General features: G+C 41.6%; 1 protein-coding gene across 2 annotated transcripts; it reads right to left on the bottom strand.

The window, feature by feature from the left end:
• Positions 1–27,322: 27,322 nt before the first annotated feature.
• Positions 27,323–66,457, bottom strand: CAAP1 (caspase activity and apoptosis inhibitor 1). 2 transcript variants are annotated; one of them, XM_063455178.1, is made up of 6 exons: positions 66,131–66,457; positions 52,171–52,374; positions 50,926–51,010; positions 40,365–40,443; positions 33,280–33,364; positions 27,323–27,879 (listed from the first exon to the last, which is right to left on the bottom strand). In XM_063455178.1, exons 1-6 carry the CDS (start codon positions 66,242–66,244, stop codon positions 27,556–27,558), a joined length of 891 nt encoding a protein of 296 aa, XP_063311248.1. In that variant the 5' UTR covers positions 66,245–66,457; the 3' UTR covers positions 27,323–27,555. The 2 variants fall into 2 exon arrangements, with proteins under 2 accessions (XP_063311248.1, XP_063311246.1); XM_063455176.1 differs by having other exon boundaries at positions 27,323–27,893; positions 33,291–33,364.
• Between the last annotated feature and the right edge of the window lie 5,632 nt (positions 66,458–72,089).

Here is a 72,089-nt window from a genome sequence, read left to right as displayed (position 1 = left end):
ACACACAAACACACACACTCTGCATTATATACACACAAAGTGTGTGTGTATATAATGCAGAGTGTGTGTTTGTATGAGTGTGTGTGTATATAATGCAGAGTGTGTGTTTGTATGAGTGTGTGTATATAATGCAGAGTGTGTGTTTGTATGAGTGTTTGTGTATATAATGCACACACTCTGCATTATATACACACATACACATTATAAACAGGATTATGTTACAGGATCTTACCTAGGTAAAATCTTACAAAATTATAAAAATCACAGAATTTCATAGCCCCAAGTTTTACCCTCGACTTATCCACGAGGCATAGCATATTTCACAATTGTTCGTCACAAAACTGCACTCGACTTATACACGAGTATATACGGTAGTTTGTTCTTGTTCATTTCTACTACTAATTGTATGCCCTCTATCTCCTGGAGATTGTCTTCATACTCCAACAGCTCAATCTCAATACAGAACCTGGAGGCCAGCAAACTAAGCTGCTCTCCTCGCACTACACTACCTGGTATCCTGCTCACATTCACCCCTTTGTTCCTACCGCACAACAACGTAGCTGTACATCTCCAACTATAAAATGAGCTGATATGCTGAACATTTAATTTAATGGCACTTTGGTTGCTTGTTTCTTTTATTTCGTCCAACTAAAATATGTGATTTTAGATAACTGTATCATTTGCTGTTACCCTTTTAAATCCATTGGTTCTTGAAGGTTACTAACCCCCTTCTATTTCCATCCTCCCCACCTTACTATGAGTGTTTGCCTCTTTCTTCAGCAGTTTTGCCCCCTGGTTATTCATTTAGAGGCATTGTTCAGTTTTCTATTCCTGCACAGATATTTTCATTTTATTTCCCAGTGCATGTTGTTGTATCCTATTGTTTTGTTTTATCATAAAATCCCTCAATCCATTGACCTTGCACATCTTAAGCCGGTGATATGAAATTTCACGATGTATGATGTATTTGATAAGCTATAACATGTCATAATATATTTTCTTTGGACTGAGAGTAAAGAAAAAAAAATTGCAAACAAAAAAATCTTGTTTGATTGTACTCCAGACAGGCCATGCAGAATACAAAATATAACTTTGAAAGAAGGAGGGCTAGAGGCGGTGGTTCAGGGTGAATTCATTGATTGAGTATACATTTTGCACCGCAGCTGTTATGGATGAATCATGTTAGAAGGTTTAAGTAGAGTTTCTCCAAATTTGCAAAAAAATGTTTTTGGAGTTAGGGAGAAATCAGTTGATTGTTTCTCGTTAGCATATATTCTCACCTAAAGTAAAATAAAATAGTGCTGTGTCTCCACAGGGTAATAATAAACACTTTTACGATCTGTTTAAATAGGTGGTAAAAACTAAATACACCAAAGAATTGTACAAAATAATCCACTAAAGCTAAACCCAAAAAGGTGGTGTTTGTATAATATGATAGACTTACAGCATTTTTTTTCTTCTCAAAATATATGTATATACTTTTACCATTAGTACATAAAAAATAAAAAACAGTGTAATACGTGATAAAAAAAATCATAATAAAATAATGTAATACATCAATAATAAAAATATTATCATTGCTATTTCACAGATTACACTATGCTATGTTTTTGTTTTGTTTTTTTCAATGCATGTAATGGAATATTTTTGAGAGAGAAAATAAATTTTGTTAAATTTAAAGTCTGTTTTATCATACACACACAACCTTTTTCAAGTGTGTGTTATTAGATATACTCACCTCTCTCTAGACCAGTGGTTTCCAAACCAGTCCTCAAGACACACCTACCAGTCCAGGATTTAGGGATTACCCAGTTGTGTCAAGGTGTTGTTTTTTTTCTTTCTAAAAACACTATATACACAAAGGGGTCATCCCTAAATCCTGGACTGGTAGGCTTGCCTTGAGGACTGGTTTGGAAACTACTGTTCTAGATGTTGAGCATTGACATGCAGGACCAGAGGCTTCCTCCATAAATATTTGATATATCATGTCCTTATAAAAAGCTTTTTTTTGGCTGTTGAATTTCTTTAAATTTACTTTGCAATCAAAAGATACATGAAACAAAGTTGGAACAATAGGTAGATTAATCGTTGCACCTGATTGTGCCTGTGCAAGATTATCTTTGGAAGATCCTGTAATCATGCAGGAATACAGTTCCCGGCAGATAGACCCAAAGAGACAAAGAATTGTAGCGACGGGAAGATGGTGGTGAGGAAGAGGAACAGCTAAAGTTAATCCCTATCTTGCTCCTTTCTCAGCCACCTCCACACAAGTGGATATGCCATCTAGTGTGATTTTTTGCAAAAAATGCAAAGACCCCCACAAGCCACAGTGCAACTTTAAACTTTAATAACCTCTCCCTATCTTTTGTAATTATATGTTTATTTAGTTTCCTATATACAATTTTATAGGCATTATCAATACAGCAAAGTTTATTGTATGTGTAGAAGCCCTATAAAGGGTTAAATGTGAAAGGGCTTATAAAATACCCCTTCCTGTCTTTTTGGAGATTCTTGGCTGATATCAGCAAATCTAATGGCTAGAGTAGGACTCTACTTGGCAGGTGAGCTTATATATTCAAATGGCCATTGGAATAAAACTAAATAGCCTCCATTTTGTTTAAATGTACATAGGCTAGGACGCAGGTAACGTTTTCTTTGTTTTTATTATCAATACGTTGTCATAGTCCAAGCAACTATATATTCCTTCTTACTTTCCATAATTTTAATAAATTTGCTTTGTTTCAATTTCAGCTGGATCCTACGAGACGTGATTTTATGAGTGCCTGTTGAGTGTATTCAAAGTTATTTATCCAAAATGTCTATAGCAGGACTGAGGTCTCCTGTTGCTTACATGTCTTGTAGTAGCAACAAAGGAAAAGCTTTTTTGCGATTTGTTTTAATTTTTCCCAACATTGATCACAAATGAATGCATTGCACATATGAATGTATTTTAGATGAATACAAAGCATTGATCAATGTGAAGATAATTATCTTTCTTGTCCACCAGACTCATACTCTCAGCTGTAATATTAACCAACAGAGGCTGAACTGAAGGCGTCAGCTTCTAACGGATAACTCCCTATATCCTTGGCGTTCAATTTCTTTTAACTGCCTAATTAAATATTACTCAACTCATTGATCTCAGGGTACAGTAAACCCATGTATTGATATATTTCTAGAAGATTAATTATTTCCTTACGTACAAGCCTTTGTGTGGCTTTTAATGGAATTAAATTAAATTTGCAAAGGAGTGCTTCTCTCAGGCAATGAACACTAAGCAACACAACTTAAAAAAAAAAAAAAAAAAAACATGAGAAACAAACCAGGCTGGTTGCAGGAAATACTGGCAATTTATCTTAGCAAGTGACACTTTGAAGTCTAATTATTGTTCAGCATTAAAATTAACATAAATAACAACAGTGGAGCCTCGCTGCAGGAATAATTGATACTTTCATTCTCACTGGGGAGTTGTGCTTTTGTTGTTTATAGAATAATATGAATGTGGGATTCCCAACCGAGAAGAAGCCTTTGTGCAGCTCGAATTAAAGTCTTGAATCAGGTTTCCCATTAGGCAGTTTTACATTCTACATTTTGATACAGCGCTTGCATCTCAGCAGGGTAAGCAACAACGCAAATCCAGTTGGTTACAATGGAAACAGCAATGTCTGAGAGTTACATGGGTAATTTTTTTTTCTTTCATTTAAAGCGTAATTCTTTGGGATATAAACCAATTACCTTTTTTTTCTGCTGTAAAAATGGATCTACCGTATGTTTTGTCAGAATTTAGTCTGTTTTAATATTAACTTGGTTGCAATCTTGTTTCTAAGTCACATAATTTGCAGGTGGCACATATCCATTCACAGGTGATCATGCAAAAAGTCTTAAAGGGACATTCACTGCCCACTTAGCAAGACCCAAGTGCATTTGATACCTTTTTGGATTTATACTCATGCTGTATTTTTTTTTTATCATATTTAAATCTCTTAATTTGCTAAAAATAAATGAATAAATAAAAATCAGCTCTCTATAGCATAGCCCCACCTCCTAGTCTAGTGTCACTTTTTTGTATGATCTCTTCCTTATTGGAGGCACTTAGAGTATGTACTTATTTCACAATAAACAAAACAAAATAAGCGCTCCCTATCTGGTACAGTGGCTGCAGTTCACCAATAAGGAGCTCCCCCACCCTTGTGGAATATATATAAATACAAACAAAAAAAGGTGATCAGCACTGGAGCATCAAATTACATAAGCTGAGGGGGAGGGCATTTTCCAAAATTATGTATCTTGAGAGAAAAAAAAAGGACAAAATAATAGTGCAGCATAATAACAAAATAGTGCAAATATTAAAATAGTGCCCAAGGAACACTAACGCTTTATAGAGCTATAATGAGCTCTATTTCATGGGCCTGGATGGAATAATGCCCGTCAAAGGATATCTTTGTAGATGTCCACAGTGCTTGATTCTCAAGTGGATAATGGTCACCATATATAAAGAGAAGAAAATAATCCAATGGTATGGTATGTAAATTGTATTTTATTTGGCTTGGATCTTGATTGTTTTTAATAAAATAAAATAAAAACTCTGTATGTGCTCATTTTATTAAACACAATCAAGATCCAAGCCAATTAAAATTTATGAGCATTGCTAAATATAAACAACATTGGAGAGGTGGTGACCATATAAAAAAATCTGGGAAAACTGGAAATGGAATGGGTATACCACTTGGATACTTTACATTCAAGTTGTTTAACCCCTTAAGGACCGGACTGTTTTTGCGATGTTGTACATTTGCGACCAGGCATCTTTTTACACTTTTGTGGTGTTTGTGTTTAGCTGTAATTTTCCGCTCTCTCATTTACTGTTCCCATACAAGTTATATATTGTTTTTTTCAGGACAAAATGGGCTTTCTTTACATCCCATTATTTATATAATCTCATGTAATTACATTTTAAAAAAATGAAAAAATATGATGAAAAATTGAAAAAAATACATGTTTTTTGACTTTTATGTGAAGAAGCGAATGAAAAAAACTGCTAAATAGATTCAAAATTTTGTCCTGAGTTTAAAAATACCCAGTGTTTACATGCTTTTTGCTATTTTTTTGCATGTTATAGGGCTATAAGTACAAGTAGGATATTGCGGTTTCAAAACATACATTTTTAAAATGTATCAATAGTGACATTGTAACACTATTATCTGTCATAAATCGCTGAATAACTGTCAGGGTACCTGAGGTCTCTACCTCTAAAAGAGGTAGAGACTTAGTAATTTATCCGTCCAAACGAGCTGTTTCCTTCGTTCCTCGCGGTTCATCCAGTCACTTAAACACCGACCGCGAGGAATCCACGTCCTTTTCTAGCGGGACGCTCAATACGTGACGTCATGGCGCTATCACGAGCGACCTGCCACTCAAGTGTCCGATATCCAATCGGTACTTGTCAGAGGCGTGTCCATCATCCGGAGCCAGGGTATTTAAGCTTACTTCTCACTTCAGCTCATTGCCCTGTCGTGGTTCTAGCTTGTCTAGTCACTCAGTGCTCTGGTATTCTAGTTTGCTCTATTGGTTTTGACTCGGCTTGTTGTACTACCCTGCTTCTCTGTTATCCCTTGACCCGGCTTGTCTCTCGCTTATCTGTCTTCTCGTTCCCTCGACCTCGGCTTGTCTCTGACTATTCTCTATTACTCTCGGTACGTTAGTCCGGCCATTCTAAGGCCCGGTATACGTACCTTTCCACTCTTTGTACCCTGCGTGTTGGATCCCTGTCCCGATCCTGACATTACGACAGGGCCAATGGATCCTGCAGGTACAAACAGTCAGCTTGGTTCTTCGGATCCCAGGTTTGACGCCATGGAGCATAGGATGGATCAGATGGCTTTGGCACTACAGGCACTTTTGTCTCGTGCTAGTAATCCACCTGAGGAGACACGTACTCCTTCTATTTCTCCTGCAGTCTCAGGTCTAGAGGTAGCCACTGTAGGTGCTTCTTCCCGTATTACCCCACCAGTACGTTATGGCGGGTCACCGGAGAAGTGTCGTGGCTTTCTGAACCAGATTAGCATCCATTTCGAATTACAACCCCGCTCTTATCCTACAGATAGAGCGAAGGTTGGATTTGTTATTTCTTTACTCATTGAGAAAGCTCTGAGATGGGCCAATCCTTTATGGGAGAATGATAATCCACTAGTCTATAATTATAATGCCTTTGTAGCTGCGTTTAGAAGAACTTTTGACCCTCCTGGTAGAAAGGTCAATGCAGCTAGATTACTGTTGCGCCTTAGACAGGACAATCGAACACTTGTGGATTATGCACTAGAGTTCAGGTCCTTGGCGGCAGAAGTTAAGTGGAACGAACAGGCTTATATAGATGTGTTTCTGAATGGGTTATCAGATGTAATTCTTGACGAGGTCGCTACTAGAGAACTCCCTGAAAATTTGGAGGATTTAATTTCTTTTATATCTCGTATTGATGAACGCCTAAGAGAGAGGCAGAACACTCGAGATAGGACCCGTAGACCCTCCTTTAAACTAGCGCCTACCTTTCAAAATTCTGAGTTCGAGGACTTACGTATTTCTGAACCTATGCAGATAGGCAGTACTCATCTCACAGAGAGGGAGAGACAGTACAGGAGAAGGGAGGGTTTATGTATGTATTGTGGAGTCAGAGGTCATTTACGCCTAAATTGTCCTAATCGTTCGGGAAACGCTCGCACCTAAGTTTCTCTAGAGGACAGGCCTTGGGTGTTTCTACTTTGTCCTCTATTCACAACTACAAAGAGCTCAGGCTTCTGTTACCCGTTTCTTTAAAGTGGGAAAAGGGAGTAGTTAAGACTATGGCACTAATCGATTCTGGAGCTGCTGAGAGCTTTATAGATCAGGGTTTTGCTGCCAAACATGCTATTCCATCCCAGTTAAAAGAGACACCACTGGCTGTTGAGGCCATCGATGGTAGACCGTTACTTGAGCCTGTTATTTTCCATGAGACCATACCGATTAACTTAACTGTTGGCATCCTACATAGAGAGGACATATCCTTACTGCTCATTTCTTCTCCGTCTATTCCCATAGTCCTGGGGTACTCCTGGTTGAGGAGACATAACCCTATTATTAATTGGGAGTCAGGGGAGATAGTTTCGTGGGGACAGAATTGTCAAGAAAAATGCTTGCGGAAGGTCTCACCTCTCGGCTTAACCAACACATCGGCTAACTCTGACAATCCTACAGAGACACAAATTCCGCCTCAGTATCTAGATTTAAAGGCAGTATTTGACAAAAAGAAAGCCGACACCTTACCCCCACACAGGTCCTTTGATTGCAAAATTAACCTACTCCCTGGTACCATGCCGCCCAGAGGTCATGTATACCCGTTATCTACGAAAGAGAACTCAGTTCTAGAGGAGTATATTCACGAAAATTTAGACAAGGGATTCATTAGGAGGTCCTCCTCCCCTGCCGGGGCTGGATTTTTTTTTGTTAAAAAGAAGGATGGTTCTTTGAGACCTTGTATTGATTATCGAGGCCTAAATAAGATAACCATTAAAAATGCCTACCCGATTCCCTTGATCACCGAACTCTTCGATCGTTTGAAGGGCTCTACAATTTTCACCAAGTTAGACCTCAGAGGGGCATATAACTTGGTGAGAATCCAGCAGGGACATGAGTGGATGACGGCATTCAATACTCGATATGGCCACTATGAATATACTGTTATGCCTTTTGGGTTATGCAATGCACCAGCTGTATTCCAGGATCTGATAAATGAGGTTCTTAGGGAATTTCAGCAAGATTGCGTCATTGTATACCTAGATGATATACTCATACATTCTAGTGAGATTGAGACTCATCACAAGCAAGTCAGGAGGGTTTTGCACAAGCTTCTCCAGCATGGCTTGTACTGCAAGTTGGAGAAATGTAGCTTTGATCAAACCCAGGTAACCTTTCTCGGCTATGTGATCTCTGGGGAGGGATTTAAGATGGATCCGGATAAGCTCCAGTCCATTCTAGAGTGGCCTTTACCCAAAGGTCTTAAAGCCGTACAGAGATTTATTGGTTTTTCTAATTATTATAGGCGCTTTATTAAGGGCTATTCTTCAATTATCGCACCTATCACTAATATGACCAAACAGGGGGCTGATACTAAGAATTGGACTACTGAAGCTCTTCTTGCGTTCAAAACTCTCAAGGAGCTTTTCGCTTCCGCTCCAATTTTAGTTCACCCCGACACTTCCCTGCCTTTTCTACTTGAGGTAGACGCATCAGAGACTGGTTTAGGTGCTGTCCTATCTCAAAGGTTGGGTGTTGATAAACCATTACATCCATGTGGATTTTTCTCTAAAAAATTGTCCGGTACTGAGAGCAGATATGACATTGGTGACAGAGAATTACTAGCGGTTATCAAGGCTTTGAAAGAGTGGAGACATTTATTGGAAGGTACATTACATCCTGTTACCATTCTAACAGACCACAAAAATTTGTCTTATATCGGAGAGGCCAAGCGTTTGTCCTCCAGGCAGGCTCGTTGGTCGTTGTTTCTTACCCATTTCAATTACGTTCTGACTTACAGACCTGGCTCAAAGAATTCTAAAGCCGATGCGCTATCTCGCCAATATGAGCCTTCTGCTTCAGTTGAACCACTTTTGTCCTCCATTGTACCCAAATGCAATATTATTGCTAATACCAGTCTCAAAATTCATTCTCCGCTACTTGACCAGATCTTGAAGTCACAACATCTAGCTCCCGGAAACACTCCTGAGGGAAGAAACTTTGTTCCCCCTGAACTCCAACTGGAGCTCTTACAATGTTTTCACGAAAGTAAAGTAGCTGGTCATCCTGGTATTCGCAAGACATACTCTCTGATATCCAAGGATTTCTGGTGGCCTTCACTACGAAAAGATATTGAGGAGTTCGTCGCAGCTTGTGAGACTTGTGCCAAGACTAAACAACCTCATGCATCTCCATGTGGTCTGTTACACCCCTTGGACATTCCTGAGAAACCTTGGTCCTGTTTGTCCATAGACTTTATCGTTGATTTGCCTGCTTCCAAGAGACAGACTGTTATTCTCACGGTGGTGGATAGATTTACTAAGATGGCCCATTTCGTGCCATTACCTAAACTTCCGACTTCTCCTGAATTGGCGGAGATTTTTGCGAGAGAGGTTTTTCGCCTACATGGGATTCCTTCGGAGATTGTTTCTGATAGAGGTTCTCAATTTGTCTCACGTTTCTGGAGATCCTTTTGTTCTCAAATGGGTATCAAATTGAACTTCTCCTCTGCCTATCACCCTCAGTCTAACGGAGCTGCTGAACGTACCAATCAAAAGATCGAACAGTATCTACGTTGCTTTGTTTCCGAACACCAGGACGATTGGGTCGGTCTGATTCCTTGGGCGGAGTTCGCACACAATAACCTTGTTTGTGATTCAACTCGCTCTAGCCCTTTCTTCATGAACTATGGCTTTCATCCTTCAATTTTTCCTTCGGTTTCCTCTTCTCAGGGGATACCGTCGGTTGATGATCATGTCGCCAACCTGAAGAAATTATGGGATCAGACTCGGCAAATTCTGTTACATAATTCCTCGTTGTTCAAGAAACACGCTGACAAGCATAGAAGAGCGGCTCCTGTCTTTGTTCCTGGGGATAGGGTGTGGTTGAGTACTAAGAATATTCGCCTAAAAGTTCCATCTATAAAATTTGCTCCTCGCTACATAGGTCCTTACAGGGTTCTCACTCGTATCAACCCGGTTGCGTATCGCCTTGCTCTGCCACCTGCCTTACGCATTCCTAACTCTTTTCATGTCTCCTTGTTGAAACCTCTTATTTGCAACAAATTCTCCTCTAAGGTTTCCTCACCTCGTCCTGTTCAGGTGGAGGGTCGGGAAGAGTACGAGGTCAGCTCCATCATTGATTCCAGAATTTCAAGGGGAAAATTGCAATATCTGGTCAACTGGAGGGGATATGGTCCTGAGGAGAGGAGTTGGGTACCTCAGGAGGACGTTCATGCTTCTCGCCTTCGCAGAGCATTTCACCTTCGCTTCCCATCTCGTCCCGGTTCCTTCCGCCCGGTGGGCGTATCTGAGAGGGGGGGTACTGTCAGGGTACCTGAGGTCTCTACCTCTAAAAGAGGTAGAGACTTAGTAATTTATCCGTCCAAACGAGCTGTTTCCTTCGTTCCTCGCGGTTCATCCAGTCACTTAAACACCGACCGCGAGGAATCCACGTCCTTTTCTAGCGGGACGCTCAATACGTGACGTCATGGCGCTATCACGAGCGACCTGCCACTCAAGTGTCCGATATCCAATCGGTACTTGTCAGAGGCGTGTCCATCATCCGGAGCCAGGGTATTTAAGCTTACTTCTCACTTCAGCTCATTGCCCTGTCGTGGTTCTAGCTTGTCTAGTCACTCAGTGCTCTGGTATTCTAGTTTGCTCTATTGGTTTTGACTCGGCTTGTTGTACTACCCTGCTTCTCTGTTATCCCTTGACCCGGCTTGTCTCTCGCTTATCTGTCTTCTCGTTCCCTCGACCTCGGCTTGTCTCTGACTATTCTCTATTACTCTCGGTACGTTAGTCCGGCCATTCTAAGGCCCGGTATACGTACCTTTCCACTCTTTGTACCCTGCGTGTTGGATCCCTGTCCCGATCCTGACAATAACACCCCACATGTACATATTTTTTTTAAAGTAGACAACCCAGGGTATTCAATATGGGGTATGTCCAGACTTTTTTAGTAGCCACTTAGTCGCAAACACTGGCCAAAGTTAGCGTTCATATTTGTTTGTGTGTGAAAAAAGTAAAAAACTAAATTGAACGCTAATTTTGGCCAGTGTTTGTGACTAAGTGGTTACTAAAAAAGACTGGACATACCCCATTTGCAATACCTCGGGTTGTCTTCTTTTGCAAATGGTATGCCATCATGGGGGTAATTCTCATTCCTGGGCTATCATACGCTCTCAAAGGCAACGTAACCAACCTGGCCATTTTCAATGTAAAAATATTTGACCCATATATTTGACCCTGTAACTTTCAAAAACGCTATAAAACCTGTACATGGGGGGTACTGTTATACTCAGGAGACTTTGCTGAACACAAATATTAGTGTTTCAAAACTGGAAAATGTATCACAACAATTATATCATCAGTAAAAGTGCTGTTTGTGTGTGAAAAATGCAAAAAATTTCACTTTCACTGACAATATAATCGCTGTGATATGTTTTACTGTTTTGAATCACTAATATTTGTGTTCAGCGAAGTCTCCCGAGTAAAACAGTACCCCCCATGTACAGGTTTTAGGGTGTCGTAGAACATTACAGGGTAAAATACAGTGATGGCAAATTAAATTCTCTGGACTTTCGGCCTGGGTTGGCAGGCAGGTCCCTTAAATTGCAATCAATAAAATAACTTAATTATGTAAAAATATTACATAAATACGCATGTAGAATTTAAATATATATGCATATTTATATATTTGAAGTCTACGTGTATATTTATATAAATATTTATGTGATTTTGTATTTGGACATATGAATAGTTCGTATTCTTTTTATTTATTTATATATACATAGATATATATACAATTTCATTCTAAGTGTATTTTGATATAAATATATATATATATTAATATCAAAATACAGTTAGAATAAAATTTCGTATAGATATATAATTTTTTTTACATTTTTATTATTATTTTTACATGTTTAATTTTATTTAAATTACTTATTATTTGTATTTTATAATAATATATATACGTGTGTAATTTAATTATAAGTTTATTTTTATATTAATATATGTACATATTAATATAAAAATACACTTAGTATGTCATTATATATATATGATATATAGACATATATTATATAGGTATAATATATGTCTATATATCATATATATATATACACATATATAATTTTTCTTTTTTTATTAACTTTAACTTTAATTTTTTTTATGATTTTACACTGGCAGGGAGACTGCCTTTTAGCACAGACAGTCCCCCTGCAGGCAGACACATGGACACCTATTGTGACCATGTGGTCGCCCTGTTGAGCGATCACATGGCCACAGGGATCCTAATCTGCCATGGGGAGACTGTCTGGGCTGCAGACAGTCTCCCCACAACGGGAGCACCGCCGATCGCCGCCGGGGGAACGACGGCGATCGGGTAAGTAAATCTTAAAGTTAGGATGGTTCAGGACCATCAGCGGTCGGCAATGGAAAAATGCCGATGACGGTCCTGAACCGTCCTGCGTTCTTAAGGGGTTAAACATACAATTTGATTTGATAATTTGTTTGTAAATATATATACAGTATATACTCGAGTATAAGCCGAGTTTTTCAGCACATTTTTTGTGCTGAAAAACCCCAACTTGGCTTATACTCGAGTCAACAGACTGGGGGAGAGGGGGTCTGGCAGAGCTGTAACTTACCTCTCCTGCTGCTCCTGTCAGCTCTCTCCTCCTCCGCGCCGTCCATTCAGCACCTCGGTCAGCTCCCAGTGTAAATCTCGCGAGAGCCGCGGCTCTCGCGAGATTTACAGTGTGAGCTGACAGAAGAGCTGACCGGACGGCGCGGAGGAGGAGAGAGCTGACAGGAGCTGCAGGAGAGGTAAGTTACAGCTCTGCCAGCCCCCCTCTGTCATACACACACACTGCATTCATACACACTGCACTCATACACACACTGCATTCATACACACACTGCACTCATACACACACACTGCATTCATACACACACTGCATTCATACACACACTGCATCACACACACTCACACTGCATTCATACACACACTGCATTCATACACACACTGCATTCATACACACACTGCACTCATACACACACTGCACTCATACACACACACTGCATTCATACACACACACTGCATTCATACACACACTGCACTCATACACACACTGCACTCATACACACACTGCATTCATACACACACTGCACTCATACACACACACTGCTCTCATACACACACACTGCTAATTTTATTTAGAAATTTACCAGTAGCTGCTGCATTTCCCACCCTAGTCTTATACTCGAGTCAATACGTTTTCCCAGTTTTTGGGGGTAAAATTAGGGGCCTCGGCTTATATTCGGGTCGGCTTATACTCGAGTATATACGGTATATATAATATATATATATATCTGATGACTAAGATTATGTTTTAACAAGATTTGGAATAAAGAAGAAAACTTTTATAAAAGAAACAGACCGTGAGTGCAAGCCTTTTTTCAGTATGTCTTATTAACTTTGGCTATGGCTGTAATGCACCCGGCATTTTGAAAAATATCTGAACGTGTGTGTGCAGGGAACTAAAGGGAAAAAAAAAAAAATATATATATATATACACAGTGTAAATATTGGCTAGCACTCACGGTCTTCATTCAATCTATTTGGGGCAACTGTATTTAACTCCAAAATCCAAAAAGTTTCCTTTCTTAATAGCATGTTGCCACGATCTCCACCTCTTAAGGGTGGTAAGATATGGTCGATTGCACCCAATTTTAAAGTAGCAAGTGGATGTCCTTTTGCTAAAAATGCTTTGCCACGGGCTTGTCCGAATGGCCGTCTCGGTAAGCAAATGGATTGAATGAAATGATCACATACCACCCATTTTTGTAATATGATTTAATTTTTTCATCTGTCATCCATATTTTTATACCTTTTTAAATATTATAGTAGTTAGGATTTTTTTCTTGGGACATTTTATTTTTAGTGGTAGAGTATAATCTTTGAAGATTACATAGATCCACTGTACTTTATTGTACCTATAATGTATACACTCCTTTACAAAGCAAAATTGTTTGCTGCATATTGTATATAGATATATTATATGGGTCTAGTATACCTTTCATTATCTCTAACTATACCCACCATTATGATGTTCATATTCTTTTTATGTCTTCTCATGTCCTTTTCTGTCATTTATATATATATTTTTTTAGTTCACTGAGGGTTCTTATTAAGATAATACAGGAGAGCTGCTTAATTGCAGTCCATTTTTCTATTCATTGCTCCATATAGAGTCATTCATTAATCATGGATTAAGGTGTTATTTATCATCCTAATACTATACTACATTGCACTTTATTTGAATTCATACTTTCCTTATTTCACTGTATTCACGTATTCTTAGTTGTTATTTCACGGTTACTATAGCAACCCGTATATATGAGAAGTGGCCGCAATGATGTAATCGCGCCACGCACTACACTTCCGGGTATGCGCAAAAGGTTTTGGAGAACGCCGATCAATTAGCCGGAATCACCTGCGGTGAGTTTCTGTTTCTTTTTGGGTTATATATTCTTGCATATTACGCTGTTCACATTGTTACTGTTTGTTGATCCTGAGGAAAGCCCCGGTCGTGGGCTGAAACGTCGATTTTAAAATTTTTCAATAAAGTAACATTTTACTTCAAGACTGGTGGTGCTAGCCAATATTTACACTTTGTATATAATTTTTGGTTGTGGCTATTTATTGCACCCGGCAATTACATTTGCAGAATACTGCTTTGTATATATCTGAGTGCAAGGACTGGACATTTATATATATATATATATATATATATATATATATATATATATATATATATATATACACAAAAAATGTAAATCTTTTTCTTGTGTTTTTATATTACATTTTTCAAATTTTATGGCAAGACAGGAGGCTTCATGTTTGCTTATCTTTCTTTACTGAAACTTCCAGCAGCAAAGAAAGAGTTAACAATAGATAAATAAAAATCAACCAATCAGAGAGCATGACAGTAGTATGTATTGTAATCAGGCTCTTCCCAACTCCTCTTTCTTTGCTGCTTGCCTCCCAGGTGAGTCTATTATTATTATAGTCTACATTTTTACTTTTATTCATATATGATATATTTGTGATCTTGTATTTTATTATATTATATTTGTTTTTTTCTTATACACCTTCAACTTACTACCTATAAGTACTTGTTAAATTGTCCATCCACTCCATCCTATCCTCTCATGTGCTCTGGCACTCTACATATTGTGCCTGCTCCCAGGGCCAGCCTTAGGCCTTTAGGCGTCCTGTGCAAAAAATCTTCACAGCGCCCCCTCCTCCCCCCATCATGCCCCTTCCCCCCATCATGCCCCTTCCCCCCATCATTCCCCTTCCCCCCGTCAGCCATGTATGATGTCATGTTTGTGTTGTCTGTGTGTGATATGTATGCTATGTGTTGGCTGTGTGTGATATTTGTAATGGGTGTATTAACAGTGTGTGATAAGCGTGTATTGGTTGTATGTGATATTTGTGCTGGGTTTATTGGCTGTGTGTGATTTAATTCAGATAAAAAAATGCATACACACACACACACAGGCAGACAGTCATACACACAGTCACATACACACACACACACACAGTCACACACACAGGCAGACAGTCATACACACAGTCACACAGACACACAAAGGCAGACAGTCATACACACAGTCACACACACACAGGCAGACAGTACTACACACAGTCACACACAGGCAGACAGTCATACACAGTCACACACACATGCAGACAGTCATACACACAGTCACACACACACACAGGCAGACAGTCATACACAGTCACAAACACATGCAGACAGTCATACAAACACACACAGGCAGATAGTCATACACAGTCACACACACAGGCGAACAGCAGGGCCGGACTGGCCCACCGGGATACCGGGAAATTTCCCGGTGGGCCGTCAGCACCTGGGGCCGGGCAGACACCTGGGTCTGCTGGCGGCCTCTGGGGGTCTGGTACTGGTGGCCGCCTGGGGAGGTCTGCTGGCGGCCGCTGGGGGTCTGGTACTGTCGGCCGCTGGGGAGGTCTGCTGGCGGCCGCTGGGGGTCTGGTACTGGCGGCCGCTGGGGGTCTGGTACTGGCGGCCGCTGGGGGTCTGGTACTGGCGGCCGCTGGGGGTCTGGTACTGGCGGCCGCTGGGGGAGATCTGCTGGCGGCCGCTGGGGGAGCAGGCTGTTCTGTCTCTGCTCTCCCGCCCCAGCGTGCCGCTTAATGAGACCGCGGCCAGAATATGACGTCATATTCTGGCGCCGGTCTCATGCAGCAGCGCGCGAGGGCGGGGGAGCAGAGACAGAACAGCCTGCTCCCCCAGCGGCCGCCAGCAGATCTCCCCCAGCGGCCGCCAGTACCAGACCCCCAGCGGCCGCCAGCAGACCCCCAGCGGCCGCCAGTACCAGACCCCCAGCGGCCGCCAGACTCCAGCACAAGTTCCCCAGCGGCCACCAGCACAGACAGCCGTCTGCACTGCACGACCCCCTGGCAGGTAGTAATGTGTTATGGTGTGTCTGTCTGTATGGTGTGTGTGTCTGTATGGTGTGTCTGTATGGTGTGTGTGTGTCTGTCTGTGTCATGGTGTCTGTCTGTATGGTGTGTGTGTGTGTCTGTCTGTATGGTGTGTGTGTCTGTCTGTATGGTGTGTGTGTGTGTCTGTGTCATGGTGTGTGTGTGTCTGTGTCATGGTGTCTGTCTGTATGGTGTGTGTGTGTGTCTGTCTGTCATGGTGTGTGTGTCTGTCCGTCATGGTGTGTGTGTCTGTCCGTCATGGTGTGTGTGTCTGTCCGTCATGGTGTGTGTCTGTCTGTCCGTCATGGGGTGTGTGTCTGTCTGTCCGTCATGGGGTGTGTGTCTGTCTGTCCGTCATGGGGTGTGTGTCTGTCTGTCCGTCATGGGGTGTGTGTCTGTCTATGTCATGGGGTGTGTATCATGGTATATGTGTGTGTGTCATGGTGTGTGTGTGTGTGTGTGTGTGTGTCTGTCTGTGTCATGGTGTGTGTGCGTCTGTCTGTGTCATGGTGTGTGCGTCTGTCTGTGTCATGGTGTGTGTGTCATGGTATATGTGTGTGTCATGGTATATATATATATGTGTGTATTAAAAAGAAAACTGGAGATTTCAATTATAAACTAAAATAAAATGACCTGCTGCTGAAATTAATCTCTTAAAACTTCATATATATGAAGTTTTAAGAGATTAATTTGAGCAGCAGGTCATTTTATTTTAGTTTATAATTGAAATCTCCAGTTTTCTTTTTAATATATATATATATATATATATATATATATATATAAACACGGTTTGTATTTAGATCATTGATGCATTCAAGTTTGAAGTTTTACTTAACAATAAAAACTAAATACAGTTAAAAAAAAAATGAACTAGGCATTCTGTGTTCCACTGACGTCTAAGAGACCCAGTTACGTGTCAGACTGCTCAAATACAGGTTGTCTCTTAACAGTGGAATGGGGACAGGTCACTCCTGGTACTATAGTCACTACAGCAGACTGAAGTGATTATGGTGCTTAGTATCTCTTTAATCTCCAACCCTTGCCTAATTGGTCTGGTCCCAAGTGGTCAACCCCCATTGTGATTAGTGGTCAACAACACTCCAAAAAAACACATATGCCCTTAATATACACACACACACACACACACAAAAACAATTCTATCTTGTACTGAATCATAAAATAGAGAGTAATACAGACTCTTATATTAATCATATAAGATACTTATATTAGTCATGGTATATGTGTGTGTGTGTCATGGTGTGTCTGTCTGTCTGTGTCATGGTGTGTGTGTGGGTCAGTCTGTGTCATGGCCTGTGATGGTGTGTGTGTGTGTGTCATGGTATATGTGTGTTTCTGTGTCTGTCATGGTGTATATGTGTGTTTAAAAATAGTGTTTTTGCTCACCTTTTTTTCCCCCACGCAGCGTGCTGGTCTCCCCTCGACTGGCCCTGCCTCTATGGCTAAGATCATCAAGCTTGATGATCTCAGCCAATCCAATGCTTTGCCATAGGATTGGCTGCAAAACGCTACACCAATCAGCATCTCCTCATAGAGATGCATTGAATCAATGTATCTCTATGGGGAACGTTCAGCGCCTCCAGAGTGTGGAGGCCCTGAATGTAGGTGCACTGACACAGGAAGCACCTCTAGTGACCGTTTGAGTGACGGTCACTAGCGGTGTCACTTTGAAGCAATGTAAACACTGCCTTTTCTCGGAAAAGTTAGTGTTTACGTTGAAAAGCCTGTAGAGACATGCTATAGATACCAGTACCACGACATTAAGCTGTGTGTGTGTGTGTGCACGTCTGCTAGTGAGTGAGCGAGCTTGCTTGCATGTGTGTGCCTGCTAGTGAGTAAGCTTGTGTTTTTATGTCAGTGAGCTGATGTATATCAGTGAGATTCTTTGTCTATGAAGGTGTGTATCAATGAGCTTGTGTGTGTCATTGAGATGTCAGTGTCTGCATGTGGGTATGCTTACTGTATAATTATATATATATATATTACTCAATCATCTGTCATCTGGGGTGGTAAGACATAGCCTTACATATGACATGCGACAATATATTGCGCAGTGACTTATGGGGCTGGCATAACATTTTTTTCCAGGGCTGCTTTGTATCCCCAGTCCGGGCCTGGCGAACAGTCATACACACAGTCACACACACACGCAGACAGTCATACACACAGTCACACACACGCAGACAGTCATACACACAGTCATGGCTTGAAATCCATCCAATCACAGTTCTCTGTGTCATTTTACACAGCGTGGAAAAATTCCAAAGAACTCCAAAGGGTTCGGCCACGCTACAGTGAGGGAGTGACAGGAGGGAGCGCTGAGCACTTCCCTCCTGTCAGCCCCTCTCCTAATGCTGCACCCGGGCAGTGCGCCCTCATGGACGCACCAGCCCGGGCAAAGCTGCAGCCACTTGAGGCTCTCTGCAGAGCGCTCGGGCGGCTGCAGCATGTGGGGGGCCGGCGCCCCTTACAGGTAGGGCCGGCCCTGTGTGCTGAGGTATGTTGCCATAGATCTCTTAAAATTCGTTAGATTGAATTAGAATTTGACTGTGTCGCTGAGGTTATTCCATAATTGCAGTGCTCTGTAGGAAAATGAGGATCGAGCCACTTTATTTTTGTATTGCAGTATGCTAAATATTGTGCTAGTACTGGATTATTAACTCCCAGAACTCAAAATAAATATATATATATATATATATATATATATATATTTGTGTTAGGTGCTTATGATAGTACAGAGTGAAATACCATAATTAAATGTAGGATAGTAAAAAGGGGCAAGTCGGTTGTGGTGTGCCGGAACCGACGATGAGGTAGGCCTGAGAAAGAAGAGGGCAAAAATTAAGTAATCAAATTTATTACAGACAACCAATACAGATACATATATCAACCAGACATGTTTTTGAAAGCATCCCTTAATTCTTGTACTGGGTTCGGTATGTATCGTGAGTAAGCGGATGACTTCCAGCGCCCCAGTGTTTTTATAACATGAATTGGAATGTTGACACTGGAGGCTGTGGATGCTGCTCCTATGCGGAAGGAGTGCCCTGGGTAGTTAGCTGCGTTGAGGCCCAGTTGAGTGAGCAAAGACCTGACGTAGGTCATGAAGGTTGTAGTGGTGAGTACCAAACCTTGTAATAGTAGTAATGGTTGTGATGGTAGTAAATTATGATGCTGTATGAATGCATCAAGAACCCTGACGGGGCACCACCTGTTGTGCGTGGGATAGTATGGAATGTTTACTGGTATGTGCTGACTGGTTTTGGAGTGAGGTAGAGTCAAGATGTAATGATCCATGTGTTTTGTTAAGTGGGAATAGAGGAGAATAGGAGTAGATTGTGTTGTGTTGGTTGTAGTGAATTCTCTAGGTCTTAGAAATCCAAAGAAAGCTATGTATATTGCTGCTTTGATGACAGAATTTGTAGTGGTGTCAAAAGGTTTTACCCTTTGTTGATGATGTGACAGGTTGCCTGGTTGTCTGAGTAACAACAAACTGGCATATTTGCCCATAAATGGCCCCATGCTACGGCAGCCGCCACGATGGGATAGATCTCAAAGAGAGCTGAGGTAGTGGAAAAACCTTCCAAATCCTGAACTGCTGTAGGCCAGCTGCCCCAAAGCCATTCGTTACCAAAAATTGCTGCAAAACCTTTGGTAGATGCCGCATCTGACCAAATGGTAACAGATGAGTCAGTCAATTGAGGGAGGAACATACTTTTACCATTCCAAGTGGTTAAAAATCTCTTCCACATGCGTAGGTCTGCCGTAGCTTGGGTATCTAAGGACAACCGGTGTGTGTCGTGTAGGAAATGTGGAAAAAGATACAAGAGTCGTGATATGAAGGAGCGGCCTTCAGGTATGATACGAATTGGAAAATTTAGTGATCCCAGCAGTGACTGTAGCTCTTTGCGGTTGCAAGTACCGAGCTGAAGGTAGCGGTTGATGTAGGTAAGAATGTTCTTTATTTTGTCGTGTGGTAGGCTTGCTTGCATTGTGGTTGAGTCTAATTGAATACCCAGAAAAGTGATAATCGTGTCTGGCCCCTCCGTTTTCTTAGGGTAGATTGGTACACCTAGTTGCTCAACTAGCTTGGTGGTAGCTTTGAGGCTACTAGGAGGGGAAGTATTTTCCACGACCAGTAAGAAATCATCCAGGTAATGTAATACCGTAGGGCATCTGGCTATGTTCAATAGTAACCAGCACAATGCTTCGGCAAATGTGTCAAAAATAGCTGGGCTACTTTTGGACCCAAAAGTTAAACGGGAGAAAAAATAGTAGTTCCCAGCCCACTTGATGCCATGCAGGTGCCACAGTGTGGGGTGGATTGGCAGCAATTTGAAGGCATTAGTAATATCGGTCTCACTAAGCCAGGCTCTGACCCCTGCTTGTAGGATATCTGTAATGGCGTGATCTATGGTGGTGTATTGCAGGGAGAATTCCTCGGAGGGTATGAGGGAGTTAAGACTGGGGTTGGCAGATGAGTGTGGTGCCGACAAGTCAATGATGAGTCTCTGTTTAAAGGAAGATTTCCCTGTGACAATACCAATGGGGTTAGTGCGCCATTCTATGAATGGAGAAGCTTTGAAAGGCCCCAATACGAAACACTCAGCCACTTCTTGGGCTATGAGAGTGTCAACCGCTGTGGGGTTGTATTGTGCGAATTGTAGATTAGGGCATTCCAGAGTCCCGGATGGTACGTGTAGAATACCCGTGTGGAAGCCTTCTGTTAACCTAGAGATAAGAAAGTCCACCAAGTGTTTAGACGGGTGATGTGACATAAATGCAGTAAAAACCGGCATATTAATGGACGTTAGGTAAGGCTTGGAGTACATTTTATTTGGACACATGGTTTTTGCATGTGCCCTAAAACATTTTAAACAGATATGCAATAATCTGCAACCGCTATAATTACAAGACCCAACATTGAAATTATTACATATCTGGGACTTGCCCAGAAATTTGATTGGGCGTCCCAGTTTGTCTCTTGACAATTTCTCTGGAACATCAGAGGAACTAGCTCCTTGCGTGGAGGCATGTTTGTCCGCCGTGTTGGGACAGAAATTTGTCGTATGGGCTGTAGAGGAGCAGTATGCACAAGCCGGTGTTCTTAGACCTGCAAAGTGTCTGCAAAATATATCAATCCTTCCCCAGTTGGATCTTGTTCCATACTGGGAAAAGGCTCCAGCCACTTTTGCAGAAAAAGACCTATGGTAATCATAAAAGGCTGAACAACCATATTTGTTGCCCAGGTCTACCAGCTTGTGCATATAAAGATCAAACTCCTCTCTTCTATTGGGATAGACCACACAGATAACATCCCGGTAAATACCAAAGGCCAGTACAAACTCAGGGATAGTCAGTTTTCTGTTTAGGCGGGCGTCCCTAGATCTGACAACAACAGACACATCATCATAAGCATAAGTCTTATTTTCCACTATATCCTGGGAGGCAATCTGCAGGGAAGCCAGGTTGACGTCTTTACCTTCCAGGATATCTCTTTTTATGTGCTCAGGGATCATATGAGCAGGGCTAACTTCCTGGTCATCCAGAGTGATGGCTGGAGCAACTAATAGCAAGTCGGCTGGTGCTTGTGAAGCACCCTGCTAGAGTAAGGGCCGTGGTGACCGACTCAAGTTTCTCTATCCTGGAGTTGACTTTGCTCATGGACGCCATTAATGAAGACAACGTGGAATGTATGTCTCCTGGGTTGGACTGGCTAGGTCCTTCCCCGGCATTCATGTTGTTTGTTGAAGTGCGTAGCAGTTTGAAAAGTTCTGCTTTCCTTGCTGTATCGGGGTAGGGGATTTGCCGTCTCCTCAATTCCGTAGTTATACGAGGGATCATCCAGGATCTGATCGATGCTGGACTAGTTGCCTCTCCTCCTTGTGTAGGAGTGATAGCTCTAGCCGGAGTGCTAGGCAGGGAGAAATCCTCTACCCCTTCCTGAGACATACTACAAACAAAACAATTAATTAGTGTATGAAAACCACCAAATCATACTGGCAGGCTAGCTAAGCCGGATGGCGAAACATTACACTTGTTTGGTGACAGGTGAGGCCCTACTAGTTGCCAAGTGGCTTGAGAGGCTCTAAGCGTTGGCACGAGGGGATTTGAGGCCACCCGTTGTAGTGGCAGGAATTTTAGGCCTCTCGGTGACTCTAACACAGAAAAACGGGAAGGGAGTGACAGGTGAGGCCCTCTCTATGCAACATGCGAGGCGGCTAGCTAACGTGTGGCCCAATGGGTGTCTGCCTCTGAAATGTTGAGGCGGGGTGTTGGCCTCGCGGGACCACTAACTGATGGCAATTGCCAAGAATGGGTAAATACCTATTGGAAAGCCTATGACCCTATTGCCAGTACTCTAACCTAGGGGGGAGAAATGAAATGTATGGCAGAATACCATATGAGCAGGTGTACGTACCTGGTAGTATGAATATCTCACAGGAAAAACCGTGTGGTGAAAATATATTTAAACCTGGACAGCCTGAAACGGGTAAAAGAGAGTAGTATAATGAGTGTGGACTGTGTGGGAAAGAAGTAGACTGTGTAGCCTGTACCAGTGATGTTTTTTAAGGGCTTGCTGGCGTATTACTTGGTAAATGAAATGTAGTGATAGACCATGGGAATATAATTGTGTTATCAAAGCAAAGTGATGCCATGGCTTTAATACACAGTTCTGTCTAAAACAGTGGGGAATGTATGATGGGTGTCAAGTAAAATAAGAGGATGGGGTGAGGGAGGCCGTGGCCTATGTTTAAACAGCATATATGTGTTATATAATAAATGTGGCAGGGAAAAAACACAATGGTTAAAAATTATGTAACGTTATATATATATATATATATATATATATATATATATATATATATAACTGTACTGTAAAATACGTATGATTGGTTGGATCAGTACGTGTGATTCAACCCGAGAATTCATTATTTGGAAAAGGAAAACTGTATCCTTATGTATGTGTCGTAGTTTAAAACACAGAAATGAGGCCTGTAATGTAGGCTGAACCAACTTGAATGAAATGGATAAGTATGGAAGACCCCTGAAAGCGTGGGAGTCAAAATGATCCATACAGATATGTTAGCTGTTTTTATGGACATTGATAGAATACTGATACCTTTAAACAGTAATGGAAATAATCTGTGTATTTAATCAAGCAATCGTTAACCGAATGGTATATACATGAAATTATGAAATGTAATCCACGAAAGGATTTATGCGTAATACATAGAAAGAAAACCGAATGATAACTTGTTTCACTGTAGCAAGGGAACAGTTATATGCGAAATGATCACTTAACTAACATATATGATTAGCCGAATAAGCGTACGAAATGAAGCCGTGAACGGCTTGTTCAATTTGCGGCATAACAGGGAAAAACCGTAAAGCGAGGACCTGTGCTGTACCGTGCACCGTGGGAACCGATCCTGGCGTGACAGGTAGGTCTAACTTACGGTTTAGGAGTCCCTGGGACGCGATCTACGACGAAGACCGGGGTCAGAAGAAGCTGGACGGACGGAAAGGCCTGAAACAGGATTCCTGGACACAGCTTCCGCAGAAAACTCATGGAAACTGAAAACCAAGATGGCGTCTGAGAGAACCCGGAAGTGGATCCTCATTCAATGCTGACCTCGAACGGTAAGGAGCAAGGTAAGGGGTGTGCCTTAAGTAGGCTAGGAGTGGATACCAAGCACCTCCCACAAATCCAGGCCAAATTGCCTTAATACATATATACATATATATATATATATATATATATATATATATATAAAAAATAGCAATATTCCCCTGCACTCACGCTCAAAAAGGTAAATCACCGGGTGCATCACCAAGGCTCCATAGAAGTAGAAATCCACCAAGTAACTTTGCTCTCCGGATTTAAAACCAAAATGTTATTAATATAATTTAAAAATAACGACCAACGTTTCGGTCCCCGCTCGGGACCTTCTTCAGGGTCAAAAGTACAACAGGACACGTGTCCTGTTGTACTTTTTACCCTGAAGAAGGTCCCAAGCGGGGACCGAAACGTTGGTCGTTATTTTTAAATTATATTAATACAATTTGGGTTTTAAATCCGGAGAGCAACCTTACTTGGTGGATTTCCATATTTTTATATATATATATATATAAGATTAGTAAAACGTATTTATTATAGCTTTCTTTAGGTCTTAAACTGTGGAATTATCCCAAAGTTACCAATTAAGTCACTTTAAACAACTACAGCACTACATATATATGTTTTAGCGACATTTCAGGCAGTTGCCAATACCAAAGATGGCGGCGGCCATGTAGAATATGTAATTATTTCATTTTTCCCCTATTTTGTGATATGCACTACCTAAATATTTATGTCAAATAAAAATGCCCACATTACATCTACTACTTACAACAATCTTTCTTTATATGTACAGTCATCCTAGAATTCCACCCAGACCCGAAATGGTGTCCAGAGGACTTCCATACACATCACTTCTGGGTGAAATGTACAACACGATTACAGCACAGAAAGGATGGCACGATAACTAGCGTAAAAACCGAAAACAGTTGTGATACTTGCTGGAATGGGCTAATATTGATCAAATATGACAAATGACCGAGAACTACAAGCATCCACTTTTGAAAAAGCTTCAGCGAAACGCATTAACTTAGGAGTGAGGACTTAGACTCTATTACAGAGGACTTGGTTTTATCTTTATTCATTTTATTTTTTAATATATTCTAGTTTTATTAAATAAAGTACTTTTTTATACCACGTATACCCAGACCTTTGTATACTTATCTCACTTCCAGTTCTTGTTGCTGATCTGGGTCCATGTTTATCCCTAGGTTAGGATTGTTCCACCTAAAGTTCTATACATTAGAGCAGGTCTTTGCTCTGGGTTATGGAACTAGGTTTTTATCTTTTTTACAAATATGGTCACTTTACGTACCATACCATTGGATTTTTATCTTTTTATATATGGTGACCATTATCCACTTGAAATTCAAGCACTGCTGACATCTACAAAGATATCCTTTGACGGGGATTATTCCATCCAGGCCCATGAAATAGTGCTTATATAGCTCTATAAAATGTGAGCGTTCCTTTGGCACTATTTTGTCCTTTTTTTCCTCTTAAGATACATAATTTGGGAAATTGCCCTCTCCCTCTACATATGTAATTTGAAGCTCCAGCGTTGTTCACCTTTTTTTTTTGTTTGTATTGATCTTGTATGTACTTATTTCAGCCAGAGATCAGTGTGGGCCAAGCTGATGACATAACTCTACTCTACAGCCAATCACTGTGCTTGATTGCTCACATTGTGGAATTTCAACAGTAAGCATGCAGCAGGGATCTGGAATTAAGCAGAGGTCTTGCAGAATCCTAATTCTTGTGTGCATATTTGGAATGTGTTTTATTTGTTCTGTGATAAACAGTATATTTTTATTTCTTTTTTATTTATTTTTTTATTATTATATAATAAATCCATAGATATGTTTTATTTTTACAAGAATGCACTGAGCATCGCATTTGGCTCAACTGAATCAATTAATCCGAAAAAGAATTTGGACAAATCAAGTTTTGTCCATGTGACATTTTGATTTTGAGAAAATTTTGTTTCTGAAAAAAAAATATTCAGACAAACCAAATGGATGTGAAAATGTGCTGATTAGTGAAATGCAAAAAGCAAAAAAAAAAACAACCACAAAACTAGTTTGTTAGGAAGAATTCTGCTTGAAAATACCTTTTTTGTTTACTTATCCCCTTTTTTTTCCCCATTCTATTGGTCACTTCTCACTTAATCTGTTAATAAAAGCAACAATTACTGGGTGAACTCTTTGAGAGCAGAACTCTTTTACATGACAAAACCAAACTGGCTATAAAATGAAAATGCAATACAAGGTACTCATTTTCCACTGTATATGCATTTCACAAAATATACAGCTTTTTTAGGTAACTACAGATTGTATTTGCCTGGTAATTACAAACACAACTGAGTGAATAATTATAGCCATGAACACAAGTTATATTCTGTAACCTTTGCATTAAAAACTAGGAATAACAAATGGTTCACTGGTTCTGCCAAAGGCACGGTTTGACTTGGTAATCACCAATAATTAGATAATGAAGATTATAAAATCAAGAAATGTGCATTCGGATTTGGGCAAAACAAGTTTTGTCAGAATTTTGGAAATTTCCAAATTCTGTAGCATCCGAAAATTAAAGATCCGTTTGTTTTCATAAAGATAGAAAATTAGTGAGACAGCATAATTAAGAAAAGGCCTTTTTATTTTCTTAGTTTTGATCATTCACCTGTTGTTTAGTAGATAGCTACCTAATTGATCCTTACGTGGGATCACCATAATTATGAATATTATATCAGGGACCTATCCACTAAGCAACTAAAAGATCAAATTAAAGAAACATGGCTTTTCTAATTCTTGGTCTTCCAGCGGTTTAGTAGATAGCTACAGAATTTTATTTTTACCTGAAATAAGCAAGGTGAATTGCTAGTATAGGACTCTACTAAAAGGTTTGCCTTGACATAGCAGGAGAGCTTACACTCAAGTGGCCATTGAAGTGATACTAAAAACTTCTAGTTATTTAAATATGCATAGGGATTTGGGATAGTGCACAAGTAATGCTTTTCCTTGGTTTTTATTGTACCTATATATGAGACTGCCCTTCTTAGGATACCAAATTAGAGTGTTATTTAGTACATAGCTCCCCTAATTTGGTACCCTTATGTGGGACTGCCCTACTTAGGATAGAAAACTAGTATGCAGTTCAGTAGTAGGCCCCTTATTTGGTACCCTTATGGGGAATTCCCCTACTTAGAATACTAAACTAGAGCACTGTTTAGTAGATATCGGCCCTCATTTTGAACCCTTATGTAGGATTGCCCAACTCAGGATACCAAAACAAGGGTGCTGTTTAGTAGATAACTCACCTAACTGGTTACCTTTATGAGGGATTGCCCTATTTAGGATAAAAAAAAAAGAAACAAGATTGTGTAAAAACAAAATAACTTTCTTTATTAGGGCAGTGTCATCCACCACCATCACTGCCAGTTATAACAATATGGTCATTATTGTGCATTGATAGAAATTTCAAACAGTGACTAAAAAGGTACACAACAATAATATATTCACAGTGATCCCTACTGAAACTAATAGTTTTTTTGCTATAGTGCACAAACTTCTTGTCAAGTAAGGTGATTGAAGCAAGAAGACAGCATAGTTTCACAACTTCTTGACATCACCAGCCTTCATCAGAGCTTTAATGGCTCGAGCCCTCATTTCTAGCTCTAACAGTTCCAGCTGTTGTGCAGACGGCTGCACATCCTCTGCAAGCACAGTTGTCGAGTGAGCATGAACTTCTTCTGCTACTGGCTCAGCCAACCCCAGGATTTCATTCACACTTTTCTCAATGTCCATGACAAGGTCATCTGGCTGACCAGCTGCTTTTGGGACTACTACGGCAGGTGTTGCCTGACCTCGTTCTTCAGGGCACACCTCCTCAATGTCACTGTCAAAAGTATCAGCGTTTATGCTAATGGCATCACAGTCTTCTCCTCTACCTGGTAGATAAAAAGATTAAAGAAAAGTCAAATTCCAGTGAACAACAAATATACTGTAGAAAACAGGGCTGGAATTGCAAATCAATAAAATGTGCAGCATGATGCCTTGACATCATATGTGTGGGTCTCAAAATTAGACTTATCAATATTATAACCATGTAATTATAGATAGCAAGGGTTTCTGTAAAGAACACTGCATATAATACAACTATACAAAATATTAATGATGGATAAATCCTTCATTTGTAATATTATATTTCATCAATATGTGTCACTGTCCTAAATTGACAAATTTAGCACCCTAATCAAAAAAGTTCTGTACCATAAAGTAACTATAGAAGCTGATCAAAAATCTTTTGATGTTCTTAATGTTAATATTTATACAGGGTTTTTTTGTTTTTTTACTTTTGTTTTTAAGTGAAATTCAGATGAGCTGAAGCCAGATGAGCTGAAATGAAAATAAAGCTCACTTAGAGATGTTTTCGAGTTAGGCTATATGGACCTTAAAGGGACACTATAGTCAGCTTAATGTAGCTGTTCTGGTATCTACTGCCTGACCCAGCAAGCTTTTTAATGTAAAAACTTTACACAATTGCCTAGAAACATCTCCAGTGGCAGTCACTCAGACGGCCACTAGAGGTGCTTCCTTGGTCAGTGCGGCACACGCTCTGCATGTAGACACTGAATACTCCCCATAGAGGTGCCATGGTTCAATGCATCTCTAGGAGGAGATGCTGATTGGGGAAGCCAAGGGGGCGGAGTCGGTCCAGAAGAGATTTGCGCAATGCTGGAAAAAGGTAAGTAACCTTAACTTAAGGCAATGGGCCCAGGCAGCTAAACAGTAATCTTAGAGCTATAGTGTCAGGAATACATGTTTGTATTTCTGACATTTTAATGTTCCTTTAAATTTTAAAATTTACTTTGAATTCTCACTTTAGTGAATAACCCAGTCAGTGTTTTAATATTTTGAAACCTGAAAAAATTGGTAGTGAAACAGATAAATGGCTGTGGTGAAAAAAAAATAAAAAAAATAGGATAGTACCTAACCTATGTGACCTTAACATTTTTCCAAAGCAGCAGAAAAGTGAAATAATCACTGTGGATATATCATTTTAACCAAGATTGAGGAATTGAAAGAAAATGAATTACTGGTGTATATATAAATGTCAACATAAAATACCTGGAATGTATTTACAATAGCTCACGAATTACAGGCACACAAAACTAAGAATCCCTACATGATGTAATTTTAAGTGAACATATTGTGAGAGCTGTATGAGATCATATTTTGTCACTGTTAAGAGAGACTCTAGGTGCCATAACCACTACAACATGCTCATGTGTATACAGGGCCAATAGTCCCCATACAACATCCTCTGGTAATTTGTCAAACAGTTTAAGACACTAACCTTGTTGTGTTGTCTGCCTGTGACCCTTCCATATTCAGCTAATCTGGTAAAGTGGAAGTTCATGCTTCTGCACTTATACCAGGTAATCAGACCAACTAGGTAAGTGCCAAACCGATCACAAATCACAGATTACAGGCAGATGGCACCCCTGGACTCCTGGTATCCTTACCACTACAATGTAGTGGTTATGCTGCTTAGTTGTTAGTATTGGTTTTAGGACACTGCTTGAAGCAATTATGGAAACTTTAACCATTGAAAAAATTATCCTTATAAAAAAAAAATAAGAATTCTATGTGAATATAGTGGTCTCCACCATTTTTATGCCTTGCCTTTTTTTCTTTAGATAATGTATTATCAAAAATATTCAGAGACCAGCAACCAATCTTTATTTTCTCATTGCTTTCCAATGGCAGCACTTTACATATCCTACAAACATCTGCACATCAGAGTTTAAATGGACATGGTGCACAGCTGCCACCATGTGCTGAAATCTAAAAGGGACAGTTCATGAAAAAAATTGGTTTGGCATCATCATCACATTATGTTTGCAATTCTGGCATTAAGAACATTGTTTTAAACTTTAAACGATCCACTGAATGGCCGTAATGGGACCCTTTATATTAGTGCATTATACATGAAATTAATAAACATCTTTCAAGCACGTTTTTTATAGGATATGTAGTTCAGTTACCTGCCATACTCTCACCCTTCAGCTAAATAAGCTAATAGCAGCCATTGTGGCGGCTATCTGCCTATTCAAAGCTTCACTCGCACTGGTGTGAGCATTTCTTGTTAAGATACTTAAAGGACAACAGTCATCACATTTTTGGAATTCTGGAATTAGAGTTTAGACTGGGATCCAAGAGTTCACAAGAAGCCCTGATTATAGCAGATGAAACAAAGTGTTGGGTGTTTTTACAGTATATTGCCAAGAGACAGACTAGGTTTAAAAGTTGTAAAGTAATTTCATCAAAAAGAAATTTGCAATAAGCTTAAAACAAAATGACATTGGAAAATTGCTCAAAATATTAGATTTTTGAACTCTGTAGTGTTTTCTTTTTTTTTTTATTTCAGAATGCCATTAAGACTAGTTACGATATGATGTCTAAATTAATACCCATAGCACATTCTTGTTGTTTTGCATAAACTCACAAAATCAGAAGCGGAGAGATTATTTAGATACACTTTCATGCATTTGAATAATTATTCCGCCCTTTTCTGCTGCTCATCAATATTATACAGGTAAACATAATATTAAACGCAGGCACTGTATAATTATTAGCCCATAAATCAGGATGACTTTTTATAACCTTGGAAAATCAGCATCCACAATTGGACTTGCAAGTATCCTGCAAGCTAATCATAAGTTACATGTGTTTGTAAACAAAATCCTTCATAGTCAAGGTTTCATTCTAAAAAAATAAATTAGAAAATGCCTTTGCACATCACAGACTCCGAATCATCTACACATATTGAGAACTAGGCAAAAAAAAAAAAAAAAACAACAACTTACATTTAATTAAAATGGGTTTACACAAATGTTTAAGAGTCCAGAAATGCAAGTTGTGTGGTGTATACTTACCATTATTCTGTGTCTAAAGCAAGGGCCCATTTAGTGAGGAAATGCATGGAGTCACTGGTGCAATTTACAACTTTATAGCACGCCACCCTCCCCCCGCCGATGTTGCAGGCAGTGGCAAGTTCTGCAAATTTTCTATCTCCAGAAATATTTTTTTAAATAGTTTTATTTGTGCAGCACAGTTTGTTTACTTCAGAAGTTTTTATCAACTGGTCTGTTAAATTTTAATTACATACATGGAGCACTGCATGCTGTCGCAGGCAATTAACAGAGCAGGTGATACGAACTTCTAAATGAAACATACTATGCAGTAAACGTTTAAAAATAAGACTTATATTAACGAAAGTGTGTGTATAGGGATACCATGTTATTCACAGCCAGGGGAAGAGTGTCTTTTTAAACAAAGTGATTTGACTCCTAAACAGGAGAGAACGGAGCAATGATGCTTCAAGAATATGGTCAATACAACAAAACCACTTAGTTAAGTTGTTCTAGAACAGGGGTAGGCAACCTTCGGCACTCCAGATGTTTTGTACAACATCTCCCATAATGCTCTTACATGCACAATACTAGCAAAGCATCCTGGGAGATGTAGTTTGAAACATCTGGAGTGCCGAAGGTTGCCTATGCCTATTCTAGAACTTAGTTTGTCTCTTTAAATTTTATAAGTAACGATAACAAAAAAAATTAAATGGACAAATAGGGATACAAAAACACGGTGAAAACACTAGAATTGCAGTACTCACCATTCACTACAATATCCTCATTAACAGAATCCAAAATTATTTGCTGGGACAAAACCTCAACTGAAACTGATCAGCTAAATGGATGGAAAAATAATGTAACAAATTACTCCACATTCTATTGATAAATTGTAATGTGTGCTGTAAGAAGGTCATAAGGCTCTCCAAAACAAAAAGAGACCAAACCAAAGTCAAATGATGGAGCAACTTCAGTCCAAAACTTGGCAACACCAATCAAATCAATAATCTCATCATAATATACTGAGATCAAATAAATGTATTATATGTAAAATGTTATAATTTTAGCACATCCAGGTTAATGTATGCTTGTTTAGTTTTATTTTTCCCTGGGTTCTCAAATTTATTTGTATGTTGGGAGCAAACATCTTGGTGAAGCAACATTCCCTGACACATGCATTCCATTTATCTCGTCTGCACAAAACTAGTTGGTCTTAGTGTGTAGATTAATCTGCACTAAAAACAAAAGAACTGAAAAAGTCTAAATTTACACAGAATTAAAGCTTTGTCATGCTTTCTTTTCCTTTCATTATGTCCCTTGTATATTATTGATTATACACCACTCTTTGCCACCTGCTTTATTTATATTAATTAATTATCTTTTCATCCTTGCGCCGGATCTCAATACCCAGGTGTCTCCATTTTGTTTTCCTCTGTCCCTGATGTCTGCTGTTGTTTCTTCTGTGGGATTCCTTTGACTGATGGCTTGTGGATAAATTAGTTTAGCAACTGAAATTTAACTTGCCTTAAGACCAGTTATTGTCAACATTTGCCAAAGATCGTACTCCCATGAGAAAAAGACAAAAAACTACTAATTACTAATTTAAGAAGAATAAAAACAGAGAGAGAGGGACAAAATTGGTTTATTTAAAAGCAAAACCTAAAAAGTGATGTTAGGGTTTGCATGTCACCAGTTAAAGGAACACTATAGTCACCTAAACAACTTTAACTTAATGAAGCAGTTTTAGTGTATAGATCATGCCTCTCAGGTTTTACTGCTCAATTCACTGCCATTTAGGAGTTAAATCACTTTGTTTCTGTTTATGCAGCCCTTGTCCCATGTCCCCTGGCTGTGATTGACACAGCCTGCATTAATTTGCTTTAAACAATTGTATCTCTTTCTCTTTAAATTTAACTTTAATCATCTTACAGGGTCTTACAGGCTCTTACAGGGTCTAGCAAGCTATTAACATAGCAGGGGATAAGACAATCTAAATTAAACAGACCATGCAATAAAGAAAGGATAAACTGTAGATGACTCTTTACAGGAAGTGTTTGGGAAGGCTGTGCAAGTCACATGCAGGGAGGTGTGACTAGGGTTCATAAACAAAGGGATTTAACTCCTAAATGGCAGAGAATTGAGCAGTGAGGCTGCAGGGGCATGTTCTATACACCAAAACTGCTTTGTGAAGCTAAAGTTGTTTTGGTGACTATAGTGTCCCTTTAAGTATTATAGGAACAACTACCCTACTCAGATGTGACAAGTAAATGTGCAGTTATGTAAGGAAATGGAGCTAAAATTAAATGTACGTTGAGCTGCTTGATTTGTATAGAATATCTGCATTATTCACCATCATGTAGCTGAACACATTCTTTGTTTTCTGAGGCTGGAGGATTAATTTAATTGCATTTACAAGTCTTTGCTTACCAGTTTTTGAATCTGCATCCTCAAACCCAGCATTATCTTTCACTGAAGAAGTGGAATCTACAGCATTATCGTTTCTGCAAGACAAAAGAAGATTACTGTGACTTAAACGGGGAACTGTCACTTTTTATTTTTATTATTTTAACGTATCTCCCATATTGAAAAGATATGTATTTGTGATGTGTAAAACATTTAATTAAATGTCGAAATCTACAGCTTTTCATTCTCTCTACTTCCATTTTAGCTTCCAGTCATTTGTTATAAACTCTGTCCTTTGCAGTAGTCAGCATTAAGCACAGACGAGGAGAACGGAAACAGGGGGAGAATTGTCAAAGTGTTCTGTCTTAAAAAGAAAAAAATTAATTAAATAACTCCTTAAATTTGCAAAATGAGATGAGTCACCAAAGAAATTTCCCTGATGGCTCCAATGGCACCCTTGGTAATTGACACGCTTATTACTTTATACCACATATTTTTAGACCTGAACACTTGATTCATCTCACTCAACATTTCTATTTCTCCTCCTCTTTTGCAATGTCTGCCTTGACTGTTGTTGGTTTAAACTGAATTGTGATGTAACTTGCTAAATAGAAGAAGAAGAAAAAAAAAGTTACAGGTCATTTTCGATGTTTAATTTTACGGTGCAATTTACAAAGAAATAAAAGTTCTCCTTAAATTAAAATGCCCACATGGAAGCCATTCTATGGAAATAAAATAGAACAGCTCTGTCTCTGGACACCCCCTCTTTCCCCCCTCCCCTACATACACCAATAAAATCAAAGTGTTCTTTGAAATTTTGGAAGGTATGTAAAATGAGCATAAGTAAAACATGACACTGTCTGAATGAGCTTACAGTTAAACATGCTTATATGAAGGGTGCAGAGAAATTACATTTCTATATCGGACTATCATGGAATTGCAAGTGAAACGGATCACTGATAAATAATGACACTTTCCCACGTTATAAAACAGTACAAGATGCAATGTAGCACAGACAAATGAAAACCATTTTATTTTCAGAATTCCAAGATTTGATGACAATGCAAAGACAAACAGCTTTACATTATGTTGCAGTCAACGGGTAAAAAACAAAACAAAACAAAACACCTCTGACATTGGGAATATAGTACAATGTCAAAGTGCAAAAATGAAGTATTTCACATGGAAAAGGAATCATTTGCTATTTACATTGAAGGTGGAATATTACAGGGTAATCAGCCTATAGGAGGATATAGTGCTGGAAAGGTACAGCCAATATCAATCTCAAGAGAAACAATATATATTTTTCTTACCAAGTAAAGAACGTGAAAATGACCACTTGTATGAGCGTTCGTACATCAGATTGATGCAGAAACTAAATTAGGGGTTCTGTAACGAACACAGTGCTATGTGGTAAACAGGTGATTTAGCTTTTTCCCCCCATGTTTATGGCGCTTAGACTGTACCTGACATTCTCCCATGGTTCTGTGTCAAACCATTTTTCAAGCAGATGGTGACATGGGCACACACAGCCTGCCCTCTCACTCAGCATATTGTTATTGAAAACCTCTTCAACTTCATATGGCATTCATTGGCTGATTGTGGACACTTTCATCCAATCATTGCAATCTAAATATGAATGGAATTAAAACGCATTCAAAATCAGATGGGTTGTGTGTGTGTTAAACTACTCAAAAATTATATTTCGAGGGGCGGAGACCTGCGATCTTACCAGACGTGGAAACGCCTGAGCTGACGTGGAAACGCCTGAGCTCCTGACTTTCTTGCTAAATTTGGGGTATTATACCTGATCTTGTGGCTTCCATGCCAATTTTTCTGTGTATCTACTGATCGATAACTTACCTGAGTGTTATCCTACACTGTGAGCCCAGGGGCTCTGCTGCGGTCTACCAAGGACGGGACTGAAGGGGAAGCAGACTATTTCACATTTAAATGTAGTAACACTCCATTACCAATATGTAGAGAGCACCCTTATCTGTCTGGAAGGGACTGCAACCACCTTAACAATTGCTCATATGACTGGCACATGATTGATCTTTTATCCTTTTGTTAGATCGACCTTGGGAGGGCTAAATGGTTAGGGCCAACATAAAAAGAGCTAAATAAAGGTTGAACAACCATGGAGGTTGTGCCCCACAAGTCACTGAAATAATAATAAGAACAACAAAGTATTTAACCAGGAAAGGCACATTCAAATTTCTCTGGTTTTCAAGTACGTCCTGGGGATGTTACTGTAACCCAACATCCAGGGGTTGTTACTATTACTCAATTTCAGCAACACTCTTACATAAATGAATTCTGAAACTATTTTACAAAAAATGTGTTTTATAAAGACTTCGTAGGAATAGCCATTCTAAGTGCAAGAGAAGTGCTCATGCTCAGCCGCGTTTATCAAAGAATTCTTTGAAAGATAAACTAAAATATTTCACCTTGTAAAAATAAATGTGTATCAGCTGCTTAGAACAGGGAAAAGTGCATGCAATTTGGTGAATACAGAATATAATTCTAATTTATATCAAGTCTCAATTTGCCAAGCTATTCATTTATCCAGCACACAAAAAAATTTTAAAACAGCATATCCCTCTGATGCTCCTTAAAGAAGAAGTAATTACATTTGTTTCTAAATTAAGTTGATAAAATTATAGATCAAGGAACAGTGCACACATTAAATAATAGCTAACATGCCTTGCTAGAACATCATACTGCAAGTAGACAATGTACGGGGAAAGTGACAGACATTAAAACATATCTGCCAACAGTGTCATTAGTAAAGAAGTCGGAAAAGGGATTTTACTTTTACCATGCAGAGAAGCATGTTCAATACGTGGTGCTAAAAGCACATGTGGGCTTATTCATTGCATCTTCATTGAAAACACTGGAGGCAGGGACACTGCTATACACCCTATTTATGGACACCATTACAAGAACTATCATTTCTATTACAAGGCAATAACCCACACAAGATGCCATTACTTGCACACAAACGGAGATGGAACAGAGGAACATGACCATCTGCTTTTCAGGTCCCTGGAGTGTTATTTTCAACTACCATTCCATCCTTTAAAGCTTGCAGAAGGCATATAATTTATAGAATTGCACAATAAAGAAAGGTATTTAATAAAGAAGTTCTACAGAGACATCTAGGGACTGCATTGAGAAGTGCAGCAAGATGTTTTCCTCTCTTTTCACAAAGAATAAGAACAAGTCTTGAAATTAAACACAATTATATACAATTTCAATGCATCCTCACAGCACATACAATTTCACTGCTTTCAATAGTCAAGACAGCAGAATAAAAGTCGTATTTAAGGTACTTTCGCCTCACTCAGCATTTAGGCATTAAATGTAGCATAGCTAGGTATCGGAGACACAACACGCCTCTACCAGGAGAATTTTATACCCATTCTCCGCACGCTGCAACACGATATGATGAACTGGGGCAGTCTGTGCATCTCCTGGTTCGGGAGAATCAATGCCCTGAAACTAAACCTTCCGCAACTTCTCTACCTATTCCAAACTATCCCCAATCATGATACCCAGGACCTTCTTCCAGACGCTCAACACTGCAATAATGAAAGATTTGTAAGGAAAACGTGACAACCTAGAGTTAACGGGGCACTCCTGTCCCTGCCCAAAAGCATGGGGGGCTTGGCTCTCCCCTCGATAGTTCATTACTACAGGGCTACCCACCTACTACGGTTGGTGGACTGGCACACATTAAACTCAGACAAACTCTGGAGGGAACTGGAGAACAACCAAGTGGCCCGAAAGTTACCGTCCGCAGTATGGACAACACACCCCTTAACCCCTTAAGGACCCATGACATGTGTGACATGTCATGATTCCCTTTTATTCCAGAAGTTTGGTCCTTAAGGGGTTAAAGGACCCCAGAATGACCCAAAACCCGTTTATCCGGGCCACGATGCAAATATGGATTTCCACCCGATTGACAGACTGACTTACCACGACGCCAGGCCCTCTGACAGCTATAGCCCACAACCCTGATATCGCAGGTGGCCTACAACCCGAGGACGTGGCGGGACTTGGGGGCTCGGACTAGACCTATATGAAGCGTCTATGCTCCACAACGGGACTGAAAACACTAAGGGAGCTGATCCCAGAAGGCACGATTTCACTAATGACTAGGTTCCACTACCATCAGATCCAGCACTTTCACCAAACCACAACGGGCAAACACCTGTTCCATAGAGACCTAACCGCCTTCGAACACATGTGCGTAGCCAGAGATCGACCATTGAAAGGAATCACGCAGCTTTACTCTATGCTGCTCACAACCACGCCACGCGCACCACCGCGATACATATCCCGCTGGGAACAAGCTACGGACCAAACAATATCAGACCAACAATGGGAGAAGATCCACGTACTAACACACCAAGGCACACTCAGCTCAAAAATCCAGGAACTTAACTACAAAATTATGGTCAACTGGTATAGGACCCCAGCGAAGCTACATCGCATGAACAGAGAAATCCCTGACATCTGCTGGAGATGCGGAGCAGAGGGAGGGACAGACCTCCACATCTGGTGGTCGTGCCCCAAAATCAAGCAATACTGGAAGCAAATTCACTCCAAAATCAAGAGCATAGCAGACCCGGACCTACCGTTCCAGCCCCTACCGATGCTACTCCACCACACCACACGCCCCATAGCCACCTACAAACGCTCTCTAACCAAACACTTGCTTAATGCAGCAAAATCTCTCATCCCTACCAAATGGCGCGCGGCGGAGCCACCGACCGTGGAGCAATGGATGGACCGGGTAGAGGACATATATAGCATGGAATCCCTCTCGGCGTCACTGCACGGCACGGGAGACAAATGCGCTATCACCTGGTTCCCCTGGTGCACCTATATAGCTCGGAGACAAACTGCAGCGGCCGGGGACGGACGCCACCCAGAAGCGGAGAACTAGGGAGGCACTTGACACCCCCCCCTCAGAGACCACAAAAGATACAGGCACCACACACTCTCCCCCCGCCCTTTTTTTCTTCTTCTTCTACTCTCCATCACTCTTCCCCTATCTCCCCCCCCCTCAGTCGGGAGGTCACAGGCCCTACGGGGACGGAACAGGGACGCAGAGGGAGAAGAGAACCCACGGTCCAATTAGGCATACCTATGGGGAACATAGGGGAGGAGGAGCTCACCAGGAAGGGACGGTCAGGGGGGGCGGCCTCTGGGGTCGGGAACAAAGCTATGACTGACAGATGAGACGGACGGACGCACATGATCAGGTATCCTGGCCAGCCCGGACGTACGCACACCCAACCGGGGACTGAACTGGGGGGCTGGCCCTGGGTTGCTCCACCCAACACCAACATGTCTTAGATGGCTCCCCAAGACCGCAACAACCAACGACCACTAGGCATGCTACAACTCGGGAAACACCTCTCCAACCCGACAAAGTAGAGATAACCTTCTCTGCGACACTGACCTAACCCCTGACATACACTACTACACCGACCAAACATCCTACAACCATACACGCAGCCTACGAACATGCTTAACCTGAGAAAGACATGACTCAAGGTTAGCAGACCACTAGGAAGTCAACTCACAGCTAAAGGACTTCTCAAACAAGGGCTTCAATGTACTTCATGTTATACCTGGTTACTCGTTATTAGTTCCCTAAAAAAAAAAAAAAAAAAAAAAAAAAAAAAGTGGCCAGCAGAAGTTATATAAAGAAATATATCACACGAGGCCACACCTGATGTGTGTAAATTCGAATGTTTACCTTTTTTTCATTCTGTAGCCCATACACTCTGTTTCAATAAAAAAAGTGATTGGTAAAAAAAAAAAAAAAAAAAAAAAAGTAGCATAGCTGTAAATATTTATGGAGCAGTTCATAAGCTGTGCATTGATATGCAACTTAAAGCATATTAAAAAAATAAAAATAAAACATTAGCAATAAAAATTGCATTTTAATCATGGTGGAAAAGGTTAGAAATAAGCAGGGTCTGAAGAATTTATGGTTTCTCGTTTCAAGACTATAGCCGTTATGCAACATTTTCACACTTTATTAGTTTCAAAATATGATTCATACAGTGATTATCAGTTTCTGATCGCTTTTAGAAAAGCCTCCTGAACATCTTTTGTATCCACAAATTACCTGGAAATACACTTAAAAGTGACAGTAGTAATTAACTACAGTGTACTATGCCACTTTCAGAGCTGCCAACATAAAAAAACAAAAAACAAAAAAAATCTAAATTTTGCAACAGAGAATCAAGTAAGCTGGCTACAGTGGAATTAGTCAGACCCACCAGCCGAATCCAAATATCCACAGAGAATACTCAATTTATCTTCTTACGGTATATCTTATATCCAAACCATCCCTCCATTCATCTTACAATATTGCTACCCCATTACATCTCACCACAGTCAAATCCCCCCAGCCACAACCCTTCTTCAATTCATCTTGACAGAGCTAAATCTCTGGAGTCCATTTCCCCACATGACCACAAACACCCATACAAACACACACTTTTGGCAACTGGTACAATTAAATCACAAAATACACTTTATGGCTGTTTTTAGAATGTGAAACAGATACCAGGGCAGGAACCTAAACCGTGGGAGTTCCCTATCAGGAGCGTTTTAGCAAGATGGCAACTATGCTTGCTAAAACGCTCCTGATACTTATTAAGACATCATTATATAGACTTAATATACAATGAAAACTGTATCAATATCACAGGTAATTGCTTATCACACCACCATCACTTAGTTTTCTCATGATATATATTCGTAACATTCAAGGAAGTGAGGAAGGATTGTAACATGAAAAAAAGTGAGAGAAAAATTACACTTGGAAGTTCGAAACAGAATGGTATAGAAAACTAAAATTACAATAGAAAGGTAATAGAAATGACTGACTGTTTTAGGGATAGGGCAGGTGGATTTGGAAGATTCATGGATACTACATATGTAAGAGACCGTTTGAGTAGTGAGAAGAATGCAAAATGTAGGCCAACAATGCCTGGAGGGCCACAGCTCCACTCCCTTACTTGAATAACTTACCTAACAAATTATAACTAAGTACATTTGCATACTTACTGAATGGCTGTATCTGCCCCAGACCTGGTCATATGTGCATCGTATTCCTCCTCAGTGGCGGAATCTATACCTTGCTCACCTAAAAAAAAATGTAAAAAAAAAAAAAACACAAAATGGAAATTTGAATAACTATTTTATTTATTTATTTTTAACTATTACATACTTCATCAGTTGCCTTCCATGCACCATCATTACTAGGTATTATTGCAAAGGTGATAATGCATAGAGCACCCCAAGCCTACTTTCAGCTCTGCATCACTGCAGATCTACGGTCATCCCTCTCAGAGTTGTCAGACAGCTAGTATGCTTAGTTTTAATAATACAACAAAATAGGTGCACAATATGGGGGTGAATATAAGATAATGCTCAAACACCTAAAAAGTGGTGTCCCCTACACCACTTAAAACACATAGTATACATACATGAAAAGGTGGAGCTCCTAAGTAATCAATGCAGACAATATTCTGTAAAATAAGATTGTACAGCAAATAGTGCAACACAGTACATAAAAGTTCTAATGTACAAAAATTATAATGGTATCACTCACAAGCCTAGAGTCATACCGTCATATGATTCAGGTGGTATGCGCCTCTGGACCATTCAAGGTTGTCCAAACCCCTTCTGTGTAAGGTGCTTTCTTCAAAGTGCTTTAGTTCTTCCTTCAAAGTGCTTTAGGTTCTCCCTTCCCCCTTTGGCCGGTTTCAAATAATAGATATACCAGGTCCAGGGAAATTAAATCCAATAGAACGTTTTATTAATCATAAAATCGAAAGTATAAAATAAATAAATGAATCTGTACCAGATGTCTGGATAGACTAAATAGTCAATAACAGACAACTTCTGTTATTGACTATTTAGTCTATCCAGACATCTATCTGGTACATGTTCATTTATTTATTTTATACTTTCGATTTTATGATTACCGTAATAAAGCATTCTATTGGATTTAATTTCCCTGGACCTGGTATATCTATTATTTGAAAACGGCCAAAAGGGGAAGGGAGAACCTAAAGCACTTTGAAGAAAGCACCTTACACAGAAGGGGTTTGGACAACCTTGAATGGTCCAGAGGCGCATACCACCTGAGTCATATGACAGTATGACTCTAGGCTTGTGAGTGATACCATTATAATTTTTGTACATTAGAACTTTTATGTACTGTGTTGCACTATTTGCTGTACAATCTTATTTTACAGAATATTGTCTGCATTGATTACTTAGGAGCTCCACCTTTTTATGTACGCATACAGTATGCTTAGTTTTGGCTACTTAATGCTAATTGTGTCCAGTGCATGCTGTGTGCATACCACCCACACACACACGAAAATGGATTACAGTGAAGGTGGTGAATCCAACTCACGAAATATAGGTTAGTTTTCTAATCAAGAAAATGTAATGGTAGACATAACAGTAACAAGTATAACAGGCCAGAGAACTGTTGGGCTTAAAGGGACTCTCCAGTGCCAGGAAGACATATCCGTTTTTCTGGCACTGCAGGTTCCTACAGTGCCCATCTTGCTGAAGGGGTTAAAACCCCTTCAGTGGAAAACAAGCGACTTTTAACCACAAACTCACGGTGAACCTCATAAACAGGCACAGCAGACCAACGGTGACACCTGGGGACTTACCTGACCGGTTCATTGGACCCAAAGTGGCACTCTGAAGCAGAATCAGATCTGCGGCCTACCAGCACGCGCTGGTGTGGGAGAGGCGGCCGACCTCCCCGCCAACGGACCAGCGGGAAGACACTGCAACGCTACAGATCCCGATTACCCCCCCCCCCTGCCGGTGAGGAATATCCCGGTACACGCAACCGACCAAATGACGAACACATTAATAAACCCCATATGGGGATTAGGACAATTACAAATAAACTTACAGGAACAGTAGGTTGAAGAGGACCCTGCTCAAACGAGCTTACATTCTATAGGAGGTAGGGTGTAAAACACAATAGGACAGGAATTTACAATCAAATAAGGTGGGCTGCCCTTTAGGAGAGGGCAAGAGAGACAGGTATGTGAGGTAAGGGTTAGTCTTGGAGGCCATAAGCTTTCCTAAAGAGATGGGTTTTAAGGCACTTCTTAAAAGATGCAAGACTAGGGGAGAGTCTGATGGCAGTAGGCAGGCTATTCCATAGGAAGGGAGCCGCCCGTGAGAAGTCCTGCAAGCGCGAGTTGGCCGTACGAGTGCGGACAACGGACAGGAGGTGGTCACGGGCAGAGCGGAGAGACCGAGAAGGGACATACCTATGGATCTGTGAGGAGATATCAGAGGGGCTAGAGTTGTTCAGTGCTTTATAGGTGTGAGTTAGTACCTTGAATTGACTCCTATAGCATACAGGAAGCCAATGTAAGGACTGGCAGAGGGGTGAGGTGTGAGAGAAACGACTAGAGAGGAAAATCAATCTAGCAGCAGCATTCATTACAGACTGTAAGGGTGCAGTACGGCTATTGGGAAGACCAATCAGGAGAGGGTTACAATAATCCATGCGGGAAATTACTAGAGCATGGACAAGCTCCTTGGTAGTATCTGGTGCAAGAAAGGGGCGGATGCGGGCTATGTTTTTAAGATGGAATCTACAGGATTTGGCAACATGCTGGATGTGAGGCTCAAATGTGAGACCAGAGTCAAGTATGACGCCAAGACAGCGCGCTTGCAAGGATGGACTGATGTTGGTACCACAAACTTGGAGGGAGAGCGAAAGAGGAGGATCAGTATTAGGAGGAGGAAAGACAAGGAGCTCAGTTTTTGAGAGATTGAGTTTCAGAAAGCGGGATGACATCCAGTCAGAGATGGAAGAAAGGCAAGCAGTGACACGTTGCAGGACGGCAGGGGAGAGGTCCAGGGAGGAGAGATATAGCTGGGTGTCATCGGCGTACAGGTGGTAGTGAAATCCAAAAGAGGTAATAAGTTTGCCAAGAGAGGCAGTATAAAGAGAAAATAGAAGGGGACCAAGGACGGAGCCTTGGGGAACTCCAACCGAGACGGGGCAAGGGGAGGAGGTATCATTAGAAAAGGAGACACTGAATGAGCGTTGGGAGAGATAAGAGGAAAACCATGAGAGGACAGAGTCACAGAGACCAAGCGATTGAAGAGTTTGAAGAAGGAGAGCATGATCAACGGTGTCAAAGGCCGCTGAGAGGTCAAGAAGAATTAGTATGGAGTAGTGGCCTTTGGATTTAGCTGCGATTAGGTCGTTAGTAACTTGGATAAGGGCAGTCTCTGTAGAGTGGAGAGGGCGGAAGCCAGATTGAAGGGGGTCAAGGAGAGAGTTGGAATTGAGGAAATGAGACACACGGGTAAAGACAAGTCTTTCCAGAAGCTTTAGGAAAAAGGGAGCAGGGATATGGGACGGTAGTTAGAGGGGGTGGATGGGTCGAGGGATGGGTTTTTTAGTATAGGTACTACAGTGGCATGTTTAAGGTCAGCAGGGACAATGCCAGAAGAGAGCGAGCAGTTGAAAATGTGTGTTAGAGAAGGCACGAGACAAGTGGAGAGAGATCTGATAAGGTGAGATGGGACAGGATCGAGCGGGCAAGTGGTCGGGCGAGAGGAGCAAAGAAGAGCAGCCACCTCTTGGTCAGTAGCTGGAGAGAATGTCTGAAGGGTAGGAAAGGCATGATCTATGTGTGATTGAGAAACAGAAAGGCAAGGAGGGGAGAATTTTTTCCTTAGCTGTTCAATCTTGTCAGTGAAGTAACATGCAAAGTTATCAGCAGTAAGGTTAGTTTTGGGGGTGGCCACAGCAGGGCGAAGAAGAGAATTAAAGGTGTGAAAGAGACGCCTGGGGTTGCGGGAACATGAACTAATGAGAGCGGAAAAATAGGACTGTTTGGCAAGGGCAAGGGCTGCACTGTATGAACACAATATGAATCTATAATGGAGAAAGTCTGCCTGGGTGCGGGACTTCCTCCAGGAGCGTTCAGCACAACGGGAGCATCTTTGCAGGTAGCGCGTTGATTTAGTATGCCATGGTTGGGGGCGGGTCCTCCTCGAGGTGCTTGTTTGGAGTGGCGCTGCAGTGTTCAAGGCAGATGTAAGAGTAGAATTATATATGGAGATGGCCCGTGAAGGACAGGAGAGGGAAGGGATGGACAGCAGTTGTGAATCAATGTCAGCTGACAACTGTTGGAGATCAAGAGAATTAAGCTCCCTCTCCTGAGTTGAGGGGGGTTAGGCTGAGGTTTTTGGGTGAGGGGGTATGTGAGAGCAAATGATAAGAGGTGGTGATCAGAGAGTGGATATGGAGTGTTGCAGATATTAGATACTGTACATGCATAAGTGAAGATTAGGTCAAGGGTATTGCCAGCTACATGGGTGGGAGAATTTGCCCACTGCGATAGCCCGAGGGAGGAAGTAATTGAAAGTAGTTTAGTGGCTGCAGAGGTCAAAGGTGGGTTTATAGGAATATTGAAGTCCCCGAGAATTAGGGATGGAATGTTAGAAGAGAGGAAATAGGGTAGCCAGGCAGCAAAGTGGTCAAGGAAGAGAAGAGGGGAACCAGGGGGAAGGTAAATAACAGCAATGTTAGCAGAGAAGGGTTTGAAAAGGCGAATTGAGTGTATTTCAAATGACGGGAAAGAGAGAGAAGGGGGGGTGGGAAGAGGTTTAAAAGAGCAGTGAGGGGAGAGGAGAAACCCAACACCACCACCTTTACATTCAGAGTTTCTTGGGTTGTGGGTAAGTTGGAGACCACCGAAGGACAAAGATGCAGGGGTGGCAGTGTCAGAGGGGGAGAGCCAGGTTTCTGTTATGGCTAGTAAATCTATAGAACGAGAGATGAAGAAGTCATGGACAGCAGTGGATTTAGTTATATTGCAAACAGAGCGTGCGTTCCAGAGGGCAGTATTGAAGGAGGATTGAATAGATGAATAAACCTACGACCAAACGAGATCTACTGGGCCCAAACAAAATGGCGGCGCGGACGCAGCACAGGTCCAGGCCCACACTAATTGAACCGCCCAAGCACGCACTGGAATACATCAACCGTCTCAGTACCTACTTGTGGGCAAGATTCAAGACCCAGAGACTGGTATACCACGCAGCTATGAGAGAGTTGACGGCATGGCTCAGACCGGCCACCAGGCGGAGTCTGCAAGGGACCCCACACTGGGCCCCAAGAGCAGCCTCCAGAATGAAGCGGAGCCGAAACTCTAAAGGGCGGGCTCAAGCAACGGGTCTCCACCACGGAGCAGCAGAAGATTTCAACCAACGCAACAAGAACCAACTTGCCCAGGACTCAGTGGCCCCAACGACAAGTAACCAACACCTAGCAGCGGTACAGCCACTCACCCCTGCAGAAAGCAGTCCGCAACGGGATCTCTCCGGCGGAGGACGAGTCCGTACTCACAAGCCGTCCGATCAAATAGCATATCCTTGGTGGCAACGCTCACGAGCACCAGAAATACCGAGAAACCCGGGTCCGGTTAAGAGACTTTGCTATTTGACCGTGGAGGAGATGCAGGAGCATGCAGGCAAGCAAAGATGGTGGCGACACCATGCTATGAAAGGTGGACTTACGAGATCTAGGGCTGGCAGCCTGCCATCCTTGGGTATCGGCTAGGCAAGTCCAAGCGCGGGACTATTCAATGCATAGTGTGTTAACCTTAGCATCAATAGAAACCCTGCTATTAGAACGCATCACTATATGCCAGACAAATTTCAAAGCGTTATTGCTCTATATATTTTTTTTTTTTTTCTTATTGTATCTTAATGTAAAGCGTATTTTAAGCTTACTTAGGCAATATTATACATACTATACTAGGATGCAACAGTTAGGGGCAATTACGTATGGTAATAGCACAGTCGATTTACAAAGTACAATCTGTGCCCGTCATGAAAACTGACCCATCTTGTAACATACGCGCTAGAATCCAAAACCTGTGTAAAATGCTTGTCAATCTTACTCACTACTATTAAGCGTATGATCTCTAGCCCTAGCCTATGGGACTTATTCATAGCTGTGTTTTAAAGCCTCATAACCAGTTTATTAAGCTATATGTTGAACGTGACGCGCTGAATTACTATAACTACTTACTCCTAATTTGAATAGCATGTTTCCTATGTATAAACTTGCGACCTCTTAATTTGAATAGCATGTTTCCTATGTATAAACTCGTGACCTCTTAATTTGAATAGCATGTTTAATACGTATAAACTCGTGACCTCTTAATTTGAATAGCATGTTTACTAGATATATACTCGTGACCTATCCTCTGGTATCTAAATATATATATAAAATTGTGCATTGTTCCTATATACCCCATTGTAACCTATGTTTCGAATTGTGCAAGTGGACTGCCTTTGGGGCACCACATGCCTGTATGTTATCTTAATATGCACTGCAAAAATAAAAATTTAAAAAAAAAAAAAAAAACCTTCAGTGGCTTACCTGAATCCAGCACCGATGTCCCTTGATGCTGGGTCAGGCTCCGCCCACGCTCCTTCCCTGCTGACATCAGTTGGCGGGGGAGACCTAATGCGCATGCGCGGCAATGGGCATGTGCACATTAGACCTCCCCACGTGGGACCTCCTATGGGGATTCTGGCAACGCTGGAGGTCCTTATGCATAGCGTGAGTAAATCCAGCGTCGTTTAGAACACTTTTTGGGTTTTAACAACTAGGAAGTCCCTCTAGTGGCTGTCTGATAAACAGCCACTAGAGGAGGACTTAACCCTGCAAGGTAATTATTGCAGTTTGTAAAAAACTGCAATAATTACACTTGCAGGGTTAAGGTTGATGGGAGTTGGGACCCAGACTACTCCAATGAGCAGAAGTGGTCTGGGTGCCTTGAGTGTCTCTTTAAGGCAAAGATCAGCAGAAAATAATATGCAGTTGGATGTCTGTAGGACATTACAAGACTCTTCTCTCCTTCTACAATCCTTTTCCTTGCACGCATTCTCTTCTTATTCTTCCTCTCTCCGTAAATTTCAGGGGATGGATGCGGCTCCAAGGAGCTATTTATCAAAATCATTAAGATTTTGCTCAGACATTGTCAGGGGCTTAAATATACCAGGCTTCTGCAGATCTGTGGGCCAGGAGAATCTCTGAGGCATTTAATCAAGAAACACATTTTCGTGAGGATTCACACCCAACGTCATGACGTGCTTCTTCTCACATAATACTACTGCTAAGGCAGCAGGAGTAAATATCGTGGTCGCTAGGTATATTTCTTTTATGCACATAGATGAAAAATTGGACCCAGAAGGTTGTATTCTTTGTCATGTGTACAATAGTTTCACAGCTATACACCTTCACTACAATCTATGAGGTTTTCTAGGAGGGAACCCTGGTCATGGGTAGGGATCCAAATATTTCTCTTCACCCATCACTGGATACCACGAGAAGTCAATGCTCCAGCTTTGTGAAACACTTGCACACTCTCAGATATATGCTAAATAGACTGGGGCTCATAGACTGCTGGTGAGCTAAACATCCAAAGGGTACAGACTACACGTTCTTTTTGCAGGTCCACAAGTCCTACATTACGATAGACTTGTGGCCCTTGTAAAATCTCTCCAATCTAATGGGGGCAGACATGGATTGTTGCAGCCCCCTGGTAGAGATGGATCTACATGCACCTCTGTATCATCCGGCAGAACACCATTGAAGGCTGAATGAGAATCTTCTCCGAGACCAGCAATATTGCTCAGGTTCTTGAAGTCTTGCAACATTACTTCCGAGAAAACCCAGGAAACCCAAAGGCCTCATCTGAGGTCACTATATGAAAGAAGTAGTCAGAGCAGTGGTACGGGAACTCCTGAAAAAGATTAGACCTGAAACAAATAGGACCATTACAGGGACCTATTGAAGCTCAGACAACTTAATGATCTGCTGGTTCAAAAACAATCCGCCACACCTCCACTAAACAGTTGCCAGAGGAGACTGCCACCAAATTGAAAGCTTGCTATAAAATGTATATAAGGTTTACCCATAACTGGGGCCTGTGGTTCATGGCGAGATAACCATACGCCTCGGAATCTACTTTGAAAGATATGTCACTCACAAACTAACCATTGAACAATCGGGAGCATTGAAAGATCCTATTACTCTCAAAGAACTAGAATGGACATTAAAGCGATCACAAACGGGGACGCCCGGGGCCCAGAGGGCCTTATTGTATAATACATTGGATTACCTGTTGCAACTACCATCATTGTTAAGAACTCTTTTTTGACTTAAAAAAAAAAAAAAAAAAAAAGGGACTCTATGTGGACTTATAGCCAAGTTAGCACTACTTACATTTTTATTATTTATAAGTAAGGAAACTATTCAGTTGGTCAGCGCAACCTGTATTGTTCTTTTTTCTGCCTGTTTCATGCTCTTGGATTGTTAGGGTATCCAAGTACCAGTGTTTGCTGCCGTTTTTGAATCAGCTGGATCAATCTAACTTTTTGTTCAAACTTGTTGATATACATGTTGATATGTCATGTTAATCTATGGTTTTTTTTAATCTCATGATATGCTGAAACCCGGGAAGAGTATGGTGTGTTATGTAACTGACAATAGATGATAATATTACACGACTTAATTGTACTCTTCCTTTCCTTACTTTTCTTTTATTATTTAGAAGAAAGGCTGAGCTCAACTTGCTGCGAATCAGAGAGATTGACTAACTTAAACACTGTGCTCGATATCTAGCCTTATTTAGCAAAATTGATACAGTCATCTTAAATAATTGTATTAGTTGTAATTAACTTAAAGGAACACTATAATATTAGGAATATAAACATCTCTTCTTAATGCTATAGCACTGGACTTCCTTTTTTTGCTGTCCACCCCCCTTGAAAGGAGTAAAAAGGTAGTTTACTAGCCTTTTCTCCATCGCCATGCTGGTCTTTTAGCAGCCAGACACGCCTCAATGGCTGAGATCAATCTTGATGATAAAAAAAAAAACATTCAGAGACTATTGAGCATGCACAGCAAAACGAAGTGCAGCACCAGTCAGCATCTCATCATAGACCTAATCAAGGAAGTTACTTTTGTGGCTGTCTGAGTGACAACCACTAGTGGTTTTACTAGGCATCAATGTAAACACTGCCTTTTCTCTAAAAAGGCAGCATTTACATTGCTGAGCCAGCAGGGACAGGCTATGACACCAGAACAAAGAAGAAAATGATGTCCCAAAGGCGGGACATTTAGTGTGTCAAAGGTACTTAGAAGGGGGTAACCCTAAAATTGCAAACTAGTACACTGGAGTGGCCTGTGGACCTAAAGTCCAGAGGACACAACAAAGTCCCTATAGGTTTGTATGACAAAATTGAAAACTACAATTTACTAAAGTATATCGGAAAGAACAAACATAAGTAACACACACACACAAAAAACAAGCTATTCAGCTCTGCAACCCTGAATGGGTACGTAGGATGAAGGAGGCTGCTTGAATAAATCTAAAGTAGAGGGTAATAATGAACAGCAAAAAGCAAAGAATACACAAGCCTCTCTGGCCCGTAAAACTGAAGGAGACAGTGATGATCCCTGGAACATGTATGGCTACCTATTACGCCTGAGCATAGATAAACTCATAAGGTACTACAGTAAGGTATATTGAAACAAAGTTGCCACTGGTTGTTTTTGTTTTTTGTGCAAAGTGATAGGAAAACTGTCCCAGAGAAAATAACACTTCTAAACAAGCCTTTCATAAGCTTGTCGTTCGTTCCGATTCCTCCTTTCAATCATTTTGAATGGATAAAATACATCAATTGATTCAGTAGACGACTCGCACTTCATAAGTAAGATAAGAAAAAGGCTAAAGATTTAGGCTTTAGCACTAGAGAGTGCTAAAGCCTGATATTACCGATAATACACACCAGGACCGCCGGGCCCATTACAACCCATTACATTTTGGGGGATTTTACAACAAGAGCTTTCTAAGTGTGACTAGGGTGAATCATCCTGATAGCCTAAGCCTTGATTTACGTTACTTTGTTTAGTTTTTTTAGACAGCGACCTTCAAGTTTGTTCATTTATCTCTAGCAAGCTTATGAAAGGCTTGTTTAGAAGTGTTATTTTCTCTGGGACAGTTTTCCTATCACTTTGCACAAAAAAACAAAAGCAACTAGTGGCAACTTTGCTTCAATATACCTTACTATAATACATCTATGCTCAGGCGTAATAGGTAGCCATACATGTTCCAGGGATCATCACTGTCTCCTTCAGTTTTACGGGCCAGAGAGGCTTGTGTATTCTTTGCTTTCGTCTGTTCATTATTACCCTCTACTTTTGATTTATTCAAGCAGCCTCCTTCATCCTACGTACCCATTCAGGGTTGCAGAGCTGAATAGCTCTTTTTTATGGGACTATATGTGGTGTGTTTTTGTGTGTGTGTTACTTATGTTTGTTCTTTCCGATATACTTTAATAAATTGTAGTTTTACATTTTGTCATACAAACCTATAGGGATTTAGTTGTGTCCTCTGGACTTTAGGTACACAGGCCACTCCAGTATACTATAACTAAATTAAACTGTAGTGGTTGTGGTGACTATAGTGTCACTTTAAATTAAAAACTTGCCGATTGAGGTGAAAATGACAATAGCGAACAAGTGTCTGCAACGGCTTACCTTCAAGGATTTTCAGTAGTCTCTTTTCTGATACCAATTCCAGCTGCTCGAGACACAACTGTTTGATCTCCTCAATTGAATAACCCTATAATACAAGCATTTGAACAAGATTACATATGTTTTTAATATGTATGAACATTTTAGACGCAAAATCTCAAAGGCATTTTAACATTAGCAAAGTCATCAATATTTATGTGAACAGAAAGATTACATAAGGCAGTTCACAATTATGAAGACAAAGTTAGTAAGAAAAAAACACTTATATTGATGAATCAGCTCATAACAGTAGTGTCAAACTGAGGCTATGTAATATAAAATGGACACTAAAAAGGAACAATCTGAACAACATAAACACTATAGGTCCTTGTAGTTAATTATGCTGCCAACAGTCTCGGGAAACGGTCTCATGGTTTTTGTGTCAAAGTTTGGGAGCAATAGGACTAAAAAACTTCTCTCTGCTTTGTACTCAAACAGACCAATCTCGGCCACATTGATAATGCAAAATGTATACCACTGCATTATCCTAATTTTATTTAATAAACAATGCACAATAAGGAGACATGTATGGATTGTTTCTGATTATTTGCTATATTTTGGTTAATCTTTACCACTGGAACTTTTTAGTAGCGCTTTATCCAAATGTATGCCTACAGCTCATTAAGCATGGTAGGAATTTGATTGAGGGACCTGCCTCAAAGTATATGGAAAAGAAAATAACCTGACTTCGTTTTTTGTGCTAACAGCTTTAAGTGCGGATTGCAGCCAAAGGCTGAGGAGAGTAGGTGGCTTCACTTGAAAGAATCTTTTGTAGATATTCAACCAATTCCAAAAGTCTCAAGATCGAGACCAAGTATGGACAGCCTGAATTGGAATGGGAAGTACTATAAATTGAGGAGTTGGAGGTTTAGTATTCTAACTCCACAGACTTGCCAATGCTGCAAAGTCATAAGGAATTTTCGGGTTACTATATTCAAAGTCAGAGTCAAAGGATTTGTTTACCACCTCCACAGCTTCCACCTGCCCTTCTCAAATGAACAGTATTGTTTTAAAAGAAGTGCCACAGATGTAAAAAGGAGCATTGGCTCCAAGAGAAAGAGTGTGTGTGCGAGTAGCACTAGCACTCACAAACACGAGGGTAAGGTAGGCCTTTCAAAAGTTTGTTGCAGGTGGTGGAACCGGCACATATCACTGACTATATTCCAATAGCAAGTGTGTGTTTCATTTGAGCAATCAAAGCACTAATACCTTTAATAGATCAGGAAGCATCTTCTGCAGTTTCTTTTCACCGACCACTCTGAAGCACTGCTGAAGCATTTCTTTCTTGTCGGAAATGTAATAGCTAATTGGTTTGAGGGGAACATTCAGATCGAGCCCTCCTTCCTCTATGTCACTAAGATCCTCAGCATCATTCTCATTGCTCCCAGCAGGCTGAAAAGTGCTTTCTGTTTCCTAGAATTCACAAAAGAGAATAAAATTGGCCCCACAAAATAAATATTTGTAACAGATTCAAAACATACATAGGCTACATTTTATTTTTCATTAAAAAAAATAATTGAAAACTAAATTTTGAGAAAAGGAACACTCCTAACCAATACAGAGCATTCACATTCTGCTCTGAGAGTTGGTAACTCCTGGTATAAGACTCAGTTAAAGGGACACTGTAGTCACCAGAACAACTACAGCTTATTGAATTTGTTCTAGTGAGGAGAATCATTACCTTCAGGCTTTTTGCTGTAAGCCCTGTCTTTTCAGAGAAAATGCAGTGTTTACATTACAGCCTAGTGATAACTTCACTGGCCACTCCTCAGATGGCTGTTAGAGATTCTTCCTGGGTCATGGCTGCCTAAAATGCATCCAAACATTAATTATCTCCTCCCTCAGCATGCAGGCACTGAACTTTCCTCATAGAGATTCATTGATTCAATTCATCTCTATCTGGCTGATTGGACAGGGCTGTGTTTGAATTGTGCTGGCTCTGCCCCTGATCTGCCTCTTTCTCAGTCTCAGCCAATCCTATGGGGAAGCACTGTGATTGGATAAGGCTACCACTTCTGCTGATGTCAGCAGGCAGGTCTAAAGGAAACAGTGACAAAGTAAGCATCTCCAGACTTGAATACAAGTAAGAATTACTATATTTAGGGAGGCATGGGGGCACCAGGGGGGCTAGATCGTGGTTTTAACCCTATAGGGTCAGGAATACATGTTTGTGTTCCTGACCCTTAAGTGCATCTTTAACTATGCTGAGCCAAGTCTTGCAGTGCAGACCCAGCTCACTATCGAAGACCTGCACTGCTGGGGCGGGGCTTAGTTTAGACAGGGAGGATTCAACTCCCAGAGAGAGGGAACAACAGGGAACACCATGAAAGAAGTCAAAGCATTCTAAAATAGTGGGGGTGCCACAGCATTCCTAACACCATAGTCAGCACACTGTAGTGGTTATGGTGCTTAGAGTGTTCCTTTAAGCTTCACTTACAAACCATTCCCAATACTATTTTCAGGAAATGGAGGCACATTTCTTTATCTGAGGTACTTTAATAATGGTAAGATAGAGGACTCACTGAGCTACATATTTTCAGGCAATATTTAAACTGAAAATAAAATTGTTTTGGCTTCCTTCAAAGGCATGACCCTAATTAATGCACAATCCAAATATATTTTTTGTTCTTGCTTATAGAGGAAAATAAATATATAGTTGAAGGAAGCCATTATAATTATCAATATGAATATACCATCATACAATACAACACTTAACAAAAATTGTGATTCAGAAAAGTTATGTATTCAACAAATTTGGAATGTTAGTAGAATGCCAAGGCTCATATACATATTTACCCCTGCTATTTCTATGTGACTGGTTTTGTGATGTAATTCCAGTAAAATACAAGTTTAGCAGGCTAAGATTGCCACAAGGCATATGTATGTATATGTGTTTGTAGTATCAGTTAGTTAATTACACGTAGCTAAGATACTGTTATCACTGTACTGACCAGGTGCAGGAATGTAAGAACTGGAATTACGCGTCCCTCTCCTTTGTATCAGATGAGCCACGTGGTTAGACCGGATGGATGAGTTTAGACTCTATTTATTAAATAGGTTAAGGGTATGTGTGGGTGTAGTTAATTGTGGGAGGAGCTACAGTGCTATATAAGGAATGTACTCTATGTATTCAGTACTCAGACTTTGCTGTATTTTGGTGACGCTAGTCCCTCTGAGTCCCGATCGGTGATCCAATAAAGAATCTCTTCCTTCCTGAAGAAACCTGTGTCCATCTCTCTGTGCTTGGCTTCCGTCAGTTTCTCCGGTATCATTTGGTGCATTGGCCGGGAAGCTCATCGTTCAACGGTAGCTGAGAGGCAGAGGCGTGAGACGGTCTATCTTTGCCCACGTTCTCTACGGCTGCACCCCTGAACTTCTGCGTGGACCTCCCTTCGTCTCGGCGCCACTGGTCTGTTGTCCAGGAGATCATCGGCCTCTACGTGAGAAGTGCTGGGGTGTCCCCGTCGATGAGTGTGAACTCAGGTTCAGGAACGAGGAGGTAAGACAACTGCTGTTTTAGACGGCAGGACCCACTAGGGGTATACCGATTGTGCGGTAGGCCCAAAGGGGTTTTGAATCTGTGTATCTGCCCCCTCTGTCGGAGGGAAGGAGCGAAGGCGCACCGCTCGATCGAACGCTCTTTAGTCAGACCGTTTGATTTGGTTAGTCAGGCGGGGTCCTGGTGTAAATAGCCCTAGCCGGACACCGGTGTCTTGTCTAGACTAGCGTTCTAGGGTGTATATTACGTTCGCTAGGTCGGAGGGACCGGGAGACTAAGCGGCGCCTGTGTAAATTCGGTTCGCTAGTTCTCATCCTATCTGGGCTAAGTGGGAAGGCGTGTAAATTTGGAACCCACTAGACTTTTGATAGTGCGACTAAGAGGCGCCTGTGTAAATTCGGTTCTCTAGCTCGCTATATATGTGGTGATTGGGCAGTGTGGCTAACCAAAACGGGTGTATATAGTTTTAGGTAGTCCATTCAAGGTACTGGCCAATAGTTTAGTTGGGAATTGTAAATGTGTTAACGATTGTTTTAGTAAAGTGTATATCTTGTTAGATAGCGCGAGCTCAGCCGTCTAGCGAGAGTGTTAATAGTGTGTTGCTGTATTATAGTGCACGGTACCATAACCCTGTATATTTACTGACATTATATAATAAGTACTAATCATTGTCGTCCATTGCATGTTTAACACCATAACCACTAATAATTGTATTGTGACCTTAACTTGTGCTTTGACCTATGCTAACCGTACTGTAACCGCTATTTGTAAAAGACGATGTTACTGGGGTGTGTTATAGACGGGTAATTCGTATATAGAGAATTATAGCGTGGGTGACTGTATAGTTACGCCAAAGGGCATAATATTGATTATATAGTGACTGGTGTAACAGCTGTGTGTGTACGGGAATTCCCTGAGTGTTTATTGTTATTGTGTACGTTTCACTTGGTAACCGTACCACGTGGTGCTGTTGCCAGAGGAAACGGGTGTGACTGTTGAATAGTACGCGTGTATAGTATTCGTTGTCGACGACGTTCCATTGTTAAGTATGGGTGCGTCGCAGTCAACGATTCCGGATCCCTTAGGATGTATGGTTAAGAATTTTAAAAAGGGATTCAAAGTTTGTGATTTTGGGGTAAAGATGTCTCCTGTACGTTTGGTCACTTTGTGTACTAGGGAGTGGCCTACTTTGGTTGCGGCATGGCCGCCACGTGGCAGTTTGGATCCAACTCTGGTACAGCGCTTACACGTGGCTGTATCGGGTAGGCCTGAACTTTACGGCCAGTTTCCTTATATTGACTGTTGGAGACAGGCCGTAAATGACTCGCCAAAATGGCTCCAGACATGCCACGAGGAGCAGTGTCGCCTCATGGTAGCTAGGACTTGCTCGTCCACTAGGACTGGTGTTAGGCCCATTTTGGACACGCCCCCTGAGTCCGAGATCCCTTTGCCGCCCCCTTACTTTCCGTTAAGAAGAAGTGACGCAAACGCAGGAAGTCCTGCACCCCTCCCCTCATTACCCTCATCCACTTCCGCTTCCTCCTCCAGTACAGGATCCACCCCCCCTCGTACTAAATCTCCCCTTCCGGAACCAGAATCCACCCCCATTAGAAACGAATATCCTGATTTGGCGCCACTTCAGACTTCCGGTCAAGCTTCATCTAGCTCGGCTCGAAGTGTTTTATTTACGACCTTTTCCCAAAACCGACCTCCCACATCCCCATACCCTATCTCTCCCCGACCGGAACCCATGACTGACGCCTCTCTACGTAGCCCCATCCAAACCCGACAGTTGACTGGTGCCCAACAATTAAAGCACTATCAGATGCCTCTTCGTCTGAATCCCGGGTCAGCTTATATCGATGCCGCAGGTCAAATGGCACACGCTGACCCAGTCTTCGTATATGTCCCATTTACCACAACCGATCTTTTAAACTGGAAGACCCATAATTCCTCGTATACTGAGAAACCACAAGCTATGACTGATCTGTTCACCTCAATAGTACAGACGCATAATCCGACATGGGCTGATTGCCAGCAGTTACTAATGACTTTATTTAACAATGAGGAAAGGACAAGAATAAATCAAGCAGCCATTAAAGCATTAGAGGATAGAGCCCGTGCTTTGAACCAAGCCAATCCAGCAGCATGGGCCGCGACACACTATCCCAACACCGATCCCGATTGGAACGTAAATGGTGCTGATATGGTTCAACTCAGAGCCTATAGAGACGCTATAATTGCTGGCATGAAAGCCGGAGGAAAGAAAGCCATTAACATGTCGAAGACAGTTGAGGTGATCCAGAAAAGCGATGAAGCGCCCAGTGTCTTTTATGACCGATTATTGGAGGCATACCGCTTGTATACCCCCTTTAATCCGGAAGACGCAGACAATTCCCGAATGGTTAACTCCGCCTTTGTCAGCCAAGCATACGGAGATATTAAGCGCAAGCTACAAAAGTTAGAAGGGTTTGCAGGTATGTCCATCACCCAACTAATGGAGGTAGCAAATAAGGTCTATATGAACAGGGATACAGAAAGTAAGAAAGAGGAAGAGCGCAAGATGCGTAAAAAGGCTGATATGCTAGCGGTAGCGATCGCAGGCGTAGATAAACGGGGCCCAGATAGAGGCAATAATAGATGGAGTAGGGAGCCTTTGAGTAGGGATCAATGCGCGTATTGCAAGGAAGAAGGGCATTGGAGGAACGAATGTCCGCAAAGAGAGCAGTACGAGAGAGACCAACCCAGGGCAGGCTACGGAAACTTTAGAGGTAGAGCGAGAGGTAGAGGAGGCCCCGGAGGGAGTAATGGTTATAGAGGGAGTAATGGGAACAGAGGAAGTGTTAGGGAAGACAGGTATATTCCAGCAGCGCAAAGGTCCCGCGATAGAGAAGGTAGGGACTTTGTAGGATTGGCTGACACTGTCATGGAGGACTATTGATACCGACCGGGCTCCATCCCCCTTGGTCGAGCGGAGCCTATGGTCGATGTATCAATAGGGGGGAAAAGGAGTGCGTTCATGATCGACACTGGTGCTGAACATTCAGTGGTGACTAATCTAGTTGCTCCTCCATCTGGAAGGACTATTACTGTGATAGGAGCAACTGGAAGAAGTGCTGAAAAACCGGTTCTTAAAAGTCGACTCTGTACATTGGGAGGCCACGTAGTAAAACACCAATTCCTTTATATGCCTGAATGTCCAGTCCAATTGCTGGGACGTGATATGCTATCAAAATTACAAGCGCAGATTACGTTCCTACCAAATGGAACAACATCCTTAAAGTTTAATGGACCTTCAGGTATTATGACTTTATCCGTACCAAAGGAAGAAGAGTGGCGACTTTATACAGTGTTGACTAGCCAAAACCCTAGGAGTGATGAGACATTGTTTAACATACCAGGAGTTTGGGCAGAGAACAACCCACCAGGACTGGCCCGCAATATTCCACCAATAAAAATTGAACTGAAACATGGGGTTTATCCAGTGAGCCTAAGACAATATCACATTCCGCAGAAGGCTAAGAAGAACATCCAATCCTATCTGGATAAGTTCATACGGTATGGTATCCTAAAATTCTGTACTTCCCCCTGGAACACCCCATTGCTGCCTGTTCAAAAGCCCGGTACAGATGAGTATCGACCTGTACAGGACTTAAGAGCAGTCAATGATGCGGTTGTTAGCATACATCCAGTTGTACCCAATCCATATAACCTGCTTGCTTTAATTCCGGGCGGGGCTACTTACTTCACAGTCTTAGATCTCAAAGATGCCTTCTTTTGCCTCCGAATTGCCGCAGAAAGCCAATGTATTTTCGCTTTCCAATGGGAGAACGCTGTAACGGGCTCAAAACGCCAAATGACTTGGACAAGACTGCCCCAAGGGTTTAAAAATTCACCTACCCTATTTGGTTCAGCTCTAAGTCAAGATCTACTGGATTTCGAGTCTATCCCAGGAGAATGTGTATTGTTACAATATGTAGATGACTTGTTGATAGCAGCAGTTACAAAAGAAAAATGTCAGCAAGCAACGCACGATCTACTACATATTCTCTGGAAGGCAGGATACAAGGTGTCCAGGAAGAAGGCTCAGTTGTGTTTGCCAACTGTCAAGTATCTGGGATTCCATATCTCTGAAGGTCAAAGGATTATGGGGCCAGAGAGAAAAGAAGCTGTCTGCCAAATACCAATACCCAAGAATAGAAGACAAGTGCGAGAATTCTTGGGGGCAGCAGGCTTCTGTAGGATATGGATTCCCAGCTATGCGATACTGGCAAAACCTCTGTACGCAGCCATCAAAGGTACAGAGCACGACCCCTTCTTATGGACCCAAGAACAGCAAACGGCATTTGAAGATGTGAAGAAGGCTTTGATGAGTGCCCCAGCATTAGGTCTACCTGATCACACACGACCATTCTACTTATATGTACACGAGCAAAGAAGAATGGCTGTGGGAGTATTGACACAGTACTTGGGATCATGGCAAAGACCTGTTGCCTACATGTCTAAGCAACTGGATGCAGTGGCCAGCGGACTTCCACCTTGTCTAAGAGCCGTAGCTGCAGCCGCCCTGCTAGTAGCTGAAGCCGATAAACTCACTCTGGGTCAAGAACTTTATGTACGAGTCCCACATGCAGTACAGACGTTGTTGGATTACAAAGGAAATCATTGGTTTAGTAACAGCCGTATGACCAAGTATCAAGCAATGTTGTGTGAAAACCCAAGAGTGCATTTAGAGACTGTAAACACCTTAAATCCAGCTACCCTTTTGCCGCAACCTACTGAAAGTCAACATGATTGTTTGGAAGTAATGGATGAAGTATTTTCAAGTAGACCAGATCTTCGTGATTTTCCCATCCAGAACCCCGATGTTCAATATTACACCGACGGCAGTAGTTATGTGAAAGAAGGGATCCGCTATGCAGGATATGCAGTGACAACAATAGACAAGGTGATAGAAGCTCGGCCACTGGCGAAAGGAACATCAGCACAAAAGGCAGAATTAATAGCACTAACACGAGCGTTACAATTGGCTGAAGGTTTAAGAGTAAATATCTATACGGACTCTAAGTATGCGTTTTTAACCACTCATGCCCACGGAGCTTTGTATAAAGAAAGAGGACTACTGAATTCAGAAGGCAAAGAAATCAAGTACGCAGCTGAAATCCTACAACTATTGGAAGCAGTGTGGGAGCCGAAAGAAGTCGGTATCATACATTGTCGAGCGCATCTGAGAGGAGATGGTGATGTAACCAAGGGAAATCGGATGGCAGATAGTGCAGCTAAGCGTGCTGCTGAATCAGGAAGACAGGAGTATGTGGGGCATATAGCTGCTCTTATACCAACTCCACTGTCCCAATGGACTCCAGTTTATACAGCTCAAGAAGAGGAGTGGTTAAAGACTGAACCGGGAAAGTATTTGGAGAACAAGTGGTATCAGCTAGAAGATGGAAGAATAGTCATACCAGCATCACTAGCGGTAGAAATTGTCCAAAATTATCACAACGGGACACATTCTGGGAGAGACAGTACTGAAGAATCTCTCAGGAAACATTTCTACATACCAAGATTGTCCAACTTGACTCAGGCCATTGTACGCAGATGTGTAACGTGTGCTAAGAATAATGCAAGACAAGGACCAGTAAAGCCACCAGGAGTCCAGTTTATGGGGGGACTCCCCATGTCCGATCTACAAATAGACTTTACAGTAATGCCTAAATCGGGTGGACATCGTTACCTGTTGGTAATTGTGTGCACCTATTCAGGCTGGGTAGAAGCATGTCCTACTCGTACAGAGAAAGCAGGAGAAGTTGTAAGATTCCTGCTACGAGAAATAATACCCCGATATGGACTACCCTGTTCTATAGGATCGGACAATGGTCCAGCTTTTGTTCATCAGTGCCTACAACAACTGACTCATATGCTTGATATAAAGTGGAGGCTTCATACTGCATATAGACCCCAGAGTTCTGGTAAGGTAGAGAGAATGAATAGAACTATAAAGAACCAGTTGGCTAAAATGTGTCAGGAAACCCAACTTAAGTGGAACGTTCTCTTACCCATAGCTTTATTGCGAATCCGCAGTACCCCTACCAGAAGGATGGGCCTCTCTCCTTTTGAAATCATGTATGGGCGACCACCTCCCGTACTTGGTAACTTAAGGGGGGACTTGAGTCAGTTGGGAGAAGGAATTACCCGGCAGCAGGTTGTAGAGTTGGGTAAGACTATGGAGGAGGTACAGAAATGGGTACAAGATAGATTACCTGTGAATATTTATCCCCCTGTTCATAGTTATCATCCAGGAGACCAAGTGTGGATTAAAGAGTGGAATAATGTACCGTTAGGGCCCAAGTGGAGAGGTCCTTATGTTGTTCTTTTGTCTACCCCTACAGCGATAAAAGTAGCCGAAGTAACTCCGTGGATACATCACTCCAGGGTTAAACCAGCAGCAGTCGATTCTTGGCAAATTACAGCAGATCCAGAGAATCCCTGCAAGATCCGGTTGAAACGCACTACTCAGTCGGAGTAACGAGGAATTATTGTGGATTACAAATTTTATTGTTACAGGTGTGAGTGAGAAGGCCATAATAAAGCCTGTCCGCTTACCAACACATAGTGTATAAGCCAGGAAAGTCTCGAAGGGACACCTGTGAAGACGAGCAGAACTCCATTCCCTGCAGCCCTCACATCCTGGAAGCTGAGGTTCCATCGCACGGACGAAGACTGAGGATGACGGCGAAAGATGTGCTTTTGATTGTGTTTATTTATATGTGTTTTTATATTCAGGAAGGTAGAGGTACCGACACTCCTAGCTGTGAGGTATGCATTAAGACTACGAGAACAGGTAACCATATTTCCCAAACCCTAATTTGGCATTCACAATACGAATGTAAAGGAGAGGTATCAAGATGTAGATACCTAAATATAGACTATAGTGTGTGCCATTTAGGAGTAGGAGAACCTAAGTGCTTCAGTCCAGAGTATCAACCTCGTACAATTTGGTTGACTCTCAGGAATGGAGATCCTCAGGGGACCCTAATTAATAAGACGGTGTTAGAATCCGTACATTCTTCGGGTGTTCTGCTATTTGATGCATGTAAGGCGATATCAAGTGGTAGAAAACCGTGGAATGTATGTGGGGATCTTAGATGGGAGAGGACGTATGGGTCTAATGATAAATATATTTGTCCCAGTAGTAAAAATAAATATGTGAGTCCTAGATGCCCAAATAAAGACTATAACTTTTGTCCATATTGGTCTTGTGTGGGGTGGGCGACTTGGGGACAGACAGTAGATAAAGACATGATAGTGACTAAGTTGCCGACTAGCCCTTATTGTAAGTCTATGGAATGCAACCCAGTCCATATACTTATTAATAACCCCGACAAGTTCCTAGATAAGTATGGAAATTTATTTGGGTTTCAGATATACGGGACGGGTTTAGATCCTGGGACATTATTGTTTATAGGAATAGAGACTGATACGGTATCCTCCCAGACTCATCAAGTATACCATTCCTTTTATGAAGAGATGAGTATAGATAATAAGATCCCCCATAACGCTAAAAACCTGTTCATTGACCTAGCTGAAAGTATTGCCGGTAGTCTTAATGTTACCAACTGCTATGTGTGTGGAGGTACTAACATGGGAGACCAATGGCCTTGGGAAGCAAAGGAGGTAATGTCCGGTTCTGAGGCAGTTGACCAACTAATATCTACACAAGCCGATTATCATTTGAGTGTTAGAGGTAAATCTGAGTGGAGATTAAAGACCTCCATCATAGGTTATGTTTGCATAGCAAGGAAAGGAATAATGTATAATACTTCTGTAGGAGAATTAACTTGTCTAGGGCAAAAAGCTTATGATGATGATACTAAAAATACAACTTGGTGGTCGGCTTCAAATGTCTCAGAACCATCTAACCCGTTTGCTAGATATGCCAGTTTAAAGGATGTGTGGTTTGATTTATCCATCACATCTACCTGGAGAGCCCCAGCAAATTTGTACTGGATCTGTGGTAAGAAAGCCTATTCGGAGTTGCCACAGGACTGGGAAGGGGCATGTGTGTTGGGTATGCTCAAACCATCCTTCTTCTTGTTACCGATTGAAACAGGTGAGACTTTAGGTGTTAAAGTGTATGATGTGAATCATAGGAAGAAAAGGGGACCCTTAGAGATAGGCACCTGGGAAGATAATGAATGGCCTCCCCAGCGTATCATAGATTATTATGGGCCAGCCACGTGGGCAGAAGATGGTACCTTTGGTTATAGAACCCCAATTTATATGCTCAACCGTATTATAAGATTACAGGCGGTGGTTGAGATTATTACTAATGAGACCTCACAAGCACTCAATCTTCTAGCGAAGCATAATACCAGGATGAGGACAGCAGTGTACCAAAATAGATTAGCCTTGGATTACCTTTTGGCAGTAGAGGGAGGTGTATGTGGGAAGTTTAACCTGAGCAATTGCTGTCTTCAAATAGATGACGAAGGGCAAGCAATAGCTGAGCTTACTAGCCATATGGTTAAACTAGTGCATGTGCCTACTCAGGTATGGAAAGGGTACAATCCAAGTAGTTGGTTTGGTAGCTGGTATGAGTGGTTTGGAGGGCTTAAGGCAGTGGTAGGTGGAGTCCTACTGATTTTACTGTTGTGTCTACTCCTACCGTGTCTTATACCCTTAGTAGTTAGGTCTGTGCAAAGCCTGATAGGAAGTATAGCAGAGAGGAAGGCTGCTGCACAGATAATGGCGATATATAAGTATAAGGCTCTAGATCAAGGAGAACCAATGCAGGAAGATGAGTGTTAAAAGATTCACATCATAAGATAAGTCTGGTCTGGTTCATGGTAACCTGAGGTATATGCAAACCAAGGTTAAGTGATGCCTCAAGTAATTGTGAAATATCAGAGGCATCAAAGGGGGGAATGTGATGTAATTCCAGTAAAATACAAGTTTAGCAGGCTAAGATTGCCACAAGGCATATGTATGTATATGTGTTTGTAGTATCAGTTAGTTAATTACACGTAGCTAAGATACTGTTATCACTGTACTGACCAGGTGCAGGAATGTAAGAACTGGAATTACGCGTCCCTCTCCTTTGTATCAGATGAGCCACGTGGTTAGACCGGATGGATGAGTTTAGACTCTATTTATTAAATAGGTTAAGGGTATGTGTGGGTGTAGTTAATTGTGGGAGGAGCTACAGTGCTATATAAGGAATGTACTCTATGTATTCAGTACTCAGACTTTGCTGTATTTTGGTGACGCTAGTCCCTCTGAGTCCCGATCGGTGATCCAATAAAGAATCTCTTCCTTCCTGAAGAAACCTGTGTCCATCTCTCTGTGCTTGGCTTCCGTCAGTTTCTCCGGTATCAGTTTAATGCATATAAAAAGACAACGTTGCATTCTACATAGCGTCACTAGAGAGCTGTTCCTTTGTTAATGTAAAATACTTATCGTTTAAATCATGGCAACTGTACAATGCATCAAATAAAGAAAGAAATAGAATTGCAATTTCCATGGTTCTTTATAGTGTCACTGTTATCAATGGAAATATAGGCTTCCTCAATCCCTATGCTTAATGGGCAACGGTCACCTGAAAAAAAATGTTTTCATTAAATAATTCTTTCATCTAGGTCAGGGGTAGGCAACCTACGGCACTAGTGCCATGCACGGCACTCGAGGTGACTTTGCACGGCACTCAAGGCTGCTAGAGCCAAACAGGCTCTGTCCTATCAGGAGTCCCAGTGAAACTTCAGATTTCTGCTAATTCGAAGAGGTGGTAAAGGACAATCCTCAATTTATGCATTGCAGCACATAGAGTAAGTGATCTCAGATCACTTCCTCCCAGCATTTGTGAATGGGAATCCACACTGTAGTACAGCAGCCTGTAGCTGCTGTTGCAGCTCCTGTCCTTGACCGGTACCTGGCCAGCCTGGTCCCCACTGGAACCCAGGGAGGCCACATACTGCTAAATATATACAGAAATGCACAATAACCCTCCCCTCATACAAATAATACGAACAGCCCATACACAAACATACATACAATCCCCACAAACGCAACACCACTAACTATCCACATACATGCACACAACCCCACATGCAATACCCAAAACAGCCCTAACACACTACCAAACACACAATGTGACATATCCATCCACAAGCAGCCCTCATACACAGCCCACATTCATATGTATCATACACGATACCATAAACTACTCCTGAACATATACAATATAATAGCACATATACGCACAAATACAACGATACAAAGCAATTACAGTAAAAATAACACAAGCAGAATACGGCAGCATACACACCTCAATTTAAAAAAAATAGGATCGGCACGCTAAGGGACATCACAATCCTATATCGGCACAGTGCTGCTAAAAGGTTGCCTACCCCTGATCTAGGTGCTTGTATATTGCTGAAGCATCCTGTCATATACTAAAGTTAGTATACGTTTTTTTAATCTTTTTTGTGTACCTATACAAATCTATTTATTTCAAAACTTTGTAAAATGATTACTACAATAAACATAGTTTTATGGTGACAATTGTACTTTAATATGTAGGAATAACGTCTACAGAAAACAAATCTGGATAGAACTACAAGGAAATGGCCACTAAATTAGGATCTGTTGGTAGCGTGGGGATTATGTATTTCACAACAGGAACTTACACCTTAGCTTTAGATAAGAATATTAGAATTACACGAAGTATAATCCTAAAAGGGTTTGTGATTACCTCGGCTCTTTATGAGGACCTCTACATGAGGACCTCCAGTGTCAGATTTCCCCCATAGGAAAGCATTGATTAAGGCTTTCCTATGGGGAAATCCTAATGCGAGCGTTGCCATTGCTGCGCATGCACATTAGGTCTCCCCCGCCAGCTGGAGAAGAGCATAGGCAGAGCCTGACACAGCGCCGAGGGACATCTGTGCTGGATTCAGGTAAGTGACTTAAAGGGTTTTAATGATTACGGGTAATTTGGTAGTCAACTTGAAAGCCAGGATGCTTTCAAGGTTTGCTCCTCTTGAAAAATGTTTAAGAGGAAGAGAACAGCTTTCCTAAGAAAGCATTAGTAAACAATAAACAAACAAACATTCTATTGGGCTACTTTCCCAATTAACTTTCGCCCATAAGTCAGAAAGGAACAGCAACAATGTGGGGCTCAATGCTTGATGAACAGGTAATTTGACTGTATTAACTAATTTAATTTGGGGAAGGGGAGGGTGTCTTGCATTCTTGTGGTTAAAGGAACACTCCAAATTCTAAAACTGAATATCGGTTTTAACATTAGAGTGCTCTTTTAATTTGACATCCCTTATAAAACACAGCAGCACTGATCTTACAGCAATTTTACAATATGTAGAACCCACCTGTCACACAGTGACAGACATTATGTATTTTTAGCCAGCTGGAAACAATGTGAACATCTTAACTGGCTCTTGGTGTAAACAGAGAGCTCACTGGTGCAGCTACAAGGGCGTGGGGTTTTCAGAAAATGTTGAGACACTGAAGGTTATGTTTATAATTTGTAATATACTGCATAGGCAATGCATTACAAATCTAACTGACTTTCAGCAGAGATTAACAGGAGTGACATGGTCTTACAAGACTTCCATATCTCGATCATCTGGCATAATACAGTTTTAACAGCAGATGTACCTGCTGGATTGTCTCTGTACTCCTTTTCTTCTTTTCTACCTGCGTCCCACCTTCACAAGACACTGACCTCCTCCTCTTCTTCTTCCCCTTGGAGCTTTTCTTCCCACCAGTCATGACAAGTACAGCTAGAGCGAGGTTTGTGATATAAAATAAATATAAATCAGTCTATATATGTGCAAGAGATGGAAAGGAACAAAGGAATTAGTAACCAATTAATGCAGCGGTTCCTAAGGTCGCGATGGGACAGTGTCTATAAATAGACCGATAAACACTTTATACACAAAGGAGCCAGCCAAGAGATAAGGGTGAGTCGTCTTAGCGCTGATGGCTTTGACCAATCAGAGAGCTAGCAACTGGTCAAACGTTCTAAACACTAGACTGTCACCGCACGTTAAAAACGCGGTTTTGTCTCCACTATGTAGGGGAGCTGTCTTTAGTGTTTAGTGCAGCGTACATAATTCATCGCGCAGCGGACGTACGTGCGTGAATAGTAATAAAGTAAGGCAGACATAGCTAGTAAGGGCAAGATGACAGGGAAAGCTGAAAGCAAGTCCAGTTTACGTTCACTGGTCCTAAGCTGCAGTATTAGCCTGTCTTTTTCTAAGTGGAGGTTGCTGTATTTGTAGTATTTTGCATACCTCGATTTAAACAGAAAATGTGATTTGATGTCATGTGACTGAAAAAAAGCGCTCTAGGTATGAGCTCCATTAATTGGCGCTGTCATGCAGGCTGTCTGTAGTGTGCACTCATGCCAAGCTAAACATATTTACCAACTGTTCCTATTTTTGACCCACATCCTTCTCGCCCTCTTTTCTATTCTAATGTCCCTCTTTTACTAGGAGCTCTATATTGGCAAATCTGAATTAACAGAGCTCCAAAGCAATAATACAATAATGTGTCTTTAAACTATGTGGCGAAACCAACCTCGCCACTGTGCACTGGAGAAGCCTGGTTGCTCGCCTGCTGCATTCTGACTATGGCCCGGGAAGATGTGGCCCTTTAATTACAAGATTTGGGCATAATGGATTTTTGGTGTGCTGCTGCTGGCCCTTTAACTCCCAGAGAAAGGGTTTGTACTTTTAAATTGGCACTTCGAATGCCGTCGAAGTAGGCGAAGTGGCCGCCAGTCGAAAAACGAACACGTGGCGGCGGCCATCTTGGTTCATTCCATGCGGTCAGCGGTATGTGTAGCCAAATTCATGGAACTGCAATTGGCTACACAGTTCCGCGAACACCGCAGAGCCTTACTTTCTCCCACGGTGAATTTGCAGCCGCAGAGACTAAGTCCCGTTCGAAGATTCGAACGCACGTTCGAATGGGACTAAGTCATTTTTTCAGCCTGAAATAGACCGACCGCACAGCCCAAATCTATGGAACTGTTATGGGCATGAAAATGTGCTTGCGGTCGGTCCTAAAGGACTTCCATATAACTTTTTAACCCCTGAACCGATTGCCCTGGTATTTGAGTATGTGTTTATTTCCCGCATGCTGATTATGAAAATGTATATTTTATGTTTGTGGCATGTATATTTTAGTGATACCGGAGAAACTGACGGAAGCCAAGCACAGAGAGATGGACACAGGTTTCTTCAGGAAGGAAGAGATTCTTTATTCGATTCACCGACCGGGACTCAGAGGGACTAATGTCACCAAAATACAACAAGATCTGAGCCCCGAACAATAGTGTAGGCTCCTTATATAGGCATGTAACTCCTCCCATAATAAGCTCCACCCACACATACTCTTACCCAATCAATCGAACAAGAACTAACTTCCTGTTTGACCACATGGCTTGCCCAGCACAATGGAGGAGGGGAATACTACATCCTGTATCCTTGCACATGCTCCGTACACTACTGATGGTATCTTTGCCACGTGCAACCAACCGACCGATACACCAGTATATGCACGTACACATACCACGTGGTAATCTCGGCCTACTAAATTTATTTTTACCGAGATTCCACCACATTCCCCCCTTTGATGCTTCTGATATTTCACAATTCCAGATGCATCACTTAACTGTAGTTTTCATACACCTCAGGTTGCCATGAACCAGACCAGACTTTGCGACTCCCTAAAGACATGAATCCCTCAACATTCTTCTTCCTGTACTAGTTCTCCCTGATTTAGAGCCTCATACCTATATATAGCCATTATCTGTGCAGCAGCCTTTCTCTCTGCTATATTTTCTATAATGCTCTGCACAGACCTAACTACTAAAGGAATAAGACATGGTAGGAGAAGACACAGCATCAAGATTAGCATGACTCCACCTACCAATGCCTTAAGTCCTCCAAACTGCTCATATCAATTACCAAATGAACTACTTGGATTATACCCTTTCCATACCTGAGTAGGTACATGCGCTAGTTTAACCATATGGCTAGTAAGCTCAGCTATTGCTTGCCCTTCATCATCTATTTGAAGACAGCAATTGCTTAGGTTAAACTTCCCACATACACCTCCCTCTACTGCCAATAGGTAATCCAAAGCTAATCTATTTTGGTAAACGGCTGTCCTCACCCTAGTATTATGTTTCGCTAGGAGATTGAGCGCTTGCGATGTCTCGTTAGTAATTATCTCAACCACTGCCTGTAACCTTATAATACGGTTGAGCATATATATTGGGGTTCTATATCCAAAAGTACCATCCTCTGCCCATGTAGCTGGCCCATGATAATCTATAATACGCTGGGGAGGCCATTCATTATCTTCCCAGGTACCTATCTCTAGGGGTCCTCTTTTCTTCCTATGATTCACATCATATACCTTAACTCCCAAAGTCTCTCCTATTTCAATAGGCAACAAGAAGAAGGATGGTTTGAGCATACCTAACACACATGCCCCTTCCCAGTCCTGTGGTAATTACGAATAGGCTTTCTTACCACAGATCCAGTATAAATTTGCTGGGGCTTTCCAACTAGATGTAGTAGATAGATCAAACCACACGTCCTTTAAATTGGTATAACTTGCAAACGGGTTAGGTGGTTCTGAGACATTTGAAGCCGACCACCAAGTTGTATTCTTTGTATTATCATCATAAGCTTTTTGCCCTAGACAAGTTAAGTCTCCTACAGATGTATTAAACATTATTCCTTTCCTTGCTATGCAAACATAACCTATAATGGAGGTCTTTAATCGCCACTCAGATTTACCTCTAACACTCGTTTGATAATCAGCTTGAGAAGATGTTATCTGTTCAACAGTCTCAGAACCAGAATACATTACCTCCTTTGCTTCCCAGGGCCATTGGTCTCCCATATTAGTACCTCCACACACATAGCAGTTGGTCACATTAAGACTACCAGCAATACATTCGGCTAGATCAATAAACAGGTTTTTAGCATTATGGGGGATCTTATTTTCTACACTCATCTCTTCATAAAAAGAATGGAAAACCTGATGAGTTTGGGATGCTACGGTATCGGTCTCTATCCCTATAAATAATATTGTCCCAGGATCCAAACCTGTCCCATATATCTGGAACCCAAATAAGTTTCCGAACCTATCTATAAACTGTTCAGGATTATTAATAAGTATATGGACTGGATTACACTCCCTAGACTTGCAATATGGTTTGGTAGGCAACTTAGTAACAATCATATCCTTATCTACTGTCTGTCCCCAAGTTGCCCACCCTACACAAGACCAATATGGACAATAATTATATTCCTTATTTGGGCACTTTGGATCTATGTACTTGTTCTTACTACTGGGGCAAATATACTTATCATTAGACCCATACGTTCTCTCCCACTTAAGATCCCCGCATACATTCCACAGTTTTCTACCACTTGATATCGCCTTACATGCATCATATAGCAGAACACCTGAAGAATGTACGGTTTCTAGTATTGTCTTATTTATTAGGGTCCCCTGTGAGTCTCCATTCCGAAGGGTCAACCAAATTGTACGGGGTTGATACTCTGGATTGAAGCACTTAGGTTCTCCTACTCCTAAATGGCATACACTGTAATCTATACCTAAGTATCTACACCTAGATACATATCCTTTACACTCATATTGTGAATGCCAAATAAGGGTCTGGGAAATATGATTGCCTGTTTTAGTAGTCTTAATGCAAGCCTCACAGCCAGGTGTGTCGGTACCTCTACCTTCCTGAATAATTAAAAACACAAATATGTACATTATTAAATGCATTTCTCCTGACATCTTCATCCTCATTCTTCGTCCGTGCGATGGCACCTCAGCTTCCAGGATGTAAGGGGTGCAAGGAATGGAGTTCTTCAGGTCCTCTCTTCCCTTCACAGAGGTCCCTTCAAGACACTCTGGCTATGTCACGTGGGTAAGTGGTCAGGCTTTATTATGGCCGTCAAAACACTTACTTGCTGATCTATTTAATTACGCTTGAAACCCCAATATCTCCTCGTCACTCCGACTGAGTTGTGCGCTTTAACCGGATCTTGCAGGGATTCTCTGAATCTGGTGTAGCTTGCCAAGAATCTACTGATGCTGGTTTAACCCTGGAGTGATGAATCCACGGAGTCACTTCAGCCACCTTTATAGCTGTAGGGGTAGACAAAAGAACAACATAAGGACCCCTCCACTTAGGCCCCAACGGTACACTGTTCCACTCTTTTATCCATACTTGATCTACTGGATGATAACTATGAACAGGTGGATAAATATTCACAGGTAATCTATCTTGTACCCATTTCTGTACCTCCTCCATAGTTTTACCCAACTCTACAACCTGCTGCCGGGTAATTCCTTCTCCCAACTGACTCAAATCCCCCCTTAAGTTACCAAGTACGGGAGGTGGACGCCCATACATGATTTCAAAAGGTGAGAGACCCATCCTTCTGGTAGGTGTACTACGAATACGCAACAGAGCTATGGGCAAAAGAACATTCCACTTAAGTTGAGTCTCTTGACACATCTTTGCCAATTGGTTCTTAATAGTTCTGTTCATCCTTTCCACTTTCCCAGAACTCTGAGGTCTATATGCCGTATGAAGCTTCCACTTAATACCAAGCATATGAGTCAGTTGTTGTAGGCACTGGTGAACAAAGGCTGGACCATTATCCGATCCTATAGAACATGGTAGTCCATATCGGGGTATTATTTCTCGCAACAGGAATCGCACAACTTCTCCTGCTTTCTCTGTACGAGTGGGACATGTTTCTACCCAACCTGAGTAGGTACACACAACTACTAGTAGGTAGCGATGTCCACCGGATTTAGGCATTACCGTATAGTCTATTTGAAGATCGGACATAGAGAGTCCCCCCATATACTGGACTCCCGGTGGTTTCACTGGTCCTTGCCTTGCATTATTCTTGGCACATATCACACATCTTCGTACAATGGCTTGAGTCAAGTTGGACAATCTTGGTATGTAGAAATGTTTCCTGAGAGATTCTTCCATACTATCTCTTCCAGAACGTGTCCCCAGGGCCGCCACCAGAAATTTTGGGGCCCCTAACTCAGCTCAGGGTCTGGGCCCCCTGGGGCCCGCCTCCAATCCCGCCCACAGGGTCCGCCTCCAAATCCCGCCCACAGGAATACACACAGACACAAAAACACACACTGATACAAAAGGACACAGACACACACACACACACACACACAAAAATACTTACTAACAGACACACATACTGAAACAGAAATACACGCATATAGGCATACGTACTGACACACACATACTGAGACATACACACATATACAGACACACAGGCATACATAGTGACAGACAGTGGCGTACATACCAGGGTCGCAGGGGTCGCGGCTGCGACCGGGCCCGGCCCACCAGGGGGCCCGGCCGCCCCTGCGACCCGGTATGTAGCCACTGGGCCAGCCTCTTCTCCTGAGGCTGGCCCTGCTGCCACCCGGCTGGCCGGTCCTGCGGGCGCGCGAGGGAGCACTCTCCCCTGAGTGCTTCCTCTTCAGCTCCCTCGCGCACCGCGTAGGGATGCCGGCGCCGGAAGATGACGTC

This window comes from Pelobates fuscus, chromosome 5, assembly GCF_036172605.1.
Source record: "Pelobates fuscus isolate aPelFus1 chromosome 5, aPelFus1.pri, whole genome shotgun sequence".
In the NCBI taxonomy this organism is placed as follows: Eukaryota; Metazoa; Chordata; class Amphibia; order Anura; family Pelobatidae; genus Pelobates; species Pelobates fuscus.
Note: the sequence above shows the minus strand (reverse complement) of the source record. Positions and strands in the feature narration are given on the sequence as shown.

What these genes read in the sequence shown, in the direction of transcription:
- CAAP1 (XM_063455176.1), bottom strand. Translation starts at nt 66,244, where the DNA reads ATGACTGGTGGGAAGAAAAGCTCCAAGGGGAAGAAGAAGAGGAGGAGG. An exon ending in ACTACTGAAAATCCTTGAAG is followed by an intron (nt 40,444 to 50,925) that starts GTAAGCCGTTGC and finishes ATTTTTTTTTAG; the next exon opens with GTGAGCAAGGTATAGATTCC. An exon ending in GGGGCAGATACAGCCATTCA is followed by an intron (nt 33,365 to 40,364) that starts GTAAGTATGCAA and finishes TTTGTCTTGCAG; the next exon opens with AAACGATAATGCTGTAGATT.